Source organism: Peromyscus maniculatus, chromosome 1 (assembly GCF_049852395.1).
Source record: "Peromyscus maniculatus bairdii isolate BWxNUB_F1_BW_parent chromosome 1, HU_Pman_BW_mat_3.1, whole genome shotgun sequence".
NCBI classification, from domain to species: Eukaryota; Metazoa; Chordata; class Mammalia; order Rodentia; family Cricetidae; genus Peromyscus; species Peromyscus maniculatus.
This window is the reverse complement of record NC_134852.1, coordinates 99366708-99438796: the sequence shown is the minus strand read 5'-3', so window position 1 is coordinate 99438796 and position 72089 is coordinate 99366708. Positions and strand designations below refer to the sequence as shown.

The following is a 72089-nucleotide window of genomic DNA, read 5'->3' as shown; positions in this document are numbered from 1 at the left end:
AGTTTCAAGAAGATCATAAAATATTGATGCTAAGAAGGCATGAATAATTCGCTAAGTCATCACTGGTTAACAGTTCTATTATTTCAGATGCACTTAAAGGAAGAATTACCAGAAAATATTACTCAGAAAATATACGCTGAACATCACATGTTACATTGAAAAGAGATTTTGCTTCATCTTTTGTCTAGAGCTGGATTCTTGTGAACTAATTTTTCTGAATATCTTAAGCCAGGCATTTAGTCTCATGTTGGTTTTCAGATCTGCAAAATTTGCTTTAGAAGTCTTCCCTATGGCACCAGAGTGATGGCTCAATGATTAAGATCATTGACTATTCTTGCAGAGGATCCTACTTCAGTTCCTAGCACCCAAATCATAACTTCTTGTTAACTCTACTCCAGGGGATCTGATACCTTCTGGCCCCAGCGTGCACCTGTACTTACATGCACATACCCACACACGGACACACACACACACACACACACACACACACACACACACACACACACACACACACATTAAAAATAAAATAAACTATAAAGAATAAACTTACCCCAACTCTCTCAAAGGTTGTCTTGAAGAGAATGTAAATGAAATACTATTATTCAAAAGGTGATTATTTCACCTGGGAGTAGATGGCACACACCTTTAATTCCAACATTTAAAAGGCAGGCAGCTCTCTGAGTTCAAGGCCAGCCTGGTCTCAAAGCAGTTTCCAGGACAGCCAGGACTACACAGAAAAGCTTTGTCTCAAAAAAGAAAAAGGGATTATTTCATCCATTATTATGGTCATTTGGACAGGTATAATCTGACTAAAATCAGGTTAACATAATATCTTATTTTTGACATGTAAATGGTTGTTAAGTGTTTTAAATTTCTCTTTAACTAAAGAGGAGATTTTAAAGATCAGCTTTTAATGCTAGAGTTTTGGTCTTTGGCCAAAGTAACTCAGCTGCCAGCCTCAAAGTACCACAGCTAAGTGCCAGATACACTACAAATGACTGAATGGGAGATTGTTTCTGCCAAACCAAATCTTAAAGGTTTTTATCATTCTTTCCCGTATGTCCCCATGAAAGGTCATTTTTCATAAACCAGTTTTAATGGGAGCTGTCAAAATTATAAGTATCAACTGTTTCCTGAGCCTGGGAGCTTGACCCAGTGAAAATGAATTTAAGGATCGGGAACATTTTCAGGGAATCCAGGAATTCATGCCTTCAAATCATGGGCAATAGAATGAAATCAGTCCAGGCAGTGACTTCCACTTTAGAGTTGGCAAGCCTAGGTCTGCTGATGTGTAGGCAGCTGCCTCACAGACAGCCAATGTAAAACTAGAAACACCCCTTCTAGTGTGATGTTTGACATAGTTGACCACCAACTATGCCACAATTGATGGAAAATGTCATCTGCATTCTTAGTCGTCTTCACCCCAGGACCAAGCCAGAGATAAAAAAGTGGGATTGTTAAAAGCAAACCGCAAAACTGCAGTATCTTTACATTGGAAGCAACTGGAGTCTCATATGATCTGGGGAGAAATTCAAGTTGTGAATTTCCAAAAAAGAGATACCAATTCTCCCCACTGCCTCTTTGTGTGTGTGTGTGTGTGTGTGTGTCTGTGTCTGTGTGTCTGTGTGTGTCTGTGTTTCCATGTGTTGTAGGTATGGAAAGCAAAGGCCAACTTCATGCGGTGTTCTTCAGGTTCCCCTCCACCTTGTTCTTTGGGTTGTTTTGAGGCAGGATCTTTTTTATTTGGGTTCTGAGAATCATACTCAGGTTTTCATGATTTACTGCACTTTACTGACTGAGTTATCTCTGTAGCATCTATTCTTCTCATCTTCCATGGGTACCCTGTGGGCTAGCAGAACCCCTGCAGTGTGGAAATATTACAGTAAATAGTTCTGAATGTCTGAGAACTGGTATGAAACTTTTAATAACTGATAATACCCGGGAAGTTATGTAACAGGGCACAGATATTTGTCTTCAAAGGCTTTGACCTCCCCCAAAGGTAATGTTTTTGAAAATAATTGGTATCAGTTACAATAACAAACACAACTGATTTATTTTTCCCCATAGCCGAGGTTCCACTACAAGCAACTTCCTCCTACACTTTATTAAGGAGTTTTGATATGTTTTAAATAGAGAATTAAAACCATCAGGATATTTGCTATTTAACATGAGTATATCCCAGTTGAGAAGACTTAACTTGTCTGCAGTTTACATTATAAAAACCACAAGTTTGCTGAATTTTTATTGCCAGAAGTTCCTGTTCAACTGAAAATAGGTCTGACATATTAAAAAGTGGTGAAGAATTTTAAATAGAAATATGCTAGTATCACTGCTGTCGGATTGGTAAAAGGCAAGGTTCCCAGGTGGGAGGTGTGCTGGAGGCCACAGCAGGAACACAGTTTACAGACTGGATAGCTGAAGATGGAGATGTGGAGAGAAAGCTCTAACAGATATTAGAAAGTTTTAAGTATCAAGAGGATGTGATTAACTGGATGTAAAAAGAAAAGAATACATCTGTAAGAAAAGAATGCATCTGTTGAAACTTTTAAAAATTAGCCTATGAAATGAGACCATTTTCAAACTCATTTTATCACCATACTTTGTCCATTTTCACTCCCCATGATCTTCTCTTGTCTCCTTTTCCCTCTCCTATTGGTCCCTCTCTTTTTTTCCACATTGCCACCCTCGTCTTTCATGTCGTGTGTGTGTGTGTGTGTGTGTGTGTTGAGTTCTATATGATTCATGTGATGTTCATCTTTTGTTTCCTTCACTGCATTCTCTTCCTCACTCCCTTTAGTCGCCTTTCTTTAGCACAATGGTTCTCAACCTACCTCAATGGTTTGACTCCTCGATCTAGTTTCTCATGTTGTGATGACCCCAACCATAAAATTATTTTTGCTGCTATTTCATAACTGTGACTTTGTTGCTTTTTGGAATCATAATATAAATAGCTTCTGAAATAGAGGTTTGCCAAAAGGGTCATGAACCATAAGTTGAGATCCATTGCTCTATCCTCGGGTCCCCTTCCCACTTTTATTTTGTATCTGTGTTTCCGATTACAAAAACTGTTGCATGATGGTGCCCTTACACTAGAGAGATGGAAAGAAACTTTTATGGGAGATGGGAGATAGATGTGTTCATATTTTCATAGTTTACATTTGCTAATGGCACATTTTAAAATTTTTATTTTTTAATATTTCTTTTATGTATACGGGTATTTTGCCTACATGTATGTCTGTACACCACATATGTGTCTGGTACCTGAGGAGGCCAGAAGAAAGAATCAGTTTCCCTGGAATTGGAATTATAGATGGTTTGTTTGTTGCCATATGAATGCTGGGCATTGAACCTGGGTCCTCTGGAAGAGTGACCAGTGTTCTTAACCAATAAGCCATCTCTTCAGCTCCTGCTAATGGGACTTATATCTCTCTGATAAGGTGAAACCTATGACATCTGATTTATAGTTGTAGAAGGCAGCCTTCTCTGGAATAACCCAGTATTCCTCCCTTCCTGGGAATCTGCCTGAGTAATTTGCTTCTGACCAAGAGAATATGAAAATGTTGAGCTGTCTCTTCTATAATCTGGTCGCAAAAGATTAGGAAATCTGCCTTGTTATGTAGGTGCTCTCCATGTTTCTCACAGCTCATACAGGTCAAATGTCGCTGACATCATTGGGCGGAGAGACCCACACAGCAAGGCCTGGCAGGTGGTCTTCTGCAGCAACTAGTGCTGTGGTTTTCACCAAAAATGTTTCCTAAACCAGCTGTGGTGGTGCATGCCTGTAATATACTCAGAAGGTGAGCCTGGGCTACATAACGAGAGTGTGTCTCAAAAATCAATCATCAATCAATCAATTAACCAATTAATGAAAAGTTCCTAGATGCTTATTTGCTGAAGTCTTAGCTGTTAGTGCAACCATTTTCAGAGGTGGGACTTTAGAGAACTGATTCACTCTTGACCGCTCTGACCTTTTCAGAAAAATTAGTCTATTGCTGCCTTCATAATTTGATGGGATCCTAGGCAGTGACAGAAGCTTAGGCAGTGAAACCCAGTGACGGAAATGAAGAGGGTTCTTGGTAGCATGCACTTGGCAACTGTATCTTCGTGCTGACTCCCATCACTGCTTCCAAGTCACCATTATTAGGTAAGCAGCCTTACTCACCACATGCTCCCTGGCACAATAATTCTACCTCACCAGGGCCCAGAAACAACAAAGCCAAATGACTATGAACTGAAACCAGAGGCCAGAATAAATCTGTCCTTGTTTGAGATGACGTCCTCTTGTATTTTGCCCCAGCAACAGAAAGCTAACCTAGCAGCAAGGTACTTGTTCAGTTCAACTACCTACAAAGGACTGGATTGGTTCTTCAATCTGAGAGAGGCTTTCATAGCTGAGTCTTCAATGAGACTGCAGAGCAGGATTTCACACTTTAGCTGCAGCTTTGGATAGGCAGAAAGCCAAGAATCCCCCGACAGCTATACCAGAATTCCTAACCCACAGAAATTGCAAGACAACAAATGAATGCTGATTTAAGCCACTAGAATTTGTGAGAAATGTATTATGCCACAATAGATAATTATTACAAGTGCTTTAGAGATGGAGCCCGTATTTGGGACTCACCAGCACATAAATGGTATGTATTAAGTATGTGTGGTCTCCCCGAGGGACAGTATGAAGAGATGGAAAGGGAAAATGGTGTGGAAACTAAAGGAAGACAAGTTTGAGGGATAGGAGGAGGAGGACCAGGAACCTGGGATGAAAGAGAGGACTGACTGCAAGCTGGGGAATATCAAATACTGAGATAAAACTGTTTCTAGCAACAAGATGGGTTTTGCTTACTTTAATGTGAACAGTTTCAAAGCAATGACCTGGAGGCAGGCAGATTTCAGTAGTCTGGGGAGTCAAATCAAAGGGAGAAAACAAAGGTTCTTTCTTGAAGAGGGATAGCCCTTGACAGAGGCAAAGATTAAGGTGATATTTGTAGAAGGGGGTGACTCTGTGTAGGAAGAAAAACTTGCACATTAATGTGACAAAGGCCTTTGGCCATGCAAATTTAGATTACTTTTTCTGTTATTTATAATGCAGTCACTTAAAACACAAAACCAAAAAGAAAAAAAATAACCTAGTCATTCATAATCCTCCTGCCCTTTTGAAGGCGTTTACAAGTCCATATGCATCTTACATAACAAAACTCAGTATCATTTCTCCCCATATATAATGTAAACAGTTCTTAATGTCGTTATATTGGCAGCATAATTATTTTTAGCATTACATATTGTCAAATTTATATACTATAAACAACTCATTTTGTACTTGTTGGGAGTCTAGGTTGTTTTGACATTTTTGTAAGTGTAAATATGACTGTGTTAATTGTACAAACTTTCTCCAAACAAAGCCAGAGAAGCTTCCCATGGGAAGAAGCTTCACGGATGCCTTTCAAAGCCAGCACTCTATGCTAAAGAGCTCTGAAGTGACTTAAATATGAATGCATGCAAAAATTTTCTAGGGTTCCTTTGTATTATTATTTTATTACCCCAGACAGCAGGTGAGTGCTTCAAATGAACAGAAGGTCAATTGTGACTCACCCAGACTAACTTTAAGCCTTATGTACCCTGTGTTTTCTGAAGACTGCTCTTAGCTGCTGTCTTCCTACCAAGACCCAGAGGAGTGTGAAACACACCAGAGAGACCCTCCATCATCTCTCATATTTTGTGTGCATATTAACTGTATCAGAAGAAGCATTGCCCTCAATTCTTCCCCTGCTATTGCATGGTGAGTCATATAACCCCCTAGGAGGTCTGAGCACACAGCAAGAAAATATCTTCCGTTCAAGTTCACAGCAGTTGGTGCACATCTGCTCAACATCAGATCTGCCAAATCATCCTCACGTTTCTGGTAAATGCTTGTTGAAAGGAAATCATTTTTCTGCTTTTGTAGTGGTCGGCTGAAACATTCCATGTTTGTTCAAAAGCTATACATCATTTTTTTCACTAGATCCCCTCTGACCATCTGCTATGGGTTAAATCTGGTTTGTCTTTCCCAAAAATTCATGTTGATGCTTGGCTTTGGGAGGTGGTGCTGAGTCGGTGGATTTTAAACCATAGCAGAGCCCTCATGCAGAAATACCTGGATGGGACTGCATCTGTTACCAAAGAAGTGAATGGTTACAAAGTAAGCCTACCTCTTTTGTTCCTTCTGGTGCACTACCTTCCTTCCCAATTTCCACCCAGAGATGAAATCACATAGGGTGCTTACCATAAGCTAAGATTTACAAAACATGTAGTCTCAAAACTTTTTCCTCATAAATCATCCAGTCTCAGATATCCTGTTATAGTACCTGAAAACAGCCAATCTTTTCATTAGCTTTTAAAAATTAATCCTGGTTTATGATGTGGTATCTCTTTTTTTTCTTTTTCTTTTTTTTTTTTTTTTTGTTGTTGTTTTTGTTTTTTTGTTTTTTGTTTTTCGAGACAGGGTTTTTCTGTGTAGCTTTACTTCTGTCCTGGAACTCGCTTTGTAGCCCAGGCTGGCCTCCAACTCACAGAGATCTGCCTGCCTCTGCCTCCCGAGTGCTGGCATTAAAGGCGTGCACCACCACCGCCTGGCACTAAAGGTATCCTTTTACCCCTCACAGCTTATAGAAGTATAAAAGAAACCATGTGGAAACCCATGATTCATGCTCCCACTAACTGTAAAGAGCAAGAAATCAATTATTGCAGTTACATACATGGAATGCTTCTGTCACAGCCTCTACCCCCACCCCAATGCCCACCCTCCAAAAAAGTAGCAGCCTAAACAGAAAGGCATTAAAGAGAACTCTTAAAAAGTGTGATAAGGATGCTGAAGTTAGCCCTCCATAGTTGATGGCTTCTGGCAGGAGTGTGAGAGGGGAGCAATTCAGTTCTATTTAAGGGGCTGGCCACTAAGAGTTTACCCATGCTTCAGTAAGTATATTAATAACAGAAATCAGACTTTTTAAATTTTTTTAATTTTAATTGTTTTGGAGGGGGAGGTTACAAGAGTGCAGATGGACATGAAAGGACTGGGAAATGAGTGTGATGGAGTGCATGATGTGAAATTCCCAAAGAATAAATAAATATATTAAAAAAAGAAATTAGAGTAGTTAATAGGTTTGGTTTTCAGCCTTGGGCTGAATTCAAATCCCATACAAATGTATGAGCTCACTCACTCAAGACAAGTTACTGAACTGGTCTTATTTCTTATCTATAGAAGAACTTCATGTGGAATGACATGGTATGTAGGTGGGACTTGCCTACATTATTGGTTCAAGTGAGACTTCTGTGAATGGTAGCTGTCAATACTGGCTATGAAGACAGAACTAGTTGCTTCAAAAAATCGAATATAATTTATCATTTGCAAGAATTCACTGGATGAAGCTGCTGCAAGGCCATCAGTGTAAGCCATAGTACCCTTCAGGGGGAGGCTTCGGAAAGGCAGCAGTGTGGCTCCTGTGGTTAACAACAAACAGTAAACGTGGTGAGTAGTCCAAGCATAGCACAAAATGACCAAGTCCAAAGTGGGGGGAGGATGAGAATGGCTTCCCAACTGGTCCTATTGGCATGGTGAACCCAGTGCAGCTTTATTGGTTAGCTTTGAATCTAGAGATGAGGCTAGCAGAAGTGTACCTTGATCTCAGAGAAAATAAGAAAGGCTGGAGACTGAGAGATCTCTTAAGACCTAAGAAATCAATGGGAAGCTCAGTCTGCACACAGGTGATGTCCAGTGGAACTGTCATTTAAAGATGAGTCCTCCAGCTACAGCTTCCTGTATGTTGCTGCCTAACTCACACCACACCGATGGTTCCTTTCTGCCTATAACAATGAAAATCCTGAGCCTTGGGTTGGCTACCGGCTAGAGAAAAACGTTACCTGTTTTTACAGAAGTTCATGGCACTCGGGCTCATGTTTCTAGGAGTCTCCTGAAGTTGTGTTCAAAATGCAGAAAAATCCATTTCTCTATGGGGAAGACCTATAGTTTTCTATAGTCTAAAAAGTGTTCCTTATTTTTAATTTTTAGTTTGTGTGTGTGTGTGTGTGTGTGTGTGTGTGTGTGTGTGTGTGTGTGTGTGTGGTTGTTTTGCCTGTAGGTATGATTGTGCACCACATGCATGCTTAGTAATCACAGAAGCCTGAAGATGGTGTTGGGTACCTTGTAATTTAGTTGTACTGCTTTTGAGCCACTGTGTGGGTACCAGGAATTGAACCTTGTATCCTCCAAGAGCAGCCAATATTCTTTTTTTTAATGTGTTTTTTTATTAAGATATTTTCTATTCATTTTACATACCAACCACAACTCCCCTGTCCTCCCACCTCCTGGCCCCAGCATTCCCCCCCCCAACCTACTCCCTATTCCCACCTCCTCCAAGGCAAGACCTCCCACGGGGAGTCAGCAGAGCCTAGTATATTCAGTTGAGGCAGGTCCAAGCTCCTCCTCCCTGCACCAAGGCTGCACAAAGTGTCTCACCATAGGCACTAGGCTCCAAAAAGCTGGCTCATGAACTAGGGACAGGTTCCGATCCCACTGCCTGGGGGCCTCTTAAACAGTTCAAGCTAAACAATTGGCTCACTTATGCAGAGGGTCTAGTCCAATACCATGGGGACTCTTCAGCTATTGGTCCACAGTTCATGGGTTTCCACTAGTTTGGCTAGTTGTCTCTGTACTTTTCCAATCACAGTCTCAATATCTCTTGCTCATAGAATCCCAGACTGCAACCCACAGCTCCAGGGAGGCTAACTAGTAAGGAGGACACTAGGAAGGGTGCATGAATCACCCAATGATGAAGAAATGCATGAGATCTACATGAGTAAACTGGGATGAGGGAGGTTAATGGAGGGCAAGGAATGGGGGATGAAAGCTTAGAGGAGTGAGAGGTTTGAGCTGGAATGGGAACAGAGTGGGAGAGCAAGGAAAGAGATACCATGATAAATGAAGACACCATGGGAATAGGAAGAAGCAGAGTGTTAGGGAGGTTGCCAGGAATCCACAAGGATGACTCCACCATAGACTACTGGCAATAGTGGAGAGGGTGCCTGAGCTGGTCTACTCTGTTGATCTCATGGCTGAATACCTTAACTGTCATCATAGAACCCCCATCCAGTGACTGATGGAAGTAGATGCGGAAATCCACTGCTGGGTCCCAGGCAGAGCTCCAGGAGTCCAATCTATGAGAGAAAAGAGGGATTTTATGAGCAAGAGATATTGAGCTGCCAGTATTCTTAATCAAGTGTTCTTTTAAGTTAAAAAAAAATGTAGTTTTTCTGCTGCTGCTTCTTCTGTTTGCATGCACACATTTTCTGCTTTTGTTTCTGTGTGAGCTTGTGTGTGTGTGTGTGTGTGTGTGTGTGTGTGTGTGTGTGTGTGTGTTTTCATGTGTATGTAGAGGCCAGAAATCAACTTCAGTGTTATTCCCAAGGAGCCCTTCATTTTGTTTTTTGCAACAAAGTCTCTCACTGGGACATAAAGCTTCCTAATTAGGCTATGCTGGCTGGTCAGTGAGCCCCAGAAGTGTGACTGTCTCTGTCTCCACAGCTCTGGGATAGGAAGCAATTTCCACCATGCCTGAATTTTTACACAGGTGCTGAAGATTGATCTCAGATCCTCATGCATGTGAGGCAAACACTTTATTCACTGAATTGTCTTCCCAGCCATAATTGTCCTTCTAATCCTTATGTCAATCAAATATGATGAGATGAATGGTGTGTTTATCTCCTATAGAAGAATTTTTCCTTCACACATGGGCCTCCAATTTTCCTTATACCTACCTACTTGCTACAGAGAGAGAGAGAGAGAGAGAGAGAGAGAGAGAGAGAGAGAGAGAGAGAGAGAGAGAGAGAGAGGATTTATTGCCATTTCTGGCCTAGTAATGACTCTCATTCTTCTACATTATAGCTGTGTATTTAATAACTTGTACAAACTTTTAAAATGTCAGTTTGTTCCTGTTGGCTGGAGACTCCTATAGAACAAGAGCTCAGTCTACCACCTTGAATCTGAAAGAACATGCCTGTTACTTCTTGCTTCTGCATTCACCCACTCCTTTTCCTTGTTCTCATCTCACTATTCCTTTTGAGCTTCAAACTTATCTTCAGTTCTTTATTCTTTTTGGAAGTTTCTACTATAGCTTTATTTCCTTTTTCATTTTAAATTTTGTTTTATTATTTTATATTATATGGGTGTTTTTCCTGCATGTATGTCTGTGAACTACATGCATTTCTGATACCTACAGAGGCCAGAAGAGGAGACAGATCCTCTGAAAATGGAGTCACAGGAGTTGTAAGCCACCTTGTGGGCATGGAGACTGGAATCCAGGTCCTCTGGAAGAACAGCCAGTGCTCTTAACTGCTGAACCATCTCCGGCCTCTGTTTCTGATATAATTTTAACCTCTTCTTCCAAAGTCCACAATTATTTGCTGCTGGGAAAGCATGAAAGAAAGTCACCAGGTTGCTGACTTAACTTTCCAACACTGCACTGTTGGCATTTGTTTACATAATTCTCCATGTGGAAGAATGTCCTCTCCTTGTCTCATGCTCTCCTATCTACCTGGCCTCTAACAACTGAGTGTGCCATAGCATGCTCCTCTCTCCCAACTGTGGCAACCTCCAGTGTCTACATACATTATCAAATGGTCCCAAGGGATAAGACTATCTCTAGCTGGGAAGCACTGAGGAAGAGTGACTGCTAGGTGTGATGTGAGTCTGTGGAAACTTTCTTAGTTTAATCACATCTTTCTATCCTTCTCTTAGATTCACTTATTCTAACATACATGCACGTATCAATACCAATACCATACACATATACCAAGTACATACACATATCCATCACCACTCATTTTCAAACCCTTAATCAACCCTTTAAAATAGATTTTAATGTTTCCTTTAATAGGTGAAGACACTGACAACAAGATCTTTTTCTTCAATGACTGAACAAAGCCCAACTAAGAAGCATCAGAGGAGCCAACCCTCAGAATCAAGATGATCTGATTACCAGGGTCATGACATTTCCAGGGTACAATGTTGTCCTTGCTCACTTTCTTCCTGTTGATTTGTCCTTTTTCTCCAAATGGATCTCAGGCTGAAGGACTAGGATTGTGTCTGCATTCTCTTGGGAACAGCATCAGTTTCTCAGGATGGCTCAGGGATCAATTTCAAGGAAAATCATAGCTTTTATTTTAACTCTCTGTGTCCCATCCCCTGCCAAACAGAATAGGGGTATAAAAATCTGATACTAGAACATTCATTTTTATCCTTCATCTTAAGCTACAGCAAGACTATTTAATGTATTTGAAGGTTCAGGCAATACATTTCAGAAAAGAAATTCTGCATGATTACTTTTAATGTGCAGCTTGAACTTCATGGCTTTTCCTTCATTACCTCTGGGAAGGCTATTTCTCCAGCTTATTTCTTTTCCATTGATTGCCAGAATTTCAATCAATTTAGACCTTTTGCATTAGAGGAAGGAATAGGTCTGCTATTTTTTCTCAATTTATGGAGTTTGAAATTTTTAACACCCCTCCCATTTAAGCACCTATGGAATAGAATTTCTACAAACAAGTTTTCTTTTAAGACATAAAATTAAAAAATCTAAGAAGTGTGTGTGTGCATGACAGACTCAGAGTTGGAGAGGGAGAGGTTAAGTTAGTTCTTCTACTTACTTTTAAATGTCACTGAGGAGATGGGATTTTGATAAATATGTTCTTGAAGGAAAAAAAATAAAAGATACAGACCAAACCATATGTTGCATTTTCTGTCCAAGGACTAGTATATCTTCTGTGGTTTGATGCTGTCACCAACCATAAAGTGTGGCTTGACTGACCAGAAGGTTGGCTGAGGTTCAATCATGGTATAGTCCAGAAAATTTCAGGCAAACATGTATTTTGAATCAGAATTATTATTCCAAGAGGTCATTCTATTACAGCTAATAATTCATTAGGTTCAGTGGCTGCTTGGTCACCAACTCACAATTTCAAGGTCATATGCACTTGAATGTATATATTGAAAGACATAGATATATCTTCAGTTTTAGTTTTTACATTATCATTTATCTATCTGTCTATCTATCATCTATCTGTCATCTGTCTGTCTATCTCTCTATCTATCATCGATCTGCCATCTGTCTATTACCTAACTATATGTGTGCAGGCATGCCTGTGCCATGGCAAATGTGTGGAAGTCAGACATTGATTCTCATCTTACTGGGGCAGGATCTCTCTTGTCTCCTCTGTTACTCTGTTGGGTAGTACTCGAGGATAGCCAGCATAGAGATATTCCAGCTAATTCTCCTGTCTCTGCCTCCCACCTCTCTCTAGGAATGCTGAGGTTGTAGATGAATGCTACGACGTCAGGATTTTATGTGGGCTCCAAAGATCAAACTCTGGTTCTCAGCCTGTACAGAAAGCAATTTACACCCTGTGAAATTTCCCTGTCCATAAATCCTGCAATGTTGCCCAGGAAGCTTCACCTTTATAGGGTTAAAAGATGTAAACATTCACATCAGTATATTTGAAGGAAAACCATTCAATTAAAGCCTCCCAACAATCACCCATGGGTTGAATATACCTGAAGCACTTTGCCTCAAACAAAATATGAATTGTGAGAACTAGAAAGGATTTTAAAAATAAGTTTAGAGAGCAAGGATTACAAAAACCATGATAAAGTTCTGAATATATTGAGGTCTAGATTCCTTTACTATCAAGGACTTCCTCAGGCCTGTTATTCATCTCCCATAAACAAACCCCATTCTTAAAGAGGAAGATGAGCTAGAAAACATGGCGGTGCAGTCATCTTTGAGCTCCTTAGAGTCCACTTCATGCTGTTTGGAACCTAAGAAGGGAAATGATGAAAAACTTAGATGAACCTTATTTGCTCTGCTTCAGTCTTGTTCTGCAACACTGTCATCAGTTTCCAAATTGCCTTCATCTCCACACCCACTCTGTCCCCATGGGTGGCAGCAGATGCAATGGGGTAGAAAATGTAAAAACCTCAACAACAACAACAACAACAAATGCCACAAAAACTAACTCAGACCAACTCAAATCAAAAGCATCTCCCCAAGTCAACAGATTTTTGAAGATTTTTATGTGGGTTTCCCTTCATTGTTTCTTTGGGGGTTCTTAAATACAATTTAAAAAACCCAATGAACTCTAGGTTCCCTCCAGCAAACAACCCCACTCAAGCACAGGCACTGTCTCCCAGAAGAACAGGTAGGTACACCACCCATGGTGCCCCCCCCACCACTTCTGTTGCCTCATGCAACCACAGGCCATACCTGCTAGATCCTGTGGACCTTCTCCATTTTCTGGATTCCCTCCAGCATGCACCTCCAACCACAGGCCCTTCCTGCCATAACAGGCAAGCATGCCACCCGCTGATACCCCCACACTCTTTCCACTCCCTCAGGCAGACACCCCCTGCCTAACCACAGGCCACATCTGCTAGAAGACCACGTAGACCACCCACCTTATCCCCAGTTCCCTGTTCCCTCTTAATCACCATATCCCAGCCACAAACTTGGAAGGACACTCCCTGCTGTACCAGAGGCCATACCTGCTACCAGAACTCCAGCTTCTAACTTGGGCAGAGACTTCCTGCTTGATCAAAAGCCAAGCAGCCTGCCAGAACTCCTGCCCTCAACTCAGCTGGAGACTATCTGCTCAACCACAGGCCACATAAGCAAGAAAAGCAGAGAGGAAACTGAAACCATGGAACAACATACACATCCAACAAAGACAAAACCAGAAATCAGCACCTAAACATATAATCACCACAAACCCAGATGCCTAGATGCCAGCATAAGAACACAACAACAGCCAAATATGTCACCAGCAGAGCCCAGATACCCTACTACAGAAAGCCCTGAATATTCCAACACAACTGAAGAGTGAGCAAAAGACCTTAAAACCAATTTATGAAGATGATAGAGGTCCTTAAAGAGGAAATGAATAAATCTCTTAAAGAAATCTAGGACAAGATAAGAAAAAAAGAGGAGGAAATGAATAAAACCCTTAAAGAAAGCCAACAAAACCAAGAACAAAACAAAAAGATAGTTAAAGGAAACAAATGGAACTAGAAGCAATAAAGAAAACACAAACTGAGGGAATTCTGGGAATAGAAAAATCTAGGTAAGTGAACAAGAACCACAGATGCAAGCATCACCAACAGAATAGGAGAGATGGAAGAGAGAATCTTAGGCATTGAAGATACAATGGAAGAAATAGATATACCGGTCAAAGAAAATGTTAAATCTAAAAAGTTCCTGACACAAAATATCCAGGAAATCTGGGACACTATGAAAAGACCAAACTTAAGGATAACAGGAATAGAAGAAGAAGAATCCCAGCTCAAAAGCCCAGAAAACATTTTCAATAAAATCATAGAAAATTTTTATGACCTAAAGAAAAATAAACCTAAAGATAAAGATACAGGAGGCATACAGAACACCAAATAGATCAGACCAGAAAAGAAAGTCCAAGTACCACATAATAATCCAATCACTAAACATACAAAACAAAGAAAGACTACAAAAAGCTGCAAGTACAAAAAGCCAAGTAACATATAAAGGCAGACCTATTAGAATTATACCTAACTGTTCAATGGATAATCTAAAAACCAGACAGCCGGAACAGATTTGTTACAGATTGTAAGAGACCTCAGATGCCAGCTGAGACTATTATACCCAGCAAAACTTTCAATCACCATAGATGGAGAAAACAAGATATCCCATGACAAAGTCAAATTTAAACATTATCTATCTATAAATCTAGCCCTACAGAAGATATGAGAAAGAAAACTACAACCTAAGCAGGTTAACTGCACCCATAAGAACACAGGAAATAAATAATATAATACAAGCAAAGCCAAAAGAAGGGAAGCACACACACACACACACACACACACACACACACACACACACACACACCACAACCACCATCACCACCAACAACAAAATAAGAGGAATTACTGTCATTGGTCTTTGATATCTCTCAGTATCAATGGACTCAATTCCCTGATAAAATGACACAGACTAACAGAATGGATGTGAAAACAAAATCCATCCATCTGTTACCTACAAGAAGCACATCTCAACATCAAAGGTAGGCATCACCATAATGTAAAGGGTTGGGAAAAGATTTTCCAAAGAAATAGACCTAAGAAGCAAGCTGATGTAATCATTCTAATATCTAACAAAGGAGACTTCAAACCCAAATTAATCAAAAGAGATGGAAAAGGACATTTCATACTCATCAAAGGAAAAATCCAACAAGAGGACATCTCAATTCTCAGCATCTATGCCCCAAACACAAGGGCACACATATTTGTAAAAGAAATTTTACTAACTCTTAAGTCACACATCATGAACATCACACATTAATAGTGGGAGACTTCAATACCCCACTCTCACCAATGAGCAGGTCATCCAGACAAAAACTAAGCAGAGAAATAATGGAGTGAACAGATGTGAGGAACCAAATGGACCTAACAGATATCTACAGAACATTCCATCCAAACATAAAAGAACATACCTTCTTCTCAGCACCTCATAGATCTTTCTCCAAAATTGGTAAAACAAGACTCACCATATACAGGAAAATTGAAATATACCCTGTATCTTCTCAAATCACTATGAATTAAAGTTGGTTGTCAAAAACAGCAGGAACAACGGAAAGATTACACACTCATGGAAAATGAACAACTCTCTACAGAATGACAACTAAGTCAAGACAGAAATAAAAAAGGAAAATTAAAGACTTCCTAGAATTCAATGAAGATGATTGCACAGTATACCCAAACTTATGGGACACAATGAAAGCAGGATTATGAGGAACATTTATAGGACTAAGTGCCTACATTAAGAAAATAAAAAGATCTCATACTAGCAACTTAACAGCATACCTGAAAGCTGTAGATTCTCTTGGATATTTTGTGTATACTGAAGAAGGCATTTGATCTTCCGAGTTCTGTCTGAAGCAGGCACCTATTTCTCTTGCAATCAAATCTGAGTTCAGTGGTGAGAGGTCATATAGGGTTCCATGAGCAACTTTGGATATCCAGAAAAACTGAATTATTTATGTCTACTTTAGGTCCTCTACTTAAGTGAAATAGTCTTAGGTGAAAGGCCAAGGATTTAAGTAGCAAAGTAGCAAGTCTAATTTTAATCAATTTATTGTTTATTGGGTTATTTCTTGAGTCAGGGTCTCACTATATAACCTTAGCTGGCCTGGAACTCACTGTGAAGACCAGGCTGGCCTCAGACTCACAGAATCTGCCTGCTTTTGTCTCAGGAGTGCTGGGATTAAAGGCATATGCCACCACACAAGTCTAACTTAAAAGGCAAACGGACACCTTTCCATGCCCTAGCATAAGATCCTAGAAGTATCGAACTCACAGTAACAATCATCACCTTTCCTGCATCTCTCTCAGGGAACATGCACAGGAGTGGGTGGAAACCCAGGGAGACAGCTGTGAAATTCTGCCATGGCAATGTGTGCAGAAACAAGAGTGAACAATGGCAATATCAAAAGACATGCCAACCAGGAAATGGGGAAATCTCTATCTCACTCATAGGGTCCTGCCTCTAGACAAGGAACTACAGGTAACTAATGACTGTTGAGAGAAGGAGAATTAACCTCTCTCAGGGCTGAGACTCAAAATTGGTTATACAATACAACGTGGTTAGCCCCAAACCATATACACAGAGACAACAAAAGTGGACTCAAGTTGTATTTATATATTATGCATATATATGTAACAGTAATGATCAAAGAAAATGGGGTTATCAATTTGAGAATGGGGAGCATGGGGAGGAGGTGGTGGGAAAGAATTGGGAGGTGCTGGAGGCAAGAAAGGAGGAAAATGGTGTAATCTATTGTAATTAAAAGTGTATTAAAAATAAAAAGTAAAATAATGAATATCATCCTGAGTGAGGTAACCCAGACTCAAAAGACAAACATGGTGTGTACTCACTCATAAGTAGATACTAGATGTAAATAAAGGATAACCAAATTACAACCCACAGCTCTAGGTAACAAAGAGGACCCTAAGAGGGAGGCATGGATCACCCTGGGAAGGGGAAATAGATGAGAGCTTCTGGGTAAACTGGGGGCAGAGGTGAGGGGATGATAAAAGAGAGGAGATGAGAACATGAAAGAAAAGGATGGTCGAGCAGAGAGATGGATGGAGTGGGAGAGCAATGAAAGAGATATCTTGATAAAGGGAGCCATTATGGGGCCAGGGACAAAACTTGTGCTGGAGAAATTCCCAGGAATTCACAAGGATGACCCCAGCTAAGACTATTAGCAATAGTGGAGAGGGTGCCTGAACTGGCCTACTCTGGTAGTCAGATTGGTGATTACCCTGTCATCATAGAACGTTTATCCAGTAACTGATGGAAGCAGATGCAGAGATCCACAACCATGCACCAGGCTGAGCTCCTGGAGTAAGGAGGGATTATATGAGCAAGGTGGTTCAAGATCATGATGGGGAAATTTACAGAGACAACTGAACCAAGCTCGTAGGAACTCACAAACTCTAGACCAACAGCTGTGGAGCCTACATGGCCCCTCTGCCGGTAAGAGACAGTTGTGCAGCTTGTTCTGTTTGAGGGGCCCCTAGCAGTGGGATCAGGATCTATCCCTAGTGCATGAGCTGGCTTTTTGGAGCCCTTTCTCTATGGTAGGATGCCTTGCTTGGTCTTGCCTCAACTGAATGTCCAGGCTTTGTTGACTCCCCATGGAAGGCCTTACCCTTTTGGAGGAGTGGATGAAGGGATGGGTCAGAGGAGGAGAGGCAGGGGGGCACGAGTGGGAGCAGGGATGGGAGTGGGAACTGTGGTTAATATATAAAATGAAAAAAAATTAAATAAAAAATAATTTTAAGAAAGAATTATCCATTTTACAGATGCAAACACTAATGTATAGACAAGGTAAGAAAACTTCCTAGGATTTAGCAAATTATGAGCCAGAACCAGGAAGATTCTGGACATTATGGCTCTGGGCTGTGCCAGAATTACAAAGCCCAATTCAATTTTTTCCCCTTTGTCCCATGGCCATCTTCTATGGATTTTCTGGGCATGTCTTTGGGAAGGTTTACCAGAGACCTCAGTCTGGCTTTTCCAGAGCCTAGTGTCTGCAGACTATGATGGTGTGATTTTTGGTGCTACTATAGACAAAGTATATACAATGAACCTTCTTTGCTGCATGGCTCAGTAGTCTGGAAAGATGGTATGCCACTTAAAAGCTGTCTTTGCTGAATTCCATCAACCACAATGGAGGGAGATGCTTTCTGCATTATAGGAAAAGCTGCTCTCCTTGCCCCCAGTATAGATTAATCTTAACTTTGAGTACAGAATACTTGTACAAGTACCTGAGCTCTTGTTTTTGATTCTTCCTCTGATTGCCTGAAAAGTTAGGATCTCTTCAAATCATTGCTCTTAACTCAGCATGACTGTAAGAAGTGGTGCCCACAGCCAGTTAAATTCAAATCTATAATATGCCTTCCAAAATATCCTAAAGTATTTAATGAATGTCAGCGATTATACTTTAGACTTCACATAGCCCTCACAAAGGAGAAAGGCAAGGCATTATCTAAGAATAAAATTATATTTGGTAACAATTTCAAAAACTATGTGTCTTGTTGGAGGCCTACAAAGTAATGGTCTAAGCTGTCCATGGCAGAATATCTGCTTCCTTATCAGCATGAGAAAGTCAAAGACCTTTGGCAAACTCTAGGAAGTTTAAGAAGCTTAAACATGTACAGCTGGGCTTGGTAAAGAAAATCTGCAATCCTGGGACACAGGAGGTACAGTCAAGACTATATGTCAAAAGCCAGGCCCTGTCTGAAACACCAAAAACCCAACACACAAACAAAAAAACCTCAACAACATAAGTAACAAAATGGTGAATCCACAGTGCATGTTTTTAGTGTTATTTTTCTTCAAGGGTAGAGAAAATATCATTTTATTCAACTGAAATTTAAAAAAAAAAATGATACCTGGGTGGCAGAGGCAGGCAGATCACTGTAAGTTTAAGGCTAGCCTAACAAGTTCCATGCCAGCCAGGACTATATACAGAGACCCTGTCTCAAAACAAATAATAGGTTTAACAATAAAAGTCTTAGGACTCAGAATGCCAAGATAAGCTGCATATGCAGCTAACATCCCAGGTGATTAGATACTAGTAGTATTCTAAGATGCTCTGGAGTGGAGCCATGACTGTATCAAGACTGTATCACTTATTAGCTGCAAGACTCAGTATGGCACCTCTTGCCTTTTGTCTAAATTTGTCTTTATCTATGTAAGGAGCTTAGGTGTTATGAGTGCTGTGGTATTTTTGAACCTCAAAAGACTTCTGGTTAGTGTCATTGTTGTAGAGATCTGATATTTGCCTGTCACATTACTTTCAATAGATATCAACTGTTTACTTAGCATAGCAATTTCACATCATTGTGCAACATCTACAGAGGTCCCAAAGAGCTACTCAAATGTAAACAGTTAATATTTCAGTCATTAAGCTACTATTATTGACCAGAAAAGGCCCACCAATGTTTCCAAATGTAGAAGACACACCACAAGAAATAGTTTAAACAGGCAGGGATCATCAAAACACCTTCGTTATTTCCTGTATGGATTTTTAGGGTTTACTGGGTATCCACAAAAGATACTCCTTGTCCTAAGTTTAAAAGTTTTTGTTTTGCTTTAGTTTTATTTAAGTGTGTGTTCACATGTGTGCAGAAGCACAAGCATGTGCAGAAGCCAGAGGTGAAAGTTCAACCTTGTCTGTAGTTTCTCAGGAACACTGTCAACTCCATTTTGACATGGGTCATTCAGTGACCTGGAACTTGTCCACTTAACTATGCTGGTTGACCAGTGAACTCCAGGGATCCGCCTGTTTCTGCCTCCCCGTGCTGTGATTACAAGTGTGTCAGCATGTCCGGCTTGTTTTCCTGACATGGATCCTGCAGACTGAGCTCAGGCCCTCATGCCCGCACAGCAAGGGCTTTTGCAGCTGACCCATGTTCCCTGCTCCCCAGCATGTTCTCTCCATGAAATATTTTCAATGTCTTTCCTCCTTCAAGAAGTACTTCCATAAATGCTTCTAAGAGTCAGTGACAACAATTCTCTTAAACACACAGAAATTCCATAGGACTGACTGAAAGAACATTTATTTAAAAATCCTTGAAAAAAATTAACTATCGTTGTCATGTTTTCATGTGATTTTGTCATTTTAAACACAAGCCTGCACTTTTACATAGACTTTTTTTTAAATGAAACATCTGGTTGCATTGTAGATGACCAGCAAAAATCATTATCTGACAACTTAACCATTGTTCACAGAAGTCTTACTTAATCAAGTCGTTTAAAAAGTAATTCAGTGGTTGGTAGAGAGAATACTAAAAACAAACAAGAGTAGTTTTAAATTCAAAGGCGAACATCTTCATGGAAACCTAGTGGTTTGCTCCTGAAATTGCTCTTGTAGAAGTCTCAAGCCTGTGACCAAGTCACTATGAAGACCCATAGGAAAGACTGGGAGCTGTGCCCTACAGTTTAGGAATCGGGATGGCAGCCACGGCTATACTCTCAATTGCACACTCATCAGTTCCTCTGCGGATCCGGAAGTAGCCACTCTCACCCCACTGAGTGCCCCAGCTGTTCTTCACAATCCAATAGTCTAGACCAGTGTCTGGATCGCGTCCATAGCCCACAAGCAGAACAGCATGATTTGTCAGCTCAAAGGGGTTGAAAGGGTCTCTCAGCCCGGTGTGGTGATAGACTCCACTGTGGTAGTGCAGGAAGTCATCATGGACTTCAAAGGCAATGGCCATGGGACCGTGTTGGACCAGCTCAAGCTTCATTAGGGCTTCATTGCAGCCACCATAGAAACCACCCACGTAGTAGTACTCAGAAGTGTAGTAGCGGAGGCAGTTGTCCTTTGGTTTGCATGGAGCATCTGTGGCTGTGTAGGGGAAGCAGTTTTCCTCCACCACCCCAAAATCTTGGGCATACTTTCCTGCAATGAGGTATGGGAACCCACCATCACAACCTAAGGATGAAAACACACATGATTATTATACTTCTGCTGGCAGAAGGCACGGACGACTTCTGCTAGGCCCTGCTTTGTTCTCCTCTGTTCCCTGGAAGTGTTTCTGAGTTTCAACGTCACTTCATTCTTCCTTCCTTGGCCATTCATCTAATAGTCCCCCCACCATATATCTTTAGTAGTCATTTATTTAACACTTAGTAAGGAATAGAGCTACTCTAGCATAGTGGTTGACTGATGGAGGCTCTGAAACCAAAATAAGTTCAAATCCAAAAGTCTGTGAACCATTTAACATCTTTGCACCTCTACTTTCTTATCTGGAAAGTGTAGATGATGACAGCACCATGCTCAATGTTTAAATTAGTTATTTTACATAAAAACAATCACTTTAGTAAGTACTGTCATTGCCATATAGACACACACACACACACACACACACACACACACACACACACACAGAGAGACATACACACATACTCCTTCTCAAGCAAATTTCCCATCTCCATCCTCACCCTGGACCTATTACACATATCAATAGCCTTATACCTCTCATCAATATAATTATTTAACTTTTGTTTCTGTTGCCTAATTGTAAACTTCATGAGCGTAAGGATAGTTTTGATATCCTACACCCTCCAGTGCCTAGACTTCACAATGTAGTATGTAGGATTTCATACATACATGAAAGGCTCACTGATAGTCATTCACCAGCAGTTTGACTGGTGACCTAGAAACTTCCCAGTGGACACATCTAGGCTGGCATCAGAAAACTTGAAATTGGAAGTAGTTTAAATAGTATTTCTTTCTAAATCCTATCTGAATCTTTTATATAGCCTGTTCTGAAAGGCTAAGTGTAGAATGCTAAATTCTCTTAAAAACAGATACTACAGCTTTAGAAACTGGATTGTGGGAAGAGACCATGATTGGAATCTAAATCTGCAATGCTTAAAAGCTGTAGGATTTTCCTAAGAAAATTTGCTCATACTCATTTTCTGCTTTTGAATAAGGTCTGTACCTGCTTTTTACAGTTTTGTGCACTGGTAGGTGATGTTAAAAGAAGCAGTACTCTCACTTGATATATTGATATCTTACTATAGGATGCAGTAGATTCCATGATAAACCACCCACTGATAATTGATGGGACCCGATTCCCACCAGGGCTCTCTAACTACAGACCCTGTACTTTCTGTTATGCCACCCCTCTACTTTTGCCAGTGATGGTTGCTGACATGCAGTCAAATAGCTCATAACAGCTCTGACATACAGCATTTACCTTGGGCATACTTGCTACAAGATACCACTTCCTGAGGACTCAGGATTGGGGTCTGAGTATTGTTGGTTAATATACGGATTCTTGCTTCTAGCATACCCATAGAGGCAAATGAGTAGCAGCTTCCACAAGATTCTGTAGATGAAGAAAAAAATAATATATATGCATATTACTTATTTGAAATCTCACAAAGAAACACAAAAACCTGAGTGAATGAGACATCTTAATATATGATTTATAATAAAAGCTTTTCATAAATATCAGTACAATATAGAAGACTCAATTCACAAGCACCATACCTGAGATACTTCTTGACAGTAAAGAGTGGATTTATGTCTATAATAGTTTTAGCCAACAGACTGAGAGAAATATGGTAGGACACATATGAGCTAAACCTAAAAAGAAAAAAATCTCTAATGCATTAGAAAGTTTGAGTTCACACAAAAATTATGCTCAAATTCCAAGCTCTGGTTCTAGGAGTTGGGAAGAGTGCTCATGAGTATGATTAGTGTCCTGTAAAAAGATGTTTCATAACTTATTGGTTAAGGCCAAATGAATTTATTAGAAGCATCTGCTTTGAAGACAGCTGCCATTGCAAGAAAAGGAGAACAGCTGTATTATAAGATAATGTACATGAACAATGTTATTTTTCTGTGTTTCTTCAAATTGCATGGGTAAAGGAAATAAACATATATAACAAAACATTGTAAAACTGGACTTCCTCTTGTTATAATTTATAAACAAGTGAATATAGCTTTATATTTCTGTTGTCACACAGCCTCTCTCATCTCTGCCATTGCTACAAAGATGACATGGAAATATGCCTATACCAAATCCATGATTAAAACCAGTTCTGCACAAGATGTATATCATTCAATTTATTACATTAGTTTCACAAAACTATTAAAGTGCTAAGAGTTCCACCATGAATCTAAAGATGCATGAAGTCAATTTAACTAATTTTGCATATAGAGGTATCTTTAATAAATCTGATTATTAATAATTTGGTAACTACATTCTTTATGGAAAATCACCATGGAAACTATTATGCTTTTAAATGTTAGCAGAAATACTGCTTTTCCTTCTCCAGGTAATGATTTATGAACCCCCTGGAGGCAAAGAAAAGCCAGGACACTGTTCAAACTCCACCATCATAAATGCTGTTTGAAATACTTAGCTTGTTTTTCCTTGCACTAAGCCCGGTATCTCCTCAAGTGCTCTTTATCTTGCCACGTGACACCGGAAAGGAGCTTAGTGCATGTTTGTGGAAAGAATGAGTCAAGAGATAACAAGTAGGCACATTTTTGCAACCCAGAAATGAAGTAAATTCAAGGCAAACTATCAACCACTTAATTCTAAGCTGTAGAGGAAGCAGAACTTTGGGTCCTAACGCGAGTCTCCTTACACAGGTCACAGTGCCGCAAGAACTTGAATCCAATCTACCAAGAGTTTCATTTCTTAATGACTGTCATGTCTGATGTTCCCACAAATTCTCTGTTCTAGAGGTCTCATATTTGTCCATGTTACAAACTGCTCTTGCTGCTGAGGGACCATCTAAATAGTGAAGATGAGAAAATAAACAGCTGTAATGGTGACTTAGAAGTCACCACTATACAATCTACTCACTTGATAACTGAGGCCTAGAAACTACAGCAATGACCTGAGTCCATCAGCTAACCCAGTGGTTCTCAACCTGTAGGTTGTACCCACTTTGGGGGGTCCAAGAATCCTTTCACAGTAGTAGCCTAAGACCACTGGAAAACATGGGTATTTACAGCATGATTCATAACAGTAGCAAAATTACAGTTATGAAGTAGCAACGAAAATAATTTTATGGTTGGGCTTACCACACCATGAGGAGCTGTATTAAAAGGTTACAGCACTAGGAAGGTTGAGAACCACTGTGCTAACCAATAGCAGATGTTAGTACTTTGTTTTCCTTTCATGCTGAGCTAGTGACCTTTGCATTTTTTTTTTAATCACTGTACTTTTGAATCACCATTTTGTTTATTCATGAACAGAGGATAAGCTCTGTAAGGGGAGAGACTGTCTATTATTTACATTATCTACAGAACTACAAAGAAAATCACATATTTTCTTTTCTCATTTGGCTTTTTTTAAAAGTCTGCTTCAGGTTTTCGTTCCTTGTCACATAATCACTACATAGAAGATTAACTTCAACTTTGTGGTTTCCAAATCATCTAGAAAATACTTCCTTGGGACTCTTCCTTTAAACAAGGGGATCTCAACAAACAGATGTGTGACCAAATAACCAAAGTCACTATTGCTCGCTGGAGACACCTAAGTCCTATAAGCCATCCAGCTTCCCCAGCTTGTAACAGCCATAGAGACAAAGCCTGTAAGTATTAATCATTAAACTCACATTATCTGATCATCCGCTAAGACAGGAGGGACAGGTCACAAGAACAGCTCATGGCCTAGAAAGTGCTTTGTTTTGAAATCACAGGATTGTGAAAATCTCCTTTAGGTCCCCAACTTTCTGGGAAGATTATCAACTTACTCTCTGGGAAGATAATTATTGTCTCCTTTCTAACAGAAAATCCAGTCTAGATTCCAAAAGGAACATAGTATGTAAGACAACCATAAAGCAATAAATAAGAAGGGACCTGTCTCTCAGAAAGCTCTGCATGTGACCCCACTTCTACAAGCTCTGCATGTGACCACACTTTTACAAGCTCTGCATGTGACCTCACTTCTACAAGCTCTGCATGTGCCCCACTTCTACAAGCTCTACATGTGAGCACACTTCTACAAGCTCTGCATGTGACCACACTTCTACAAAGAGATGAAACATAGTGACCACATAGTGCACATCCTCCCACAGTGGGTAACACACTGCAGTAGCACGGAAGAGTTCTCTCACCTCTCTAGCTGTGTTCCTCATTAGCCATGTGGCCCAGAGCAAGTCACTTAGCCTCTGGCATTTCTTCTCCTTTTAGTGCAAAGATAGATTAGGTAGAGTGAACAATTTAAGGGCCTTGTCTTCCTGCTCTAATGAACATTTATAACCACGACTTAAATAGGGTGGATTCCAAATACCAGGAAAACCCTCCACATTACCTATTTGACCCCAGAGAACCACTCTCACTCTCCCAGATACAATGAGACCTAGTGGGAAACAGAGTAAACCCATCTCGCTCAGTTTCCTCTCTCCTCTTCCTACTTTCACCTCTAGTTAATCTAGGTATAAGGCCTTTTTAAAGCTGTTTTGAAGTGTAAATGTAAAACTTCATTTGTCTTTCCAATATTGCTTTTTTCTTTAATCTTAATTTGTTCACAGACTAAAGAGAAGTTGTGGATTCTTTTAACTATGGCCAATTTGGAATTCTGGGTTATATACAAGACTGGTATTATGAAAGTGGGACATTTCCAAGTATCTCAATTAATAGGAAGAAGAAAAAACTTCATCTTTGCCACTCTGAAGTATGAGAAAAATATCAAAAAGTAGAAGAGGATCTTCTAAGTGCATTTCCCCCCTCCGGCACCCACGGTGACAGTGCAGGTGAGAGGCTGGTTGAAAGCAATCAATCCACAAATGACGTGTGTCTTGAAACGGCCATGTGTTGGTACAAATCATATTTACAGCACACGAAGAATGGGGAGATTTGGGGACAGTAAGAGCTCTGACCAATCTCCAGGAAAGCAATACAAAAGAACTTTCTTCAAAATGTCTCATTTCTTTCCCCTGGATTACTGTCTCACCTCACCAGTTAGCCACACATGTGGGGAAACTCTACCCCCGCCCCTCAATTCCACAATTCCTGTATTAATGTGATTATCATGTTGTACTTTAATGTTTTGCTTGTCTAGCCTTCTATACTCTAACTGTTGGGGATAAGAGCTGTTAATATTTAAATACTGTTATTATTAAAAGGCTTCTTAGGGGGATAGAGAGGGGGCTTAGTGGGTAAAGTGCTTTTTATGCAAACACAAGAACCTGAGTTCAGACTGCCAGGACCCACAAGAAAGCTGGGTGTGGCAACACAAGTCTGTAACCACAGAACTGGGTTGATGGAATCAAGTAGGAGGCTTGCTAGGCAGCCAGCCTGGCTAAAATGGTGAGCACCAGGGTTGGTGCGAGATGGTGTTTCAAACAATAAGATGAAGTGTGATGAGAAAGACACCTTCAGCAACCTGTGGTCTCCACACACACAGGTGAATTCAACCACACACACACATACATCACACATGCACATTTACAAAAGCTTCCAAACATAGAATAAATTACTATAAGCAATGAGAGATGCAGCATCAATGCACTAGCAGCTCACATTATTTACCAGTTGCTATGCACCAGGCTGTCAATAATGAAGTCAGCACAGGACATTCCTTATTTCTATAATCTCTCAAGTAGGCACAGAGACTCTCTCTTAGGGTTCTGCTCCTGTGGTACAACACCACAACCAAAAGCAATTCGGGGAAGAAAGGGTTTATTTCATCTTACACTTCGAGGAAATGGTCTATTATAAAGGTAAATCAGGGCAGCAACTCAAGGCAGGAACTGATATAGAAGCCATTGAAGAGGTCTGCTTACTGGTTTGCTTTTTATGTCTTGTTCAGCTTTTCTTATAGTACCCAGGCTCACCAAGCTCATGGGTGGTACCTCCCACAGTGATCTCGACCCTCCCACATCAATCGTCAATCAAGAAAATGCCCTACAGGCTTGCCCACAAGCTGGTGGAAGCATTTTTTTTTCAACTAAGGCTCCCTCTTTAAAAGACTCTAGTTTGTGTCGAGTTGACACAAAACTAGCCAGCACCAGATCTATTTGATGATCAGGTAAGTGTTAATCCTCTTCAGGTTGAGTGACTGATTAGAACATTCATGATTCTAGGGAATTATTTGAGAGTCCACAATCTCTTGGGCTATCATTAGTGGTGCCAATGGTTATTTACATACTCCTGCTGTAATCTGACCTAATATTTGGTTATAAGGTAACCCCTTTGGAATGTATTAATTAACTAAGTTAATAGCAAACCACTAACTTCCATTACCCCAGACCCAAAAATATCAGCAGAGAGCATCTGAATTTCACAGCGAAGAATTGCCGTCTTCGCTGTAACCCAGCTACTTGGGGTTCCCATCAACACATTTAGCAAAAGCACTCATTTATAACTTTGTCTTGCTCTGTGACTATAAAATATTGTGTCTGAAATGGAATGCCCCTCCTACCATAGAACTGTCATTCAGAGAAACCTGAATTCATGTTCCCAGGCCACAGTCACATATTTAGCTCAGAATGAACTATTCTCTTTTTATTTGGGGAACAAGGCCCTTTTTATTTGTCAAAAAAGTTGACTGATCAATTACTTGCCATTTTCCTTCATTTTTCCTCTCTAGGAAATGACAAAGGTAAAGGATTTCTGGATGCACCCCTTTCTCTAGAGGCAGTGAGCCCAAGGGAGGTTAAGGAAGAACACCCCGACATCAAATGAAGGATGGAAGTCTTGGTCTGGGTGAAGCCAGACCTGATCAAAACTTTGTACACTCAAAACCCCTTCAATAAGGATGAAACTTGAAGTGCATGCAATTAATAGTAAGATGTGGAAGATGTTAATATATTTGTAAAAAAGAGGAAGAATTTATCTTTCAAAATCATACATGTGAAATTATGATATTCATTTGATAAAAACTATGGATAATTTATTTTCTAAGTTGAAAAATACTGAAGAATATTTCCTCAAACTTTTGAGGGTGTATGTAGAGTTAGCCATTCTCCTTTAGCAAACTTGTGACATCTATAGACAAAACCATTTTGATGTTGTTGATGTCTTATATTTCATAGTAACTAACAAGTAAATTATCTTCAAAGTGAACATGTGCATTCTTTTACCTGCTGAGTGTCCTTAATTTACCAAACCTGCAATCTAACATGTTAACAAACTGTGAAACTTATTTTAACATCATAAAACTTTTCAAAAAGCTTTATGTTTGGAACATTTCAGATTGGTTACATAACCTGTATTAATGAGTCTCTATGCAACAGTTGAGTAAAATTTAGGAAAGTACGGTTTTCTGTTATCATGTGCAGTTAAAGAAAGTTTTACAATTGCAAAGCTAAATCAACTCACGACTTAGGAAGCTGAGTTAATCCATTCCATCAGAAGCCATGTTTTCATATAAAGTGAATTAAAAGGTCCATATACAGCTCAAGAAATCTAAGCTTGTGCAGTAATTAAAGATCACATAGTGGGAGAAACATAAGGGCAGATAGCAGAAGAGATTCAACAAACCAGTTTATCTTCCACTGGAGAGAAGACCAGTGTAATTGCATACAATTATTTCTTCCCACAGAAGTGTCTCCTAGCAGCCAGGTAAATGACTCCTACTTACCACTCCAGTGAAATCTATATTGAGAAATGTTGAACTCAGCTAAAGAGATTATTTTTAGTGAATTTGGTCATTTATGCAAAGGAAGGGAATAAGAATACAAAGGCTACATTTTTGCTTTTTAATGCAGGATCACACTCTACAGTGTAGGCTATCTACCAATTGGCAGTCCTCCCTCCTCAGCCTCCATGACATATGCTACCACACTTGGCCTCCATCTGTTGACTGAAGTAGAAAGACCATGGCCATCCCTTTCCTGTATCCCTAAATTCATCCTAGAGCCGAATACACAATGAGTAATCAATTACCAACAGCTTGAGATAACTTGATGAAACTCAGTCTTTTGTTAGTTTTACCTTGGTTTCGAACAGGGCTAACAAAATTGACACCGCGGACATTTCTCCAGTCCCAGGATTCTGGCAAATTTAAAATCTGTTTCTGTATTTCATCAGTCATCAGGGCAGGTTTAGGCCTAGAATGGAAATATATATTTAATACCAACATAAAGTCTTTCCTGAGAAGATCATCTTCCAACCTCTAATTCCAAGGTCTAAGCCACCAGAGTAGCTAGTGTCTTCTTTGAGGCCCAAAGAACACTATCCCCATGAATGGCCATTACACAGGGTGTCAATTACATAACCCGGATGCATAAATAGCTTTCAATTACTGCAGATTTTCAGGATCTTGTCATTTTCCTTGTACAGTAAAAGCTACTTTTAGTATGCTTGAACAGTTACATTCACTTACTTTTGGGAGATGTTGGTCAAGAAAGGAGATACAAGTTAAAGGTGTTCATTGCAGGGTCCAGAGAAAACACTGGACTAACTGGTGTTTGTCTCATGAGGTAGTGATGGCTTCACACTTACTATGTGACATTCTGCAAGGAACTTTAATGTCACAAACTACTGTTTATTCTTAAGAAAATAGATATACTCATACCTATTTCAAAGAATTTGTGTAAAAATTCAAAGAATGATAATAACAACAACAACTCAAAAATGAAGACATACTTATAAATGGTAGCTATGGTAATGACTACCACCACCATACATGTCACTATGAGTACTAAATAGGATACTGGTGGTGTGAAATGATTTTCTGGCACAAACTTTACATTGAATTGCTAACTTTCATATTCCACCCCATAAGGAAGAGGATTTGGCCACAACACATACATGCTAAAGAAACTCAAAGGTGGGAAACAATGTAATATGGGCACGAATAGAAAAAGAAGGAGAAGTTTAGGGGTACTAACATGAGAACTAGAAACACTTTACAGATACCAGCCATTATCTGTCTTAATGCCTTGGGCCACAATGCTTTAGGGCTCCAAGGAAATGTCTGTCAGAATGAATGTCTGTATCCAGTGAAATCTCTGTATCAGAGAGCTGCTTAGAAGTGATAACATTTGTGTGTGATTGCAGCAGTTCCCTGGATTCTTAAGTCTCAGCTTAATAATATTTGAGACTTTCTACTACTCAACTACATATTTACAGCAGAATCAACTCACATCTAAAAGTTCTACTGGAAACTAAGCAGGCAGACTTCCATATTTGCTTTATGACTTCCATCTTTATCTTAAACTTTCTATGGCTCTCTAGGGGTAACAATTTTTCACAAAACAAAGGTTAGTATGTCGACATAGTCTAAGAGAAAAAATGGTCCTCCTAAAACACAGCATGTAACACATGACAAAACCAGTTGGAGGGTCACACTGTCAGACAGAGCAAGCTCCTGCCTCCACTGCTGATTCTCTCTGCTTCAAGTTTCTGTTAAACAAGTCTCAATGTTTTCTCACAGACACATTAGGACTCTGCTTAGAGAATCCCAGAAGGGGATACTACAATACATTCCTTGTTCCAATTTCACCAACCAGAATAGCTCATACACTAGAAGCCTCTAGAATAAGCTTTGAGAAATATCACAGAACAGTCTTTGAGAAAGGGGCAGATTATGGGAAGGCTGTTATTAGTTGGATAAGAAAAAGTGCATAGTGTCTCATGGTTGAAATTTTCCATTGAATGCGGGCCATTAGTCCATAAACAAAAAAGTTAGAGTTGTATCTCAGCTGGTTCAAAGAGCTGCACCATTGGTGGCTTATTTCAGTTATTAAAAAAAAAAAATCACAGACTATAAATATCTAGAAATTAACCTTTGAATGCTCTAAGAATGGAAAAATATTTTCATATATTAAGAGAAAATAATCATCCCAAATAACTTATCAACCTCATAAGCTCCCTATTGGCCTCTAGTTCCTTTGTCTTTAGCCATGTTGGTTTCTCCTGAACAAAGGTTTGGCATCACAGGAATAGCCTCGGATGATTAACAAATGCTAAGGAACCACACATCCACCCCTAGCTCCAGCCTTCTAGAAAGGGAATGCAGAATACTCACATTCTCTTTCACAGAAATACAGAACAGTATATATAATTTCCCAAGGCAGGAAGATGAGGTAGCCAAACAAAAGATGCCAAACGCAGCAAAGCTGTGGCTACAGAAGTGGGGAAGGGGTGGGGGTGGATGGAGAAATAAGAATTATTATTTTTTTCCCTCAACCTTAAAACACCTCGATTTTCAGATTTTTCAGTGGCAAACTTGACAGTTATTATTAGCAAGCTGAGAGCTATCTGAGGGAGCAGCAGTGGTGGCATAAAATGGAGGTAAAATAAAAATGAAGTTCTCAAGAATGTTTACCATCGTTTTTGAAAGCAAGTCATGTAGTAGACACAGTTATGGTCCTCGTTAGATGACCTGGGATAGCAAGGATGAGTCTAGTCATTAGATTGGGGTCTGTAACAGCCGTAGCTGGGGACAGGGAAGTGAAACTGGCCACATTTCAAAGAATGGATAAAAATGACAATAAGGAGAAGAGATAAACAAAACACAGAAATAAAAGGAGTGAGACAGGATGTAAACCAACAGCACAGGAAAGACCCCAAAACATGACTTGGACAAATGTGAACAAATATGAAGGAAGGTGGAGGAAAAAAAGACAATAAAATCCCAATAAATTAAAAGATGGGCCATTGGGGGGGGGGCTTGAGTGGAGGGAGGGTGACCTTCAGTACTGAAGTTCTTACTAGTGACAGGGAGTGACACTGTTACCTTGGGATCCTTTGGCTATGGCCACCACTTCTCCTGATCAGATCTCTTAGGCTCATTTTCTCATATTCCTTGTATGTGGTTGCAGTCCAAGACTTCTGCACACTATTGATGGCCTTCACAAAACTGTGGTCATAACTGTAGAGCCTATTGGAGTATCTGCCAACAAAGGGACACAGTTTCAGATCTATCTTTCCGGTAAAAGTACTCTCCAATAAAACTGATACTCACACTGTGTGTCAAGGTAGGGAGTGGTGTAGTCTTTTAGGAACACAGCTGGCAACAGAGAAGAGCTGAAAGCTGATATGTCTCCCATTAACCAAGCAGAATATGTGGCAATATTCAGTAGAATACTTATGTACTAGTGATAGATTAGAAACAACCTAGATCAATGTTCTAAAATAAGGAACTTATTAATGTAAACAGTACTTTATTTATTTGTAATTTGTATTTCATGCTAAGAAAATATATAGAAGATTATTTAGTGATATAAAGAGAATTTACAGTGTATTAATTTTTAAAAGGTAAAGTTTATACAGAATTAATCAATTTTTATAAAAGCGTATATATAAATTCTTCTTAAAGTCATATTTACCTTTGTAGTTGGCATGAAAACATTATCTTTTCTGCATGTCACATTTATTTATTTACCTATTTATTTTTTGAGACAGGCTCTGAACTCAAAATCATTAAATATCCAAAGATGGCTTTGTACATCTGCTCCCCCAGTTTCCACTTCCTGAGTGATGGATTATAGGCATGTGGCACCATACATGGTTTTTGCAGCACTAAGTGCAGACTCCAGGGCTAGGCAGGTACTCTACCTGCCAAGCTGATCCTCAGCCCCTACATGTGCCCTTTCAAAATGCACATTTACACTATGTTATATGAACTAGAGAGGAGAACAAAAATTATATGTAATATACACATTTTATAAACACACATTCCTAAATATTATTCCATGTAGGTGTTTTATACCCTTAATATTAAAAACTGGGATCAGCAGCAATATCTGAGAATTTTGAAGCAATGTGGACAGTTCTGAACTCAGATCCTTGAAATCAGAATCTGAAATAAGTTCCCCATGTGAGTCATAGAAACATTAACATGAGAATCATTTGTCTACTTTGTGTGAAATGCTTGGCCACAGAAGTAAAAAAACAAAGAGCATGTTTTTTTAATGTTAATTATTCACTGAATTCCAACATTTGTCAAACCCGTGTGCCAATAGACAACAATTAGATAAGTGACTGTTACTCCCATGGTAAAACACTCAATGGTTTGAGCAAATGTAACTCAACATTCAAGACTTTCACCAAAAGTCAATTACATGAAATCAGACGCACCTAACCCAAGCGACACCCAATTTAGGCACTCTATAAACTTTTCTGTCCCATTTCATTCACATTTGTAAAAGAGTACTTTGATAGAATCAAAGAAACGGAGAACACTGCAAAGAAAACTGTGCATCCATGTTGATAACTATTTTATCAAAGTTCTTTCCAGTTGCTGCAAAGTGTGACAGCAGAAGAAACTATTAGATAAGCTATGAAGCTGCTCCAGTATTATTTCTGACCTTAACCCAACAGGAAAAAGAAGCTACAGTGTTTTTTATTTCTTTAGGGACAATAATAAATTTGAAAATGTATGTGAAATATTTTAAAATACTTTCCACCAAATTTTCTGTTTTTCCCAGACTATTAAATTTTTGAGAAGCATTGCTTCCTACTTTTCTTGTTTAATCATAGTAGCTAGGAGAGCCTCATATACTGATATACGCATTACAGTAATGACAGGGTGCTATCATAACACGTAAATGCCATTTTTGGTGCTTACAAGTCAAGGAGATTAAAAAAAAGATCAAGTCAGTCAACATTCCAGTATGGAAGGGTGAGACTCCTGAGACCACACCCTAACTGAGAGCTACTGGCAGCTGTTGACTAGAGGGGGAGGAAGGGTCAGTTTTCTTCAGGGGTGTGGCCCAGCTCCAGCGAGGATGCAAAAACTACGCGTATACAAGCAGCTCAAACTGGACTCAGTGAGTTATAATGGAACAACAACAACAAAAAGAAATGGATATGAAATTTGAAGGGATCATGGGAAGGTGGTCTGGAAGAAGTTGGAGTGGATGAATCTCGGGTAGATATAAGAAAAATACACTATGTACATGTATAGAATTCTGAAAGGATAGATATAAATAAAATATAATAATGTATCCAGTATTAGGTAACAGATCACTAAGAGCTGAAAGAGATCGTAAAGTTATTTGATTTCAAATGTCTATTTAAGTATAAGGCATTGCAGGGGAGAGTCTTCACTAAATAGTGCAATGTTTTTGAAAGATCTAATCAGGCCTACCAGTACATAGCACACCAGAAAGGATACAAGGTGAACAGCTTATAGGAAACTATGGTGCTAAAGAACCATGCCACAAGAGCTGGAGAGCTGGCTCAGTGGTTAAGAGCACAGGCTGCTCTTTCAGAAGACCTGGGTTCTATCCCCAGCACCCACGTGGCAACACACAATCATTTGTAATTCCAGCTTTAGGGGATCCAATGTTTTCTTCTGGCCTCCAGGGGCTCGGGAATGTATGTGGTACACTGATATAAATGCAGAAAAAACATCAATACACATTTAAAAATAATGAAGAAAACTAAAAAATGGTTTATATAAAAAATTAAAAAAAAAAAAAAAAAAGAACCATGCCACATAAATCTACTTAAACATTGAACTCAAAAGGAGGGCTGGATCAGTTTCCATTTTGGTCTAGCCCTCTGAGCAATAAGAGTAAGTCATCTCTCCAGTCAAATCTTCCATGACCTCTCTGCTACAGGTGTTCCTCACCGAGGTCACTTGGCTTTGAACTTTGGTTCATGTGTACTTTCAGTGGCTTTTGCAGCTAAACAAAATGGGGAAGGAAATAATACTTGATCTCCCTCTTGCAAAACTAATCATGTCTGAAAATTGTTGTTTGTTAGCAGACACCTGAATGAGAATAGTAACTGCATTTTATAGGCTGAATTTTATCCCCTGGAAAGGGGAAGGGAAAATAGTGCAATTACATTATAATCTCAGATAAATAAATAAGTAAAAAGCCATGCTTAAAACCCTTACCTCCAATATCTCAGCCTGAGATTGGATTTGGAAACAGGTCTTTAAAGAGGTTATAAAGGCTAAATGAGATCGCTGGTGTGGAATCGGGTCTAGCTTTCCTAAGGTCCTGAGAGGAGAAGTTTAGGATACAGCAAAGAAGGCCAAGTGAGCAGACTGTGAGGGGAGGAGCCAGCAGCAAGGGAGGAGGAAACCAAGTTCTAGCCTTCAAAAGGAACAGCAAACACTTTCCATTAGGCCCCCAGTGTGCAGTGCTTCTACGTGACAGCCTGAGCAAATAACACACCGCAGAGACACCAAGAACTTTAACTGCAGTTGCTTGCTTTGTTCACAGTTGAGTTTGTAACTGAACACTCATTGTAGCATCATCATAGACATATATTATTCAAGACATTACTATACCACAGCCAGTGAAATATTTTTTCTTTACTAGTAATTTGCACTTTTGTTCCTTTGATCATGTTTTTATTTTTAAGCATGCCCTGTTCCATTGGGTTCGAAATGTGTCAAGATATTACTTGGATTTTTTTTTTTTTTTGTCAATTCCATCAGTCTGCATATATTTCCAGGACAGTTTTATATGACATATATAAGTTCATAAGCCAAAATTACAACGTCTACAAATGAACACACTTATACCATACATACCATAAAACAAAGCTAAATGGACGTATCCCTTGCCACAACTCACTTTTCCTGGAGACTTCCAAGGGGTGCCACATTCACATTAGTCTTCTCTGAAGGACTTCCCACCTTCTTGCCAGCAAAGCAAGCCCAGTTCCGGCCCAGCACATCGTGGACCCACCCCGTCATGGTCTCATGGCAGTAACTGACGACTGTGCTGCCTTTGACTTCATACTGCAACCAAATGAAAAAAAATGAAAGACCAGTTACACCTGGGCTCGGCTCTCAGGGCTCTTTCCCTGGCTCCCATTTACCCTAAAGATGCATTGTGGCCCTCTGCCAGCCAAAATAAAAACGTTACTTTAGCTGATGATGTTCCAATAATTATTCTAGAAAGCAGAGAGACCCGTTTTTCTAAGACAAGCATTTGCTGACTACCAAACAAGATGCACTCTCGGAAGGAAAGAATGGCTATGGAAAAAGCTCACCTACTTAAAGCAATTATCATATCCTAGGCAGTTTGCATTTATTTCTCACAATCAGTCTAGGAAGAAATAATAAACAGTCCTGTACTTCCGATGACCATTCAGGGAGAGTCATCATTCCTCCTGAAGGCCACAGGGCTGTTACATGGCAGGAACAGGGTTTCCTCCACTGCGTTTTTGTCAGAAGAGGCTCCCATCGGTAGACTATAAGAACAGATGACAAATGTTTCCTGTGTAGCTAAACAAAATCCACTTTTGCTGTTAATCTCCTGGTGTATTAGTATATGCCCATTATGAGGCACTTCATTAGTGTCCCCACTTTATTTCAGTAACACAGTACTTTGCATAGTTCCATGCTACCACCGAAAGAACACTATGCAAGCTGGGCGGTGGTGGCGCATTGAAAGGGTATACGGTGCTGGTGTCCGGCGCTGGTTACCACGTGGAAAGGTCACAGTCACGGCAGAACCCAGTGGTACCTTTTAGAGCTTTATTAGGAGAAGGAGAGAGAGACAGAGACAGAGAGAGGAGCAGAGAGAGAGAGAGAGCATGGGGGTGCATGTCTGGCTTTTTGGCTGGGACACGGTCGCCTGTTGATGATGTAATAAGGCGCCAGATGAGACCCCAGCTGCGAATATACAGAATCCTTACATGCATGCCTTTAATCCCAGCACTCGGGAGGCAGAGGCAGGTGGATTTCTGTGAGTTCGAGGCCCGCCTGGGCTACAGAGTGAGTTCCAAGAAAGGCGCAAAGCTACACAGAGAAACCCTGACTTAAAAAACAAAACAAAAAGAACACTATGCAGTGACAGAGCCAGGTTTGAATTCAGACTCATCGGCTCTAACAGTCCCATTACTTTCATGTAAAGACATCTCATCCAGAGGAGAGCATGACCAGAATAAGAGAGGAGGGAGGCAGGCAGAATGAAGAAAGGCACGGGCATAGGTTTAACTTGTAGAAACTGGAAAGAGATTCTATTAGGTCATATTTATCTGTAAAACAAGGACACCAGAAAAAAAAAATCACACCCAAAAGTATAACGCTGGGAGTCAGGAATCCAAAGTAAGTTGATAAACATGTCCTCAAACAGACGAGCACAAATACTTTGGGCTACATACACAGAATGTCAAAGTTTATCCTATCTGCTGGTCTCTGCCACACAGCTTGACAAGTTGAGCTTAATAAAAACATTTTTGACACAACTGTTTCTAACTCACAATGTACTTATCAAGATCTCAGCCAACTTGAGAGACAGCCATACTGAACTATATAAAACTCTGTTATTGGTAGACTAAATATTGGTGAGCTTATACAATACACCCTGAATTTCCTAGACTTTAATGATATATTTCTTTTGAGCACCATTTGTGGTCATATTCATTAGTCTTCTCTTGTTTGCTAAGACAGGCCAGGTAGGTCTTGGAGGGCCAATGGTGACTGAAGAATATCCTGAAATGTTTTAAGAGCCTCGAAATTTTCCTTACAGCAGAGCGTTGCTCTCTGTCTCCATCTCCCTCTATAGCAGTACATCAGTAAACATTTACTGCAGTATAATAGAAAAGTAGAATGAGAGAAGGCCTAAAATGTTTCACATGTAGAAAATGAGAACATTTTTATTAACCAATAACAATTTGCATGATTAATAAGTACTATGAGAAAAGGTGAGCCAACCAAGGTTTGGGAAAACTGGGAAATGTGCCTCCTATTGTATGACAGTTTTCTTGGACTCCTGGGAAGCATAGCCATTTAGTAATTCATTGCATACAGTTTTATTTCTATGACAAAGGTAGAAATCCTCTTATTTAAAAACTGTACATAGCCGGGTGGTGGTGGCGCACGCCTTTAATCCCAGCACTCAGAAGGCAGAACCAGGCAGATCTCTGTGAGTTCAAGGCCAGCCTGGTCTACAAAGCAAGTTCCAGGAAAGGTGCAAAGCTACACAGAGAAACCCTGGCTCGAAAAACCAAAAAACCAAAAAATAAATAAATAAATAAATACAGGGCAGGCCTGTACAGTGCAAATGTAGCAAACGAGAGAAGACTAATGAATAAGGATACAGATTTCTTATCCATCCTAGGGGTTCAAGACAATATAGAAATAACATCTCAGAGGGCAGAAATGAAAGATCTAGAGGTGTGTTAAGCTAGATTTTAACACCAGCCACTCCTACAACCAAACACTGTTCCCTATAACAAGCAGTGTTTCTTCATAGACTGCTCTTTCACAAACAGCTAGAGTGGCCGATGACACAGAGGAGAGAAGCCAGAAAGTACAGAAAAAAGGCTAAGTTCCCAATGTTTTTCCATCTGTGTTTTCCCAACACAGATAAGGAGAAATACTTCTCCACTCTAGTAAAGGGGATCCTGCAAAGAGTGAGGCTAGGCAGAGGTCACACCTAATGCTGATTTGTTGTTTTTTGTTTTTTTTTTAATCCACTGAATGCTCTAAAAACACTTCAAATTAGCTGACTCAACAGAGCTTCACACTGTGGCCCATGACTATTTCCAACTCTTTGCCGTTCTTGCCAAGAACAGAGGTGAAGGATACATTCCTCAGACCTTGGAGGCTTGGAAAGTCTAGAGAGAATCCAGGTCTGCTGCTTTGGGCCTGTACGATCCTGTGTCAGTGTCTTCTACCTGTCCTTTCACTGGGAAAGTGGGGTTGATAGTCACAGATTCCATCCTACAGACTATTTTTATGTATTCTCCCTCAGGAAACCTCTGTCTATTCTTCCTCAGAAGACATAAGCATTGTGAAAATGAGATTTTTGTTTATTTACTATCTAGGAAGCTGTGTGGCAGTAGAAAGCAATTAATTATTGAATGAATGAGTAAGTAAAAAAAAATGAATGATAAAGAACTGGTCTTATTAAGACTGATTTCAGCTTGGACCTACAAATTTCAGGAAAGGTAAGGAATTAATAATTAATAACAGAGTTGTAATGCCAAGTCACCCAAGAGCCTGGAAGCAAACAGTTTCTTCAGAAATAACCACTCTTCTCTCCAAGTCTGTCTATGCTGCAAATTCAGATTCACCTAGAAGTCCCAAACCTTCCCTTAGAACTCTCAACCTGTACAATCTCATTTCCATGGTTCTACACAAAATTAGCAAAATCTGGCAAATAACTGTTACTGTGGACACTTTAATTTATATACTCAGGAGCAATTTTTTAAAAACCTACAAGTTGGTTATTATAACTAAAATCCTCCAAATGTAGTAAAACTGGCATTTGCAATCACTGGTGAAGCATTAAATTCATGGAATCATTTCCTCCTTTAAAACTGTATTTTATATTATTCTGTAGCTAGAGGAATCTGCTCTTATTCTTTTGTTAACCTGAGGTCACCCTGTTAAAGGCAGGGCATGGTGGCACAGACAGGGCAGGCCTGTACAGTGCAGCCCAAAGAGGTGGGAATGAGGCATTGATCAGGTTAGCTCAAAAGTCAAACGCTAGAAGCCTTAACCTGAGGGACCTCCCCAGAGGGATTCTATTATTTCCTTGATTTGAAAGTTCTCAGGGTCTCTTCCAGCTACAGTGAACCCTTAATGCTTGTAAGGATTAAGAGGCTGAAATTTTGGCCACATTATCCCATGATAAGTGTAGTCAATTTTCTCCCCTGAAAGAATTTTTTCATTTGTATAAACATTGGTCTCTGAAGACTGGCTTGCATGGATGAGACAATTTAAGTTTCCACTCACATTTGCCAATTCCTACTGCAACAAATAGAGAATTTGCTACAATTCAAAGGCCTTCCAACATGAAGCACTTACGTTCAGAGAACTGCTATCCAGGACCTCTTCTTCTTCAAAGTTCCTATTAAATTGTCATGTATTCTCTAATATCCTTCCTAATCCCCGCCTGTACCACCATCACCATGGTTTCATCAGCTCTCCTAACTCTACCTGTTAATACTGACCTGTTGGGGATAGTTTATAACTTAAGCTATTTATCCTATAACTTCTTTACTGTTTTCTGATACTTTAAAAAATTTTTAAGGCACTAAAATATCCTTCCATTGCTTCTCTGGATATACTTTACAGCAAATATTTGAATGCTTATTTCCCACAGTACACTGGTTAAGAGACACCAACAATCAACAGTATTGTTTTTTAAATTCTAGTTATGTTACCATTCACGCAGCTTTGAGCAAGTTACAATTAGGGGCCTCTTTCTGTGTTTTTTTGTTTGTTTGTTTGTTTGTTTTTAACTAAAATGGGCAAGAAAGACATGACTGATTCTACTTTGCTGGATTGCTAGGAAGGATTAAAAATAATACTGAAGTTTAAAGAATTTTACATGTTTAAAAATAAGCTTCCCGAAAGTAACAATATAAGCCTGTATAAACAATCGTGAAGGCAACAGAAAAGTTACTAAGACATCATCTGTTGCTGTTTCTGTGTGGATATATAAGTAACAAAGTTGTTCAACACTTTATCTATGAGTTCAGACAACTACTTCCTTTCAAATTATCAACTGTGCTGTTTCTTTATTTAAAAGACTGGTAGTGGTGCACACCTAAGTCACAGAACTCCAGAGGCTCCTGCAACGTAAATTTAGGCAGTAACACACTAGCATCGTTTTATAGGAACAAGATTACGACAGTGACTTTCTTTCATTATTAATGAAATCATCTGAAACAACTTATTACAATATACACTGCTCATTTAATCATGTAATATCTCATGTGCATTATAACATTACTATAGTGGTCCACTCATGCCGTTTTAAAAGATGTCTATACAAATCGTAAAATAAATAAAAATCTGGACATGGAAGTCTCATTTATTACTTCACAGAGCAGTACCTCGGAGATGTTTGAGAACTGAATGATAAACATATTTATGGAGATTTCTGACATCTGAGCAACACTGAAAACCCGGGAAGGTTACTCAACTTTTTACCTTTCTTTTCCTCCCTCGTAGACAGTGACATCAATGCAAAGTAAACGGCTTCATTTGCTGCTATGTTCACAGTGTGAAGAAAGTGTTAAGAAACAACAAGGCTAATTTGACCAAATCCACGTTTGGCTAAATCCCTCCAGACTACCATAGCTCTCTCAGAAAGAAGCCAACTTCCCCAATTCTGTTCCAAGAATAAGCATCGGCTTTCTGCCCATTAACAAGACTAAACAGTTTATTTAAGAAGTTGAATTTTAATCAAATGTAAAGTTGCCAGGAAGTTGCAACCAAATGATGATACATTTTAAATGGAAAATATTGGCATTTAGATTCAAATATAAGAATGGAAGATGTTAAATTTGATTATTACCTATGCTGAAGACACTAGATTTAAGCTTAAAAAATACAGAAATAGAGAAGAAAACTACCATTTAACACTCAGCAAAGTGGTCAGCATCCTTGGGCTCATTCTCAGTGCCTTGTTCACAAAATCTCAGCGATGGGATTGAAAGGGAAGATGAAAGCTCATTAAACTGTTAATTAGTCCCAATTCCTTCCTATGCGCAGCAGAGGTAGGGCATAGCCCAGCCTCTTCCAAGCTAGTTAAATCAGAAACCACCACAGACATAAAAATCTCTCTTTCCCTAGGCCACAAATTGAGTCATAGCTCCAAAAGCTGGAACTTTACTATTTTAAGCTTAGAGCCCTTTTTCTGGCTTTGTAAGTCAAGAAGTTTAAGGCATAGGTAAATGAATACACAAAACACACACACACACACACACACACACACACACACACACACACACACACACACAGAGTCTGATCTCTTTTCTATTAAGTCATTTAACAAAAGGCCCAAGGGCCTGCCATAACCTCTAAAGGCACAAAGGTAAGAATATTTGGGAAACATCAATAAAAACAATACCACAATGAGGTATTTTTTCAAGCTTCTTTCTTAAAGAATTATTTATTAAACCCATTATTTTCATGTTATTTGACACACATTGCATGATACACGGGGAATACAGTATTCTGTAATACAGAGTCAATAATCCCTTCTCTTACAGAGCAGTAGGGAAGACAAACAGGCAATTATGACAAACAATGCTAAGCATTAGTGTACTGTGAGCCCTTTGGCACATATCTACAATTTTGTGCCCACTAATTTGCTCCCATAAACATTTAGAAACCAAATTACACAGAGAAATATATATATATATATAAAAATTCCATAGCAAGTACATCTGTGTGTGTAGTCAACAATATTTATAGACCTTGAAAATCAGCTTTAAAATATAGAACTCTCTGAAGGCTCTGGAGGCAGAAAACTTGATAATATTTCCTAGAACAGAGAACTAAAGATATAGCGCCACCCCTGGCCAATGTTTCCAGAACCCAAGAAAAGTGATGCTTTGTGTGTTGGTTTGAGTAAGGATGCCCTCCCTTCCATAGGCTCATCTACATAAATACTTTGTCCCCACTTAGTTGAACTGCTTGGGAAGGATTGGGACATGTGGCCTTGTTAGAAGAGGTGTGTCACTAGAAGTGGGTTTTAGGGTGTCAGAAGACTCCCCAGTTCCCAGTTAGCTCTCTCTGCCTAGAGTTCGTGGCTTAAGACGTGAGCTCTAAACCATTCTTTCACTCCACCATCGCAGACTCTAGCCCTCTGAAACTGTAAGCTAAATTTAACAGTTTCTTTTATGGGTCTCCTTAGTCATGGTCTTTTATAACAGCAATAAAAACATAGCTGACACTTTGTAGACTAGTATTACTTGTAAAAAGTCTGCAGAGAGAAAAGTGAGTTCACTTCCCCAGACCTATAAAGTTCTATTTGCATTAGGTTCTGAAGATAAAAGAGAGAAAAGCAGAGGTGCATCCCAGAAGATAAGACACCAGACCGTTCCTCTACAAGTACAAACCAGAGGACAAAGGGAATCATTAATGGCCTCTCTCCCACTAATGGAGTGGCAACCACATTCTAGATGTTGAAGACTACTGGGACCAGAGGCAGGATGAGAAAAAAGAAACCAACAACCCAGTAAATCTTACATGGCATAAAACTGTCATGATGACTCACAGATCACAAATCTTTTGCGCTTACTGAGCCACAGAAGAGAAGCTTGATGGATAACATGGACTATGTACACATGCACCTCTTAGATCTTCCAAGTCAGTTCTAAACCAAGTGAGAAGGAAATGACTCCACTGCAGAGCAGGAAAGAGCTAAAAGATAGCAATCAGGCTGAACAATAGTGCAATTAAGGAAAGTCAATTTCACAAGGGATTTCTTTGGGGTTTCTACTTCAGTTTAAAAGCTTGCAAAGGGGAAGACAAGTTAGTGTTGCCTGCTGACTGAAAAGACTCTGATTTAAAGCAAGAAGGTGAGGGGGTTCGGTGGTAAGGAAACCTAAATCAGAAAGGCACTCTCCTAAGACTCCAGTAACAGCCAATGCAATATACACTCCATCCCATTAAACTAACCTCACAATGCTTATGTGCTGGAATGCACCAGAAAAACTACCCAAATGTGGTTCTAAATACCATTACCAAATACAGCTTTTCTTTTACTTTTTAGCTCCAGGGAAGTCCTTAGGTTTGAAAGATTAGGAGTATCATTTTACAGTCAGAAACTATGTGAGCTTAAGCTTTATAAGAGGTTAACCATTGCTATCTGTAAAAGGAAACTAGTCCCATCAATTTTATAGGAGTTTCAGATTCATAGCATGTCAACTTAGCTAGCACCTAATCTAAAAAACAAAGTGAAAAAACAGAAGAGAAAAAGAAGTAAAGAAAGGTGAAGAGAAAAACAAGAGAAAAAGAAAAGTATTAACCACATCATCTTTCTCACTGGGGGTGCTTCAGTCCACTGTGTGCAAGAAGATATAACTTCTAGTATTTGGCTAAGAAAACATTTTTCTGCCTTCTATGTGGCTTCCATGGGACCATCTTCCCTCCGATAACTAACATCTGTCCATTTCAGGTCATCTCAAAGCCTTCTTTTCCTCTACATTAGGTTTGGGAGTTATTCAAGGTATTTAAAAAAAAATGAAGGCACCCAGGAAGAGACAAGTTAACTGTGAGTAAAATTTTCACTGTAATAAAACATAAAAAAAAAAAAGGTAAAAAGGTCCCCAAACCCAGACTCCAAACTATCTAGTTTGGAGAAACCATTTCAACATGACAATATTCAACTAAGACAAGAAAAAAATCGTTCCTCTTATGAAAACGCTAAATGCTGAAGCCCCCTGAGACTTCATCTCTTCCACAGTACTTTTCCTTTATTCTGTGCAGTTTCTGGTTGTTCACATTCCACAGTGGTGATTACTCTTTTCCAAGGAAACGTTCAGGATGGCAGCTGCCTTGGAGGTAGGTCACCAGGACTCCTCTGCGTTTTACATGCAAACAGATTCCAGAAGGGACTGTAGCTGCCATGGCCTCTGCTAGCTGCTAGAGGTAGATCCAAGTCTTTGGCCTCTTAAACCAAAGTCTGTTCTTGGCTGCGGTATTAAAAGAGCCTCTCAACAGACGATCTACTTAATAACTACAAAACAAAAACTAGGGTTACAAGCCAACAAAGATCACACCATCTTTTAACACTTTATCACAGTAGCCTTTGTTAAGTCAAAAGAGCAAAGCAATACCAGCACTAATATATTAGGTGTTGGTAGCTATTGAGCTCAATACTGAGAAAACATGTATGCATGCAGGAAACATGCTTGCAAAGCACATGCATCTGAAAATGACTGCTTCTCTAAAAAGCCAATGTGATTTTAAAGTATACTAAAGCACCAAATTAATCCTAGCAGCTTAGGCCCATAGCATGTGTCTCCTACAAATCTAACTGTAGTCCTAACATTGCTTGGATGTATGCATAAGTACCAGGATATATGCCCCACTTATGAAACAAAGGTTAGGGTTTAACTTTTCTACTGGTTGATGCTTCCCCAGGAGCAGAAGGAAGGTTGAAGAGATTTAGGGCAGAATTTCATAAACTGTATTGGGAAACCAGTGGATCCACTTTGGGGTGGTTTCCCATTCAATCTTCCTCCGAAAGTACCACCATGCAATATATTAAAAATTCTGTGTAGTTCCAAACTAAAGGACACTAATGTAGAACAGGACCCAGAACCCTGAAGAACAGAGAAAGCAGTTTATTTCTGTCAGTGGTGCTCACACTGAGCTGGTTTTTAGGAAGATGTAGTGACTGAACACTCTAAGAGTAGTTCCTTTCTGGTAATACAGACTGCTGCAGACCCATTACAAAGCCTGGGAAATGTGGCTACAGAGTAATGGTGGTGCTTTCGAGACCTGGTCTCATTTCTCTTTTTCCAGCTGGCTTTCAGGACTAGGTAACCCAGAAAAGGAGGAAGGACAAGGAGAAACAAAACTATTTTAAAATACAAGAAAGGGTAAATCATTCCATTATTTGCTCACCACCTATTATCTCATCAAATCCTATGGGAACAATGATTGAAATACTTATTCTGAAAATATGAAGTGAATTAGGCAAAGGGATCTTTCTTTTCCCAGTCAACATTCTATGCTTTTAGCAGAAGCTACTTTAAAAGAGATGAATGACATCTTGGTGATGAGTGACCAGCATGCCAATTCATTTCCTCTCTCTAAAAGATAGAGAAAACTGTGACCTCACTCCAGACCCATAGCATGTATCTCCTATACATTCATTCTACTATAGTCCTAAGGCTGCATGAATCTATGTCTTGGTACTAGGGTATATACTACACATGGTTCTTCCTTGAGGGAGTCTTTGGGCAAAAGAATAAACGAGCTAGGGCAGCTTAGTTACTTTACAAATGTGAACTGCATGTTAGCCAACCTTCGCCAAGTTGGTCTTCTCCTTTTTGGATTCACATCTACTAAGGTTATAATTATGACACTTGGGATTTGATGGTGCAGTCAGAACACAGGAGAATGGAAAATTACATAAAACAGCTGAGAAGTGAAAGGTAGCAGAAAAGCAAGCTCAAGCAAGCATGCGTAGGAAAACAACAATCTGTGCATTCTCCCTTTTTCTGAAGAATAAATAGGCACTGATTTCCATAAGACAACAGGGCAGGAGAAAGCTGGCTTAACAATGAAGATAAAGATATTTCAATTGTGCTCACCCAGCTTGTTCTTCAGATGTGGCAAATCATATATTCCCACAGTTCCCAGCTGCATGAACAACTGACTGATAAAATCAGTGACATCCTACGAGAGTTTGCATTGGTAAACTGAGTCATGACAAAAGTTCACATCAATAAAGAAATACACATGAGGCATGCATCAAGATGCTTTTGATACCAAACCTTCATCAAAACTCTTAAAAGGGAATCTCAAGTTTTAAAAATTAACCCTTGTGTTTAAATATACAAAATTTATATTTTTTTAAAAGTTCATCTACTGCAAAAATAATCATTCTAAAGTTGTTTTATCTTAGAAATAAACCCAGAAGGCACAGTGAAAAAATTAGTACACAGTTCTCAAATCCTTTATTATGGAAATGCAACCAACATTTCTGGTTGGGGTGAATCGTTTAAAACCTGCAAATTTCTGGCACACAAACTGTGGATTTGAAACCTAACATGGGCTTCTCAATGTGTCGGCCTAGACTTAAAAAATAGCTTGCTTTATGAATCTAGTGGTGGTGTCTCTTTTTATTATTATTATTATTATTATTATTATTATTATTATTATTAATTTGTTATTATATAATTCAATTAAAACTGGAGGGCAAAAGAAAGCACTCAATAATTGGGAAGTTTAGCTTGACTACCACAAAAAACATGCAAAGCCATAACAAGGTGGACGACCAGTGAGATGGCTCAGTGGGTAACAGTGATTGCTGCCAAACCTGTAGACCTGTGTTCAATTCCCAGAACCCCCATTGTGGACAGAAGGAACCACAGGTTCCTTCCATAGGTTGCTTTCTGACTACATAGGAGCTGTGGTCCACAATTGCCTCCCCAACCCCCACCACTACCCACAACCCCTACAAAATAAAGAAATAACAAAAATATTTAGCCATGATAAATCTATTTTCCCCTTTATTTTTTTTCACTCTTTGAATAACTCTCTTCAAAACAAGATGAGGTTCTTTTTTTACCCCTCTCTTCTCTACTGCCTCACAGAAGATAAAATGAGAAAACTGACGAGTTAGTAACTTGTTCTCCTTGAAGACATTGTTTGGGGCTCAGTTTGTTTACATGTCCTCTGGACAGCTTGGTTGGGGTTGTCATGCAATGGAGCTTTATATAGCTGGTCATAAAAACTGATGAAAGCGCATAAAAACACAAGGGAAGGAAAAGGAGCCACCACCAGTGCCGTAAAGTCAGACATGATCACAGCTGTTTACATTCTGCCTGGTTTTGTTTCATTGTTCTTTTATAGGAGGCCAGCTGCTTTGTCATATGCAGATACCTCACCGAGGTGTAAATGTGCCACGGGGACCTGGAGAGCCGAATGAGAACTGCCCTTACAATCCAACAGTGTCGGACATGGCTGCAGAGAGGAGCTTCACTTCTGGGCCCTCAAAGGCAAACTCCCAAGAAGTTTCCATTCTATCACAAGCCTAATGACTCGATTTTGTTTTACAGGAGGTTGTAAAGGCTTAGGTCCCTGCCTGGATGGGAGTTCAGGTCAGAGACTGCCTTGAAAAAAAAACAGAAAAAAAAGAGAACCTTTAAAAACACAAAGTCAGTGTTTTCTGTTCAACTTGAACTATTCAAGCTTGAAGGCATATGCAAAACCACAGAGAGACTAGCCCTATTCCAGCCTAACATATTTTAAGTAATTAAAAGCCAATTTTTTTTTCATTTTTTAAATTGTTTAGGAATTAAACACTTAATCCTGTCATGAGAAATGTTTCAGCTAATGCCTGAATAAGATGTGAATAATGCAAGGTGCCAGCAAAGGGACTGACATTAGGGGTAGTGGGAATTCAGAAAATGATGGGGAGGCCATGTCTGCTGTTGTACTGTAGGACACAAAAGAAATAACTGATGAACATCCCTGCACGTAGACACTACCTACTCAATAAACTCTGGCAGGACAGCAGTCATAAATCTAAGAAAAGCACATTTCACAGATGTAATGGGAAACACATGATATGGTCTTAGGTGTGCTAATGGAAAGATCTGGAAATCCAACTGTTTTGCAGAAGAATAATGGACAGAATTACAATGGCAGGCACATGTAGTAAACTTTTGTTAGATATTCATGTAATAGTTGGGTTGAGTAAATGTAGTTTATATATGACATTTAAAATTGATACTATTTATCCATTTTAAGCCAGGCCTGTTGGACACACCTGTAACCCCAGTACTTAGGAGACTAAGATAGAATTTCAAGTTCAAGGTTAGCTTGCACAACAAATCAACAGCTTCTCTCAAAAATACAAAACAAATGAAAGACCAATTTTTAAATACTAGTTCAAAAAATATTGTCTGTGCCGTTATGAAAAAGTCCATGTGTTTTAGTCAATGAACAGGTTTATTTTTGAGTCACGCATTCCTCAAAGTATGGTTTCCCAGCACTGTAGGAAATTCCCTGATGCTTGTGGTAAAATCCAACTAGCTTTGGGTTAACAAAGTCACCAAAGTACTTGACTTTCCTTTTATATAGTCACCCCACTTTACAATTTTTCTTAAAATTTTAAACAGTTTCTCCCAATATTGCTGCTGTATTTGCTATTGAAAATGCTTTAAATTTTTACTTATTTATTATTATTATATACGTACAGAGGAGTGTACTCTGTCATGGTACATAATTGGAGGTCAGAGGACAACTTTGTGGGTCTCGATCTACCTTTCCACGGCTTCTGGGCTCTACCTCAGGTCACCAGGTCTGTGTAGCAAACTTTGCAAGCTATGTTCATCTGGAACTACTTGATTACATTAAACATGTTTTTTTTTTTTTTTTTTTTTTTTTTGGTTTTTCGAGACAGGGTTTCTCTGTGTAGCTTTGCGCCTTTCCTGGAGCTCACTTGGTAGCCCAGGCTGGCCTCGAACTCACAGAGATCCGCCTGCCTCTGCCTCCCGAGTGCTGGGATTAAAGGCGTGCGCCACCAACGCCCGGCCTAAACATGTTTTAAAAACAAAAATCTAATATGTTATTCCTGCTTGTTAAAGTACTATCTTTATCACCAGATCTAACTAATGCCAGTGTTTGGTTTTTCTGCAGGGAAAGAAAACCAGGCCCCACTAAAGGTTCTGGGAAATGGCCACTTTAAATGTGCATATATAAAAAACTCAGTTGGGTACCAACCATCTTCATACTTACAAGAGAATAAGCATCTATCTAATACCATCCAGAGAGGTGTATGGGCACCTGTTAATCACTGACTAGACATTTACATATACATTGACAACACATTTACCTTTATATGGCTTTAAAATTGATTCTTTTGACCTAATGTGATTAATATCCTCATGCTCTGGCAAAATATTCAACCTGCCTACATTGATTTGAAAAAAAAAAAAGGCACTGTTGTACTCCATTTCCTTCTTCAGCTGCCAGAGAGTCCCACTGTCTCTGATGATAAACACTGTGGGAAATTGCCCTAGTCTATTTCTGATTATGATGCTTCTGGTAATTAAAAGGTGATTTTACCAGTTTCCCCACCAGTATTTTGTAGTACCGATAAATGGGTAGTTTTCTAAGACAAGTGGATACATTATTTATTTATCTACTTATATCCCATTCCCAACCTCTTAATAACTTATTCAACTTATTTCCAAACTAAGTTCAAGTTCACCTATTCCATTCATTCTTCATTTTTTAGCAAATAAAACTAAGTATTTCTTGCATGTCAATAAGAGAAGAAGAAGACAACCACAAGGACAGTACGTTATGGCACATCTCAGGGTTCATAATGAAAACTAAGCATCTTTTTTGTGCATTTGTTTGCCAAGTCCACAGGCAAATCGAATCTGAAGGCAAAGAACCCTTAAAGGAATGTGGCTACACATGAGGCCTAAAAATCACTGGACATGCTAAAGTGGTCGAGGGAAAGTCTATGAGGCTTCAACCCTACACCAAGAACTACAGGTAACTGAAGAATTCTGAGACAGGGAGAAAGTCTTCCTCAGCGAAGAGTATACCAAATATTATCATTCAGCCTGAGAAGTTATGCTTGTGTACTTAGGAATGTGTGTGTGTGTGTGTGTGTGTGTGTGTGTGTGTGTGTGTGTGTGTGTGTAACAAGAAATAATAAAAAAATAAAGGCCATGAATTTGAAAAGGAGAAAGGGTGGGTATATAGGAAGGTTTGGAGGATGAAAGAGAATGGGGAAATGATGTATTTCAAAAAAACAAACAAAAAAACCTAGGCCCATTCAAATGAGACCTAAACTCAGATTGAATAGACCCACCACATAACTGAAACAAGAGATTCAGATACTGCCAGGATGGATTTTAGTACAGTGTTCAGAGTTGTTATTAAAAATAGTTAATAACTAGTCACACGGGCTCCTAACTAACAATTCCCAGACTGACTCTTACTAACTAGATAGTTCCCAGATAGGAATTAAACATCCTTCTGGATCTCTCCCTTTATTTATTTTATATCAAAGAGAAGTCTGTATTAAAATATTTCTGGAAGTTATTATTCTAAGAAATTTGTTTGGCCCAGAATACTATATGCTGGTGATAAATCATGTCACATGAGAAATCAAACTTAGAGGTCAGGCCTCCATGCCTATGCTGTCTGTTACCACTTTTAACAGATGCATTCCCCAAGTTCCCAGAAGTCTCTATAAATGGTCTATTCTTACCAGATGCTTCAGCGGCTGCAAAGACTGTCCATGAAAAATTTTGATATATATCCCATGTATAATGAGAAACAGCTGCTTCAGTTTCAGTTCACATGAATCATTGAATACTAGGCCTATAGGAAAAGTTTCAACTCTTCCCTAAGAACACAGGCGAACCACAGTTCCACCCACTTTAAACCAGAGAGTGCTTGTACCTGGAAGCAGTGTGTTTGAATATAGGAACACACAATGGTTCCTTACTAGTCAGAGATGTAAAATTCTAGCTATGTATGTCTTTTTCTTCAATCAGCCCAAGGAGCATAATGACTTTTATGCATTCCACTTCCTGCTCTAGCCAAATAAATTATTCACATTACCATATATAATACATTTTTATACTCCAATGAGTCCTTGAGGCCAATCTCTCAGAGCCAGCAGGTCATTATTAGGATAGCATGAATTCCAGAAAATGAAATTTATCATCTCCTTATCCTTCCTACAGATTCACTACAAAGCCAGAGACTAAACAAACATTTAAAAGTAAAAGTATAGTGATGCAAGAAATAAGAATTTTTCACACTTACCTATATATGTGTGTATGTATATATAAACATATATGTGTATATATATATATATACACACACACAAAAGACTATACATTTTCAAATGTACAACTTACTCAAATTTTAATTTTTGATGTCAATTTTACAATATGCAACTTGTCTTAGAAAACCAGCATCTATTCTGGTTATGTTCTTGGTCTAAAAGTAACACTCCAAGGGGTCTCTAATTAGGAGAAATTTTAGATGAGAAATGACTGGAAACATAAACTAACCTTGAAAAAGGCAAACCATTTGTAGTCATTCAACACAATCTCGAAGCCTTGGTTGTAAATGAGGGTGAAATGTCCAGAATTGCCGAATTCATCATATGCGGTATCCAACTTCTTAAGGTGTACCACAACATGTACGTTTCCTTCTGTTGGTTCTAAAGAAAATGAAATGGATAACACATGAAAGTTAACTGAACACCCAGGGGAGCAAGTAACCCCAATAATTTTCATGTTAAGGTACTTTCCTACCTTGTAAACTGACTGGGATTCATGGTCTGGCTCATGAAAAAAATTGGTCTCTTCTGGACCCCATAGCACAAGCCTTTAATTATAACCTCAGCACTGGGGATACAGAGGCAGGCAGAGTTCTAGGAGACTAGCCCAGACTACATAGTGAGTTCTATGCTATACAGGGTTACATAGTGAGGCTCTGTCCAAAAAAACTTTAAAAAAAAAAAATTCAACTTTGTTCCCTCTGTATTGTGATGGAGGGATCTGGGAAAAAAAACCTATGAAATAAGGTTTGTGAAGAACATAGAGGTGTCAGGTAGCATGGTAGGCAGAGAGACCACCGTGCAACGAAATATTTAAAATATTTTTCTAGCTGGGTATGTTAATCTCAGCAGTCCAGAGTCAGAGGTAGGTGGATCTCTGTGAGTTCAAAGCCAGCCTGGTCTACATAGCAAGTTACATGCAAATCAGGGCTACATAGCAAGGTGCTATCTCCAAATAAAGAAAAGAAAAAAGAAAGGAAAAGGAAAACAAAGAGAAAAAGTATTTTCTTTGTAAAGAATGGGGAAGAGGTTGGAAAGATGGCTCAGTGGTTAAGAGTACTGGCTGCTGCTCTTCCAGAGAACTTGGGTTCAATTCTCAGCACCCACGTGGCAGCTCACAACTGTCTGTAATTCCAGTTCCAGGGTGCTCGACATCCTCATACAGACAAACATAGGCAAAACACCAATGCCTATAACTAAATAAATAAATAAATAAAATTGTCCAGCTGTGGTGGTAGTGCACACCTTTAATTCCAGTACTCAGCACTCTAGTCTACTGAGTAAGTTCCAGGATAGCCAGGACTACATAGAGAAACCCTGTCTTGAAAAGCACCCCCCCTCCCCAAAAAAAAAAGAGTGCCTAGATGTGCATCTCAGTGGTAGAATGTTGACCTAGTAAAGAATGGGGAGGGGACTGTTTCCAATCATAAGGATGTGCTGAGCCCATTAAGACAGAAAGTAATGCATTCAAAGAGCATACCTCTCTCCTCAACATCTGTAGAAATGAACACCTCAGTTAATTGAATCTTACTGAAGGACTCAGCAAACATGAGGCTTCTAATGCATCAAACTGGTTTGCATTGATAGCTATTAATGTTCAACTTTCATAAGATCAGAGGTCAGGTCTTTGTGTGCCTTTAATTGTTGGGTTAGAGTCAAAAGGAGGTTTATAGGCAGAGGCTCCCGGAAAAGCAGTCAGCTATGTCCATCCGCAGAGTCCCACACTTTAGTCTTTCCTTCTTTGAGATGAACACCCGAAATGGGAGACTGAGTCAGATAAGGCAATGCCAACCCTTTCTCCCTTCTGTCTCATCTCCATGCTAAAATTTAGAAAAGAAAGAATGGTAGACACCACCGATTAAGCAAACCCCATAGACACCTGGACTTAATTAAACGAGTCCCTTTTTGCACACAGGGTGGGGAGTGGGGGTGGGGGTGGGGGGGATATCTGACAGGCTTTATTCTACTGACAGGGGACTAACTACACAGCCCAGAGTTGAATACTCTGAGCAAGTCAGACTTCCAAAGACCAGAAGTGCCACTCTTCTGGTCTGTCCAAGCGTTTTCCTAGGGATAAGCAATTAATCCGAGGCACGTGGAATGCTCCAGTGTTTGCTCACTACATACTCACAGAGAGCCTTCCCCGAGCGAGGCATTGTGCTTGGTTCCGGGCATTTCCAAATACTACTGGGTAACGCGTGACAAAAGAAACAGAAAAAAGCTTTTGTATATCTCTTGCTATCTCTAAACAGAACAGCCTGAAATATCAAGGAAAGTAGCAGGTAACAGGGGTCCAGTTTGAAAGCGGCTGAGAGAATGGTCCTGTTCCACAACTTCACAGGGTGGCGTCCCGCCGCCCCCCCCCAAAAAAAAAACTTGCTACATTCTACCCAGTCTGAACTCTACAGGACTTTTTTAAAAAACAAAACGTGCCAGACTGCAATGGAAGATCAAAAGAGCAGTTCTCCGCTCTCTTCAAAGCAACCGAAATAATTAAAAATTAGTGGGGAGTTTTCTTGAAAATACGAGTTGTGAGAAAAACCAAGAAAGTAAGTGTGAAGTTCTCAGCCGCTCAAATTTAACTTGGCGGCTCTGGCTTTGGATCCGATCCCCCAAGGGACCGTCTCCTCTTAACTCTCCAGTCATCCACAAGCACCGGCCCGAGGCAGGGACTCAAGGACAGAAAGGGAAGGTCTCCGGGATCCCGGGACGCGGCTTACCCATCACCGAGCAGTTAACGTGGCTTCGGGGACCTCTGGGGCCCACCTGGAAGACCCAGGTGCCCAGCAGGTCAGGGTAGGTGCAGTTGGCAGGTGTATCGGAACGCACGGTGCAGACTCCCAAGAACACCAGCAACAGGGCGGCGCGCGCCAAGTAGGGCCAGGGACCCATGGCTGATGGCGCCCGGGAGCAGATGGCAGCGAAAGAACTGGAGCACCGCGCGCTGGGAGTCAGGCGACCCTAGTGGCTCGAGCCTTAAAATACCCACGAGCCCGGAAACCCTAAACCCGGGGGCGGGGTTACAGGGCGCTGAGAACCGAATGAGGTGGGGGAGGAGCGGCGAGGCTGCGAGAACCGGGGTGGAGAGGCTGGGATGAGGGGCGGGGCAGGGTGTGACTAGTAGGTGAGGCCGGACGAGGTGGGAAGAGCTGGGTGGGGTAGAAGGAAAGGAAGGTGGCCAGAGGATGTTAGAGATAGGGCAGGGTAGGGACTGGAGGGGGGAGGACCTCTGCCCTTCACCGGCTTCGGCCAGACCCTGAAGCTGAGGACTCTGGCCAGATTGCTGAGTTTTGTAATGCCGGTGTGATTAAAATAGAACCTAGCCCGGGGCCAAGACAGGGTTGACCAAGAGGCTTAAGTCTACGGAGTGTAGACTTTCCCTTGTTTTCCTTCTCTTAATCCTTGGTCCAGTTGCTTGCATTTTTGTCGCCTGTGGAAAAACTTTACTTGCTAACGTCAGCCACTCGAATTGTTTGAGAACTTCTGTTCCGTTTCCCAACTCTACCTTTTTATCTTCTCGGTTTTGTTTGGTTTCCTGTGTGCCTATTTACCAGATTTCAATTGTGGTGCATATTTGTAGGTTCAGTGCATCGGTTTTTTGTTTTTTCCTCTCTAGGATTACGTTGAATTGGGTGAGAGGGTAGAGAAGGTTACAGGACTCTCGATTGATCATATTGCTCAAGTTCTTTTGTTTTCAAAATGAAAAGCAAGAGATAGAGAAGGAGGAAGTGGCCAGCCCAAGATGAGCTGATGGCAGTGGTCTGGGTTCCATGGGCTGATGGGAGAGTAGTCTTTGGAACCTTAGTTCCTCTATCAATCTTCTTGCCTACAACTGCTAGGTAGCAGTCTTTAGGGAAGCCCCCTTCCTATCTTCTGAGAGCTGTTCTGAGCTGCCTGGCTGTTGTTGGCAGGGTTCACGTCCCTTCTAAGCTAACTTGAGGATATAGTGATAGACCAGGAAGACTTGATGTTTCTCTTTGCCCAATTAGGCTTGTTCGTTTTCTACCCCATCTCAAAGATCACAGATATTTGCATGCAGACTTTTTCCACTGAGTACGAGCAGTCTGAGGAAGCAAAGTGGTTGAAGAAGAAACCACGTCTGTTTCCAGATTCTACCTTAAAAACACTCAGGCTTCTGAGCTTGAAGGCACACTTTGGTAGGGGTATTTCTTGGGAACTCAGGGGTGAAAGTGCTCTTTAATGTGAAATTAAGCTAGAAGAGCTAAGTGCGGAGGGGCTGACACCCTTTACATTTCATAGGCCTTTATAGCATTAAGAACTGACATTATATAAGTAAGTAGTGTTTTTAAAGGCACCATTACATACTAACTTCACCTTCCTAAATTTTTGCAAAGTTTGCCATTGTTAAAACATTAAAAATTTTACTAAATAGTCCATATCTTAGAGCTAAACAGTGAATCTGAGGATTTCTTTGATGGACATGATCAAAGTAGAACTTTTAATTGTGAAAAAAGTTAAATGAACTTTCTGCAATCAGTGACAAATAGAGACTGTGGGGCTCTTTGGATTAATGAATTCATCCTGATAGTGGGAAATGGATACATTAGAGAGTTGAATCACTTGTTAAATGTCATTGCCAGTTAGTGAGAATCAGCAAGAAATGGGTGCATGTTGCATGCCCCCAACTTCAGTGTATGTTGAATGATATGAGATAAAATGAGTTTCTAAGCAGAGCACCCTTTGTCCCCAGACTTCCACAACCACAGGGAGGTTTCCAGAGGCAGCTCTGCCTAACATGGTTCTGAAGATGTAGTCCAGGGCCAGCAAACATCAGCATCTCCTTGGAATTTACTAGAAATGCCAGTCTATCTTATTCCTGCCCGATGGACAATGTTGAGGTGAGTTCCAACAGTGTGTTTTAGCAGTCTTTTAGAGGATATGATCTCATTTTGAGGTTTAGGACACATCTTCAGGGATTCCCTAAGAGTCAAGCTTGGAGTCTAGCTGCGTTACAGCTGTTTTAGATCTGCTATTGTCTTTGGGCTTTTAAAAAAATTCCATAATGTGTACATGATTATATCTCCTATATCTATCTCACCTGGTTTAACAATGACCAAGTGAATCATTAGCAGATATCTTCAGATATCAGACATTTATCACTGCATATATTTTAAAAACTATTTTCTTCTCATTTTCATTTTTTATTACATTTATGTATTTATTTTGTGTAAGGAGGATGTACACAGAAGTTGGAGTTAGTTCCATTCTTCCACCACATGCAGCCCAGGGCTCAAACTTATGTATTCAGGTTTGTGGCCAGCACTTTTACCCACGGAGCCATTCATCAGCCTATTGATATATATATATTTATATTAGACAACTTTTCCCTGTTCCTTCAACTTCAGAATCCTAAGTGTCCTAAATAATTCCTGTCACACAATTCTCTACTTACTTGTTAAAAGAATAAATAATATGATGATATTTGGCATCATGATTCTATATTCCCTGACCTGTGAATAAATGTGAAATGCACTGTACTGCAATTAACATCAAAATAAAAGACCTTAGAGGGAGAGGGAATACTAGAAATGTCAACTCTGGGTATGAGATTTGATATTATAAATACTTCTTTTTAGTTAGTGTGTTATATGTTTACCAAGGCCACATACCTACCTATTTAATAAATAATACCAAGGCAATAAACATACACTATTCTATTTAATAAGTATGGCATAAATCTATAAGGCAGCTATTATATTTTATTTTCTGAGACAAGCTTTCTCTGTGTAACAGCCCTAGCTGTCCTAGAACTAGATCTGTGGATCAGGCTGGCCTCAGACTCACAGAGCTCCACCTGCCTCTACATCCTGAGTGCTGCAATTCAAGGTGTGTGAATTCCACCTGGCTTTCAACCTTATTCTTAGTAAAGCTGATGTTCAAAGGACTTACTTGAGACTAATGTCTATAAAAGAAAAAGTGCAAAGAGAACGTTTTTGTTTTTATTTTATTTATTTATCATCAAGAAATTTTCTATACATTTTACATACAGATTCCCCCTCTCATTCTTCCTCCTGCCCCCAGCCTTTGCTCCCAGCCTATCCTCATTTCTACCTCCTCCAAGGCAAGGCCTCCCATGGGGAGTCAGCAGAGCCTGGTACATTCAGTTGAGGCAGGTCCAAACCCCTCCCCCTGCATCAAGGCTGTGCAAGGTGTCCCACCACAGGTAATGGGCTCCAAAAAGCCTGCTCATGCACCAGGGATGGATGCTGATTCCACTGCCAGGGGCCCCTTAAGCAGGCCAAGCTAAACAACTATCTGGCCCATGCAGAGAGCCTAATCCAGTCCCATGGAGGCTCTACAGCTATTGGTCTATAGTTCATGAATTCCCACTAGTTTGGTTTGATTGTCTCTGTACATTTCCCCATTACAATCTTGATGCCCCTTGCTCATAGCATCCCTCTTATCTCTCTTCATCTGGACTCTCAGAGCTTGGCCTGATGCTTGGCTGTGGATCTCTGCATCTGCTTCCATCAGTTACTGGATGAAGGCTGTATGACAACAGTTAGGGTATTCACCAATCTGATTACTGGAGTAAGCCAATTCAGGCACCCTCTCCACTATTGCTAGTAGGCTAAGGTGGGGTCATTCTTGTGGATTCCTGGGAACTTCCCTAGCACCCTGTTTCCCCCTATTCCCATTATGACTTCATTTATCATGGTATCTTTTTCCTTGCTCTCCCACTCTGTCCCTGTTCCAGCTCAATCATCCTGTTCCCTTGTGTTCTCATCCCCCATCCCCTACCCTCCATTGTCTCCCCTCACCCCCAGTTTGCTCATGGAGATCTCATCTATTTCCCCTTCTTATAGACAGAGGCAAACAGGGCAGGTAAAGAAGAAGGGACAGAGAATTTGGAAAAAGAAGCCTCAAAAAGAGGTCTGAGATAATCATAGCTAGCCCAGCAAGGAGTTTGGGTACCACAGCTGCCAACAGATAAGTACAGCTAGGTCGGAAATGGCCAATCCCTGGCCTAGAAGCTGCACTTTCAGTGGCCTACCTGATTAGGATGCTGAGGTGGATCCTGGAGTCTTGCTGTGAATATTACCATAGCAGGAGCTTTTGAAAGGAAAAGGGCTTAGTGTGGCCCCTCTGGTGACCATGGTGAGTGGGGAGACTTGTGTTGCAAATTATCTTTAGCAAGCCAAAACTCTCCTCAGCCTGATGCATTCCTGTGGTTCGTTCTAATGATGTGATTGACTTTTCTACCAGACTTCATGCTCTTCCACTGTGGGACTGTATTAATTGTGTACATCAAGCTTTATCACAGAGCTCAGTCAATCTCTCCTCCCCCCCCCCCCCGCCCGCCCCCATTCATATCCTCAACAAAATGGATGAAAGCAAGGAAGGCAGGGAGAGAAGCCAGAAAGAAGGCAGAAGGAATGGGAGAGAGAGAGAGAGAGAGAGAGAGAGAGAGAGAGAGAGAGAGAGAGAGAGAGAGAGAGAGAGAGAGATCTCACTATGTACCCTTGGGTGGCCAGAACTCAAACTCACTGTGAAAACCAGGTAACCCTCCATTCATAGAAATTTGCCTGCCTCTGCTTCCCAAGTTCTGGTATCAAACCGGTGTCACCATGCTCAACTTCATGAAGGTTATAAAGACTCCAAGATAAAGCTTATTCTACTATGAATGAAAAGTGTTTTTGAAAGAAAAAAAAACCTATTTATTAACAATAATGGCAATAACACGAGACAGAACTGGACGTGTAGGGTAGGGATCCCCCAAGCATCAACTCCTAGAATGTCTTTGCTGGAGGCCAGAAGAGAGTTCTGGTTTCTGTGTCTTCATTATCTCCTCTAGCACTGCTGCCTAGAGGCTGCACGTAGCTACCTGACTACGTGACTACTGGCTGCAATCTAGAAAAGGCACCTGAACACCTGGTTGGGCCAACTGGACTGACCAGCTCATCCCCCTCCCCACGCCTCACCCAAGTTTCTCTCATAAATGCTTGAAAAGCCCCCAAACTAGCAGCTCAAAAATACTCCATTTCCTGGGAACCACACAATTCTCCATCTACCTCCTTTGCTCCCACCTGGGAATCTATACTAAACGTCCCTCACAATCCCATCATCTGTGGTTCATGAATTTCATTCTTCAAATTGTTGAGACAAACACCTGAAAGTGACTGGCTCAGGGCAGCTTTTGTGGTGCTGGAGTTTTTAGAAACCTGGCCCCACCTGCCCCTTCATCCCCTAGAGCTAAGATCCCCTCAAATGCTGAGAGAAGCCATGTAGTTTTCAAAGCCATTGCAGTAACCTCCTATAAGTAACAATACAATGAAGGTGACAGGTGACATACTTTTTTCAAAACCAGTCATGTGTCTCTTCACAGCAGAGATACATTCTGAGACATTTGCCACTGAGGTTGGCAAACATCCTAGAGAATACTCATAAAAACCCAGATCATCTAGGCCAATGACTCTGAAATGTCTTTTGCTACAAAGAAGAGACATGGTAGATACAAGGTGGCTTAGGCTGTTGCACTGTTAACATGATTAATATATTATTTTACAGTAATTCTTGATTTCTAATAATTAGAAGGATGATTCTATAAAATAATAATTAAAGATGGATTGCAGTGTGTTGATCACACTGTTACAGATCTAGAGTGGCAGCCCTTGGGAGACTGAGACAAAAGGATCATGAGATCATAGCCACATTGGGCTGCAAATCACACTTCATCTCAAAAAGCAAAAAAGATAGACATTTACTATCACTACTAAATAGCATGTGTGGTATGGTTCATAATCCATGTTTTTGCATGATTGGCAGCAGTGTGTATTTCTTTTATACCCCATAAATACATGAATAATGTACTCTAAGAACATCTTAGCTAGAATAACTTTCTACCTGACATCCTGTCAGGGACAGCTGTCTCAAAACTGTGTGGCCTTGCTCACAAGGGAGCAGCGATGAGCGATCAGAGAGTGGTTATATGACCACAACACGAATCTAAGAATGGAAGACCACTGAAAGCACACTGCCTGCCTGTTAGCTGTGAGTCACTGTCTTCATTTTTAATATCAAGTATGGGAATACTCTAGTTTTATTCAGATAATGAATAAAAAATAATAGAATATCCTAAAAATTGATGGACTCCTGAGCTTATGACATTAGAAAAAGAATTATTTTTCATACTTTAATAGCTTACTGGCATGTATATAATATAGCCATCTTTTCTGTCAACCTGAGGGTAATCTCCCAGATTTTACTACTTCTGTGGATAGATAAGGAAACAGGAGGTTAGAAAGGTAAGTGGTCTTTCTGTGGGTTCACTGATGGCAACTGTAAACCTAACAACCAAGGGAAGATCAGGTTTTTAATGTGAATAGTAGAATGGAGCTAAGAAAGCAAGCGAGACTTCTCTAATGATGAATGCAGTCAGATACAAAAGGAGCGAAACAGGTTTTACAGGTGAACTGTCCAGACTGGAAGCAGCTGAGCTGTGAATTGCTCAGCTAATCTCTACTCTATGATCCCAATTCCCACTTCACTAGCTACTTGCATTGCATCAGCCCAGGTTTTTGAAACAACAATTTAGAGAAGCATTTATTCCACCAAAAGCAAGTTTCCCCATGGGCCACAGAATAGGAATAGTCCTCTGGAGCAAACTTAAAGTCTGTACCCTTCTTGGCTCAGCATCTACCAATGCTCTTTGTCCAATGTACCATCATTACTTCTTGCTGTTCCCTGTGGTAACTGTCTTCTATTTTCACGTACTTTTCCTTAGGCACAAGACAGAAGCCTAAGGGTCTCTCATGATGTTCCCAGCTCCTGACCTTCCCTGCCACTTCCTCATTTGATCAGCAAAGTGTCTTCGGAACCCTTATCGCTGAGCTTTTTTTTCCTTTATCAAGTAACCCCCCTGTTAAACACACCTACTTTTTTTTTTTTTTTTTTAAATCATTTTGGGCAAAATCCTCACTCACTCATTGGTCCTCTGATTGCTCACTGTCCTAGAAACATTTGACCATTAAGCTGTCCAGATTCCTCTTCTCTTTATTACCTTTGTGTCTTTCTAACCTCCCTACCTGAAATACTTCAGCATTTTCTTAACGACTGCTCATTTGCACCACTTGGGAAATTCTTTCTTGTAAATCCGTTACCTCCTCAGAGGCTCCTCCCAAATGGCAGCACTTAAAGAGTACTGCTGGTCAACTTTATTACTTTATTTGCAAATATTTCTTAAAGCCATGTGTAATTAATCTTTCTGCTCTCCTGGAACAGAAGCACTAAGCTAACCGAGGCTTGGTTGTCTCATCAAAAAGAGATTTTCAATAAGTATTCTTAAATGTTGACTTACAATACCCTACTTTACTCTCTAGCTTTAAGAATCAGGTTTATCAGGAGCAGATTTTCACTGGATTTATACTTGCATTAAGGGGTGATGAATTTGGTGTGTCTTACACTGTACTGTTCATTTTCAGACACATTCATCCAGCCTAAGAGAGAAGTTGTAAAAGTTGACCCCGAACTACTTAACAAATACTTGACCTGAGTGAAATAACTTAAAAACACATATTGGGCAACAGGAAACCTAAACTGTGTGTCATCGTTTTATTTTCAAAGCTTTGCAGTTTAGGTTGACTTCCTTTTTTGTTATAGGCCATGCCAGGAGGAAAAGATAAATTCAACAGAGTGAGTTCTGAAACAACAGGACTACATCTTGCCAAGAGGAGATCAGACCAAGCCAGCAGCTGGTCTATGGTGGCAGGAGTGAAGGTCAAGACTATCGAGTTCTCCAAGCTGAGAAAGGTCTTCCCTTTTCAGAATCAGATACCTTCCTCAATTACTGACAGGGTGAATTTAAACATTTAATGTGCATAATAATTTAAATGACAGAGAGAATTATGTGTTCCTCCTCCATATCCTCAAGCTGAATGAATCCATAGGTAGGTAGGTAGGTAGATAGATAGATAGATAGATAGATAGATAGATAGATAGATAGATAGATAGATAGACACTAAAGATTATGAAGTTTAACAAAAGGGTCGGGGAGGTGGCTTAGTCAGCAAAGTGCTTGCCATGTGAGTATGAGTTCTGAGTTCTACCCCACACTCCTCCCCATGTAGAAAGCCAGGAGTAGTGGTACCTGCTGTTATTATAGCCCTGGACAACAGGTACAGACGGGAAGATCCCTGGGGAGCTTTGGCCAGTCAGCCTAGCCAAATGGGTGAGCTTCAGGTTTAGTGAGAGATCTTGAGGTCTTAAATAAACTATTATGTGAAATATTTAGAACAACACTGCCATTGATTATATGCTGGAAGTAATATTGTTTTGATGATACACACACACACACACACACACACACACACACACACACACACACACCAATGTTTCAGAGTTATGCTCATTAAATGGTTACATGCTCAACACATTGCTTCTCAATCTTATTTCCATTCTTTTATTATTAATAAATTAATAATTAATTAATGTTTCCTCGCCTGATTAGTTTCTCCTTGCTCCCTCCTCCCCTCCCAACCCCTCCTCCACACTCTCCTCCTCTTCCCCCATTATTGTCATTTTTAATAGAATATCTTCATTATTTAAATTACATTACAGAGATCTTATCACTTCAAGCAATTGAACTAACTTACAGAATATAGTTGCACAGTGTTAAATATCTATAATAACTCTACTTAACAATTTTCTTATTAATGGACAATTGAGTTATCTTCGAGTATTTTAGCATAATCATTCTTCACCACTATAGGCAATGTCATAATAAAAATTCTTGAACATGTACATGCCCTAAACATACTTTAAAAAAATAACAATTCTTAAAAAATACTTTTTAATATTTATTTATATGTGTGTGTGTACATGTGTGCACCTGCCAAAGCATGCATGTGGAGGTCAGAGGACAACTTGAGGAATCAGTTCTCTCCTATCACCTGGGTTACAGGAAGTAACCACAGGACATGAGGCTTGCTGACAACAGCCTTGCTTGCTAAGTCATCCTGTCAGCCCAGGGTACTTCTATTTCTATAGAAAAGCAACAGACTAATTGATAAAAACCAGCATTGATCTCTACCCAGAACAACCCTAGCAAGACCCGCTGCCTCCAGGGGGTTCAGAAGCTTCTAGCATCCTTACCAGGCTCCCTGCTGAAAACCTCATTTTTCTGAGTTGGTTTAAATGTAAACATTTCAGATTTTTAAAAATGCTTTGAAATATTTCTGATACATATTTATTTAGCTTTAACCGTGCATTTCCACATTTCACCTTGCATTTCCCCTAAGGTCTTTTTTTTATATGTGGTGTGATGCAGGGGTTCACTTATATGTTGACTAGCTGGTGCTTCTGGCACTCTGTTAAAAATCCTCACTGTACTTCTAAATTTCATCATCAAATTTAAATATATTAAGTTCCTCAGTACATAGGAAGTATTTAACCTTGTTTTGTTTTACTGTTCAAATGAAAAGTAAGTTCATTCAACATTTTTTATAATTTTTCCAGACATTTCCATCTTTGTGAACTTTAGGATCTCTCTACTTTTTTTTCCCTCAAAATAATTAACATGTTCAAAATTGCACATATTTGACCAATCTTTTGTTGTGAATTTATGCATGCATGGGAAATCCCCAGCTGGCTGGGCCAGGGTATCCCACTCATGCAGGGAACCATGCTGGCATGCTGGCATGCTGGGCAGATACAGCAGTGAGTGGTGGGGGGCACCCACACATTCGGGCAAAGCACCGGGGTGGTGGGTGGGAATCCACAACCCAGATGCTGCATCCATGTAGAAATGGTTTTGTTGTGGATATCACTTTATATAAATAAAACACTGATGGCCAGTGACCAGACCGGAAGTATAGGCAGGACAAGGAGGGAGGAGAATTGGAGAAACAGGAAGAAGGAGAGAGAGACACTGCAGCCACCACCAGGACAAGCAACATGTAAAGATGCCGGTAAGCCACCAGCAACATGGCAAGGTATAGATTTATAGAAATGGATTAATTTAAGATATAAGAACAGTTAGCAAGAAGCCTGCCACGGCCATATAGTTTATAAGTAATATAAGCGTCTGAGTGATTATTTTATATGTGGATTGTGGGACTGTGGGGCTTGGTGGAACCTGGAGAGAAGCCCTCCAGCAACATGGTTTATTATACTAGAAAGATGAAGAGAAGATAGGAAAGAAGGAGAGAAAAGAGAAAGAGAGGGAGAGGGGGGTCGAGGGGTGCATACCTCATGGGAATGGAGAGAGAAAGGAAGGGGCAGAGTTTTTCCTTAAAAAGTGGCTTTTATGTCAGGATACAGGGCGGCACCATTCTCTCTATTTTTTTTCTTAATGAAGCATTCAGTGAAACTAATTTTAAAATATTTCAGAAAAAAACATTCTTGGATAGATCTACTTCCAATTATTTTGCTGTTTTTTTAATCAACTAAGGTCACCTTTTATTCATAGTGATGGTTTTTTTTTTTTACTGTATTTGTCTTGTTTTACTGTTATTTTTTTCTTATTTGTTCATAGGATATTTTAGTAATGAGGACATATTAGGGCCTACATTTTTTTTGAGAAAAACTCATCCCTTAGTTAAAGCATGAGGTGCTATTTTTTATAATTTTAAGAACATATGGCATCTGTTTCTTCTATATGTTATTTAAGAGACTTTGTTTTTTATTTTATGAATTTATTTATGGTGTAACCTGTAGTGGGTAGCTGTTCCAGCTTTGACCTGGAAGTATTACCCCCAATGAAGTAACTGTCACGCCTACAAGGTGGGGCGGAGACAGGAGCCTTTAAGATCCGAGATCTGGATGTGCCGGCTCTCTTGGTTCCTGGATCCTGGACGCTGGAGGTGAATTGAGCAGAGTTTTCCAGAGAACGCGGCTAGACTGCGCTACACCTTTCCCAGACCCTGTAACCTATCCCTTTACTTCTAAGTTACCCCACAAAATAAACCTCCTTTTTAACTATGTGGAGTTGCCTTAATACTACAACCAATAGTAACATTTTTTTTTTATTAAACCAGACTGCTTTAGAATGCGGCCTATAAAGTATCATTTTACATTTTGCTAATACTTTCTTGGTGGTCAAGTTGATTTACCAGTTTGTAAGATAAACTTATAAAAAAGTTATATTTTTCTCCTCAAATTAATGCACTACACAGTGAGTGTGTTGTCTTTCTACAACTTTTTGTTTGTTTGTTTGTTTTTTGGTCAGTAGAGCTTTAGAACCTGATTGAAATATTTCAGTGTAATTTCAAATCAACTTTAGAGTCTATCAAATTATTTTTAATACATTTAGTCGCTATGCCATTTGCTATATTTGTCTATTTTATTCTTTAAATCCAAGAGAGTTTTTAATATGGTGGCCAAGAAAAGTAAACTGCAGCATTGTAAAAATTAAGAGGAACAACTGATGGGCAGTTGAAGTCAGCCTTGGATGTTCTTTTTCCCCTTTCTATACTCATATATATTGCGCATTTTTAAAAACATGGTATTTATCGTTTGCCTCTGGGCTTTTTCCTTTTTTTACTTCCGTAATCTTACTTTCACTCTTACTCTGTGGCTGGCTGTGTAGCTGGGTGGCTGGTCCCTGGAGTCCTTGTCCTTCTCTAGCCACTTCTTCTTTCTCCCTCCCAGATTTCTCCTTCTATATAATCTCTCTGCCTGCCAGCCCCGCCTATCCTTTCTCCTGCCTCACTATTGGCCGTTCAGCTCTTTATCAGACCATCAGGTGTTTCAGACAAGCACAGTAACACAGCTTCACAGAGTTAAACAAACTCAACATAAACAAAAGTAACACACCTGGAAATCATATTCCCCAACAGTGCAGTTTGCTGTTGGATAATAGGGTTGGTTCCTGACCCTATCCATTGAGGCCCACAGCATTTAAAATGGACAATTCATTTGAAACCATTCACATTAAAAAAAAAAAAAAAAAAAAAAAAAAAAAAAAAAAAAAAAAAAAAAAAAAAAGACTGCCTTAGTAGTGGTAGCCTTCTTGAACTCATGAACTTCCTGCCGTCAGCATATCTCACTGGTATGCACCAGCACAATTGGCAGGGGTGCACGTTGGAAAATCAGCTGCCTACAGAGATATTTTTACCCATTCACCCATACAGGGAGGCTGCTTCACCTGTGGATCAAGAGGCCCCATCTACCCCTCAAGCTGACAACAGTAGTTCATGTTGGTTTTCATTTAGTGCTGCTTTGTCTGTCTGTCTGTCTGTCTGTCTGTCTGTATGTATGTATGTATGTATGCAAGACTTGAGGGGTCATGGAGGCTTCCTTGGGCATCAGGCATGCAAGAAGTACATGGACATACATGTGGGAAAAGCACTCATATGCATAAAATGAGGTAATAACTTAAAGAATGAAAGCTCATATTAGGCAAGAGGAAAGTAGGCAGAAGGCTAAAGAGAGATTAATAATCAACAATATTTGAAAGACAAGCATTAAAGGGAGTTTTGAAAGAAAAAAAGTGCTGTGTGATGAAAGCTTGTAAGAGGAAATTCTGAGTCTAAAATTCAATGAGTGAATTTGTGCTTCCACCGAGTCCCAAACCCATGCAGGTAAGAGAAAGTTTCAGCTTCCACCTCTAAGATCACTTCCAAAGCTGGTGCCACATGTCTTGGACTCAAAGCAGACTCTCAGTTTAGTGGACACAGACGTTCAGTAAACAGTTTCTAAATCTAGAGAGACTGAAGTCAGCTGACACCATAGTGTGGCCACCCCAAAAGACATAGTGGGAACTGGCTCTCATTCCTTGGTTCTGTCACACAGATGGCCTAGAACAGATAAGCTCCATTAAACCACTGTATCACAGTGAAGCACAGCAGGATGCTTTTGAAGTTAATCTGATAGGAACTCATCACTTCCCTGTCTTTAGAAATTAACCCTCTAAACTTTCTGGTTGCTTAGAATTTGAATAAAGATGAATAAGAAGGAACTATTGTGGCACATTGACTGCCTTTATTGGTTTGCTTTGGAACACTTACATGTTGTAGGCAACAGATGTGTTGCATAATTGCAAGGGCTGATGAAAGGCTCATCTGCATCTGATTTCATGTATGGCAGCCAAAGAAGAGAAGCATGACTTAATGTCTCATGCAGTGTTAAACTCGCTTTCAGGTCATGATCCAAATAGCTGTGTTCCTGCAGTCATTTCCCACCACCAGTCATCTTATTAGTCTCAAGTATCCGTTAACAGTAACAGAAAGTAGATTCAAACCTCAGAAACTCTCAGATGAGGATGCCTGATCTTTCAGGCTTTCTGGTAAACCTGTGTACCTCCCTCTGGAAGTAGAAATTAGCCTTACTCCCACGGAATGCCTGTAGAAAGAAGGAAGTAGCTCTCATCTTTATTAGTCAATTACCAAACAAGTATGTCTTTTGACCTGTAGAGACTCTAAGAGCTTCTTAGAGGCTCTTTGTCTTGGGAACATGGTCTGAAGAAATTAAGAGAGTTATCTCTTCATGATTCTTTTTATTTTAAATTACTTTTATTACTTTTATCTAATAATTACCAATGTTGTTTTAGCAACGATTACTATAATGAAAGCACAATTGCATCAGAATTGAAGTCTGGCTACAAAGTGACTCAGATTGTCCTCTCCCACCACCTGTAAGGGTTAGTAAATCTAGAGATATTTCTATCATTAATTAGATGCAGCAACTTCTCCAGCTCTGAGTTTCTACTAAATGGCATGTCAGCAACTACTGTCTAAACTCTACCTTAAGTTATATGATTAATTACTCCTTATGTAAGTAAGGAGAAAAATGGCTACAAATAAGTGACTCAAATATTCAAATTGTTTTATTCAAAAGAACTGTGTCACCATTATATTAGTAGCCTATAGTCAAGGTAAGCAAATGAAGTGGCCTAGTATATTTTCTGTGAATACAAAGGCTTTTATAACTATGTTTTAAAGTAAAACTCAAATACTTTATTCTACGAACGTGTTAATTACACTGAATACTTTTGGCTGAGCTGTCATCTTGAAGAAAATATCAATACAATTCAGTAAATAAGAATAATCAGAAACTTAAACATGCAAGAGTAATTGGGGCAGAGACTTGAATGTGAGGAGGTAATGTTCGTCTTTTAAAGACAGATTTTTACTAAAGAGTGGGGTAGATAGGATAATGGAGAAAATGAGAGAGAAAAAGAGAGGGGGGTCCACTTTAGGTAGGAAGGACAGCGACAAAATTAAGGAAAGATGTGAAAGTTCTACTGCTCTTAACTAAAGTTTCAATGTGGCACAAATGAAATTTAATTGGAGGTCTCAATATCAGGATTTCCAGCAGTTCATTACTGATGGTATCTAATAATTCATTTTACTTTTATGATGAATTCCTTTGAGATATTGAGAAAATCCTCATTTTAATTGATCACAAACACTCAAATGATCTTATGTCTGAATTGTGTGACTTATTTCACTTATTTATCTATTTATTTCCCTCAGCATACTTCTAGGTGGTGGACATGCCGCAGAAGTGTTATAGCTTGTAGTATATAGGATTGGAATGGGCCTAACTTGGTGTTTATAAATCAAGCTGCCCTTGGTTAATATGCATCCTTGTTAGAGCTATAATAAAATGAACCTACATCATCACCTTTCCACTAGTAAAAATGAAAGCCACTGTGACTTCAGAGTTGGCTATGGTAATATTTCTTATGCAATCCCTTAGTGATATGTTGAAAAGGATTAAAGAGAAGGCATCACCTGCCATGGGAGAGTCCTGGGCTCTCACTGTAGGAGCTGTCCTGCAGCCGACATAGGAGGAAAGGGGAAATGCAGCCCTACAGCCCTACAGACAACTTTGACCTTTCCAAGTACCACTTTCCAGTATTTTCCCTCTCTGTCTTCAAGACACTGGTAGTTATTTTGAGGAGAAAGGCATAACAGGCAAACCCAGAAAATCAGGAAGACCTGGATATCCAAGGTTTCCAAAAAGATTGTATGAAATTGTTTTAAGGAGTAGATGAAGCAAAACGTTCAGACAAGTGCAGACAGGTAATGTGCCTTATAGTTATTGGGATTTCTCGTGTATATATTTATATTTCAACATTATGAAATACACGAAGGTTAGAAGATCAAATTGAGTTGATTGTGTCAATCTTACTTCCCTCCCCATTTAATAAATTTGGGAAACAATGAAGAATGGGTTCCTATGTATAGTACTTTATATGAGCTGATACATAAGATAGCCGCCAAGGTCAACTCAGCCACCTACAAGGAGTACTTCTATAAAGATGTGCCAGGAACTGTCCATTCAGCCTTAGATAGATTCCACTCTCATTTTTAATCATATAGCCAAGAAGAATTTTTTCAAAACCACTGATTCAGTCCTTCTTACTTTAGTTATTTTAAAGCTTCCTCTTATCTCTTCTCCTTGTCTTAATCTCTCTGGATGTGCCCCCAGTAAACTGTGGCCCCCATATTCTTTCTGCATTGTTCTGCTCTTTCCAAATAAGAATCAGTATTCATTGGAGAATCTTTCTCTGATTGTTTTGTTACTGAGATTGTCAAGATTCTGTTGTAAATAATACTACACACACACACACACACACACACACACACACACACACACACACACAGTTTTTTCAAGACAGGGTTTCTTTTGTAGCCCTGGCTGTCCTGGAACTCACTCTATAGCCTAGGCTGGCCTTGAACTCAGAGATCCACTTGTAACTGCCTGAAGGTATGCACCATCACCAACTGGCTCCAGTATAAAAAATATTATAGAGCTCTTAAGTTAAATTATTTACCAACAAACTGAATTTAGCTTTTAGGTTATCAATGAACACATTATTTTTAATTGTTTAAGCTGATTATTTTGTATAAGGATAAGTAAAAATAATTATATATTATCTTAGAGAGGCATCCATTTGAAATTAGGAATTATAATACCTTTGCATAATTGCCAAGATTCTAACTATTTGAAATGTTATATTTGTGTTTCAGGATAAAAGAGAGACAATCACCTTTCTTAAATATGTTCTATTTCATGTATTTGGAATTACACTAGGAAAGCACAATCTTGGCAAAGACATGAGATAGGCATATCATAGTGCAATCTGCTGATTTTGCAGATATTACCCAGCTTACAAATGATGGTGTCTGCACCCAAATCCAAGCTGGGGTCCAGTTCTACATGCTTTCAATGGGCAAGATGTCTTTTGCACCTACTTTTTATTATATAAAAGTAAAGGGGAAAGTTTCTATACCCCAAGGTCTGAATCAAATGTTTTCATGGTCCATGTTCTCTGTTGATTGTTCCTTGTGGAAATAGCACCTCAGGAAGCATTCATTCAGATTCAACACCTGCCTCTCAAACAATGAAGCCATCTGGCAGAGCTCGCAAAACCTCAAAACAGGGTCTCTCTCCTGTGAAACATCTTGCATTGTGAAGTAAGAGCAAGTACTGCCCAAGCGCACTGCATAGGGGAGGGTACAGTGGTAGGCAGAGGGAGCTGAGTGCATGCAGAATGTTCAGTCGTGATCTGAAGGAATTCAAAGTTGATACTAGGGTGGCCCTATGGAGAGAGGAATTGGTTTCTGTCATTTTGGATCAAACAGTCACATGTCCCAGGAGAGTACACTGAAGTGGAAGAATGCTTAGCCAGAAAAGAGGAAAAAATGCAAAACTCACGGGGAAATTTTGCTGTGTAAAGTGTAATAAAAGTCAGCCAGGTGAGACTGTGGAAATAGGTCAGCGGATAGAGCATTTGCTGTGTACTTGTGAAAGCTGCTAAGGAGATGGCCAGGCTGTAACCCCAAGGGAATGAAGCAGCGACAGAAATCTCAGGAGAAAGTTGTCTAGCCAGACTAGCCAAAACCAAGGTGCGCTGGGCGGTGGTGGTGCACACCTTTAATCCCAGCACTCAGGAGGCAGAGCCAGGTGGATCTCTGTGAGTTTGAGGCCAGCCTGGTCTACAGAGCGAGATCCAGGACAAGCACCAAAACTACACAGAGAACCCTGTCTCGAAAAACCAAAAAAAAAAAAAAAAAAAAGAAAAGAAAAGAAAAGAAAAAAAAACCCAAAAAACAAAAAACAAAACAAAACAAAACAAAACAAAAAACCCCAAAAACTCCAAACCAAGGTGCTCTGCTTCAGCAAGAGACCCTGTCTCAATATGCAAGGTGGAGGGTGACAGAGGAAGACACCTGAGGTCAACCTTGGGCCTTTATGCACACTCACACATGTGCACATGCACCCATATGTGCCCATACACTGTAAATGCACATGAGAACACACGAATACAAAAAAGTTGGCCAGGTTAAAAAAAATTACTAGCTGTTTTACTATTGTTACACTTCCTAAATGATAACCAGAACACATTTATACCACACTTGCATCACTGTCTACTCCTACACTGACATATTTCCTAAGCTGCCTGTGCATCTCTATCTCCCCATCTTCACATGTCCATCCTTCTGCCTGCCCTCATCTCTCAGCCAGCAATGAACAAAGACTTAATTGTGTTCACACCTGGAGCAGTGCTATATTCAGGTACCTGTGTGAAGGAATCTTTGTTTCGTTCACCTGAGTATCTGAAGTGCTTGAGGAAGCTTTCGCCCCCGTGGAAAACTGGAAGTGCTGTCAAACTAATTTGCAGCTATGGTTTGGCTTAAATTATCATTTTCATAAATGGGGATTTCTCTGCTAGTGGGGAAGGACTCAAAACGCTGTTGTAATTATAATTGTCAATTCCAAATTCTTACTCTCTCTGCTTCCCTCATGGCTTTTCTTCTCTGTCGAGTTCTAAGTGATTTATTACTCCCAGGAAAAAGAATACAATTTAGTAAGGCTTTTTAGCAATTGCATTTCAATCTTCCCTTTGAACAAATAGATGTTCTTGACTGATAA

The 72089-nt window shown here is 39.8% G+C and overlaps 1 protein-coding gene across 2 annotated transcripts; it reads right to left on the bottom strand.

Annotated features, from left to right (window-relative positions):
- Positions 1-20157: 20157 nt before the first annotated feature.
- Ctsc (cathepsin C) lies at positions 20158-54238 on the bottom strand. 2 transcript variants are annotated; one of them, XM_042279040.2, is made up of 7 exons: positions 53969-54238; positions 51478-51629; positions 35574-35740; positions 31775-31930; positions 29026-29141; positions 22322-22453; positions 20158-21051 (listed from the first exon to the last, which is right to left on the bottom strand). In XM_042279040.2, exons 1-7 carry the CDS (start codon positions 54138-54140, stop codon positions 20549-20551), a joined length of 1398 nt encoding a protein of 465 aa, XP_042134974.2. In that variant the 5' UTR covers positions 54141-54238; the 3' UTR covers positions 20158-20548. The 2 variants fall into 2 exon arrangements, with proteins under 2 accessions (XP_042134974.2, XP_006985736.1); XM_006985674.4 differs by lacking the exons at positions 20158-21051; positions 22322-22453; positions 29026-29141; positions 31775-31930; positions 35574-35740 and adding exons at positions 41827-44432; positions 46018-46102 and having other exon boundaries at positions 53969-54229.
- Between the last annotated feature and the right edge of the window lie 17851 nt (positions 54239-72089).

Coding starts and splice junctions, on each gene's coding strand:
- Ctsc (XM_042279040.2), bottom strand. CDS start 54,140: ATGGGTCCCTGGCCCTACTTGGCGCGCGCCGCCCTGTTGCTGGTGTTC. Junction 22,454..29,025: donor TAGCCCTGTTCGAAACCAAG/GTAAAACTAACA, acceptor CTTCATCTACAG/AATCTTGTGGAAGCTGCTAC. Junction 21,052..22,321: donor TTGTAGCAAGTATGCCCAAG/GTAAATGCTGTA, acceptor TTTCATCCTTAG/GTTGTGATGGTGGGTTCCCA.